This window comes from Quercus lobata, chromosome 2 (genome assembly GCF_001633185.2).
Source record: "Quercus lobata isolate SW786 chromosome 2, ValleyOak3.0 Primary Assembly, whole genome shotgun sequence".
Taxonomy (NCBI): Eukaryota; Viridiplantae; Streptophyta; class Magnoliopsida; order Fagales; family Fagaceae; genus Quercus; species Quercus lobata.
In genome coordinates, this window is record NC_044905.1 from 30,262,321 (window position 1) to 30,334,409 (window position 72,089).

The 72,089-nt window shown below is 35.0% G+C and overlaps 5 protein-coding genes and 1 non-coding gene across 10 annotated transcripts; all 6 read right to left on the reverse strand.

The window, feature by feature from the left end:
• Positions 1-964: 964 nt before the first annotated feature.
• LOC115975284 (nucleoside diphosphate kinase 3-like) lies at positions 965-4,759 on the reverse strand. The gene is made up of 7 exons (XM_031096008.1): positions 4,443-4,759; positions 3,934-4,074; positions 2,507-2,544; positions 2,341-2,391; positions 2,002-2,169; positions 1,806-1,918; positions 965-1,329 (listed from the first exon to the last, which is right to left on the reverse strand). Exons 1-7 carry the CDS (start codon positions 4,528-4,530, stop codon positions 1,206-1,208), a joined length of 723 nt encoding a protein of 240 aa, XP_030951868.1. The 5' UTR covers positions 4,531-4,759; the 3' UTR covers positions 965-1,205.
• A 16,125-nt stretch (positions 4,760-20,884) lies between these two features.
• Positions 20,885-25,785, reverse strand: LOC115962775. Its single transcript, XM_031081649.1, has 6 exons — positions 25,780-25,785; positions 24,815-24,904; positions 23,932-24,693; positions 23,327-23,476; positions 21,169-21,453; positions 20,885-20,977 (listed from the first exon to the last, which is right to left on the reverse strand). The coding sequence occupies exons 1-6, from the start codon at positions 25,783-25,785 to the stop codon at positions 20,885-20,887; spliced, it is 1,386 nt and encodes a 461-aa protein (XP_030937509.1).
• On the reverse strand, positions 20,895-20,966 carry TRNAP-UGG. Its single transcript has one exon. It is a non-coding gene; the product is annotated as a tRNA-Pro (tRNA).
• A 15,517-nt stretch (positions 25,786-41,302) lies between the features above and the next one.
• LOC115962792 lies at positions 41,303-41,966 on the reverse strand. The gene is made up of 2 exons (XM_031081667.1): positions 41,821-41,966; positions 41,303-41,708 (listed from the first exon to the last, which is right to left on the reverse strand). The coding sequence occupies exons 1-2, from the start codon at positions 41,964-41,966 to the stop codon at positions 41,303-41,305; spliced, it is 552 nt and encodes a 183-aa protein (XP_030937527.1).
• A 5,056-nt stretch (positions 41,967-47,022) lies between these two features.
• Positions 47,023-52,048, reverse strand: LOC115975283. Of its 4 annotated transcripts, none has more exons than XM_031096005.1 (8): positions 51,922-52,048; positions 50,211-50,354; positions 49,982-50,087; positions 49,815-49,897; positions 49,365-49,415; positions 49,137-49,254; positions 48,289-48,456; positions 47,023-47,416 (listed from the first exon to the last, which is right to left on the reverse strand). In XM_031096005.1, the coding sequence occupies exons 2-8, from the start codon at positions 50,333-50,335 to the stop codon at positions 47,339-47,341; spliced, it is 729 nt and encodes a 242-aa protein (XP_030951865.1). In that variant the 5' UTR covers positions 50,336-50,354; positions 51,922-52,048; the 3' UTR covers positions 47,023-47,338. The 4 variants fall into 4 exon arrangements, with proteins under 4 accessions (XP_030951865.1, XP_030951863.1, XP_030951864.1 ...); XM_031096003.1 differs by having other exon boundaries at positions 48,289-48,443; positions 49,352-49,415; positions 51,922-52,047; XM_031096004.1 differs by lacking the exon at positions 51,922-52,048 and adding an exon at positions 51,839-51,907 and having other exon boundaries at positions 48,289-48,443; positions 49,352-49,415.
• Positions 52,049-60,965: 8,917 nt separating this feature from the next.
• Positions 60,966-62,100, reverse strand: LOC115978256. Of its 2 annotated transcripts, none has more exons than XM_031100280.1 (2): positions 62,019-62,100; positions 60,966-61,637 (listed from the first exon to the last, which is right to left on the reverse strand). In XM_031100280.1, exon 2 carries the CDS (start codon positions 61,600-61,602, stop codon positions 61,237-61,239), a length of 366 nt encoding a protein of 121 aa, XP_030956140.1. In that variant the 5' UTR covers positions 61,603-61,637; positions 62,019-62,100; the 3' UTR covers positions 60,966-61,236. The 2 variants fall into 2 exon arrangements, with proteins under 2 accessions (XP_030956140.1, XP_030956139.1); XM_031100279.1 differs by having other exon boundaries at positions 60,966-61,644; positions 62,019-62,072.
• Between the last annotated feature and the right edge of the window lie 9,989 nt (positions 62,101-72,089).

The window sequence follows — 72,089 nt, forward strand, 5'->3', positions numbered from 1 at the left end:
ATATATCCTTTGTAAAATTGATATATGGCATATATGCCTATAGGGCCCACATATCAGTCTTACAAAGAACGTATACACCCAGCTCACTAAATACTTTCCCATCACTAAAGATGTATATGCCTATAGGGTTTACATGTCAGTCTCATAAAGAGCGTATACGTATATACTCACCAATACTTTCCCTACAAAGTACAAAGTTGAATTAGATTGAAAAATAGTAAACCCTCTTACATCCAACCCAACCCCACCCCACCAAAAGTTGACTAGATAGCCTGTAGGAGGTATACACATATCATGGTGCGGGCAACCACTGACATGGGATAGAACGAAAGTGCCCACGCTCATTAATTCATTTGCTTTGTTCAAAATTCATTTAAGAATTTTCGGCCAGACAAACCCATTCATTTTTTCTTTTCTTTTTGCTAGGTGATTTTGCGGGGGCTAGAACCCCCGAGCATCAGGACACAAGGGTGCCTGGGTGCCAATAGGCTACCGAGGCCAGTGGCAACCCATTAATTGGTCGTGCTCTTTTACCCCTCATCATTGGATCCGACTTTTTTAGACTTAAAAATTCTTGAGTTCCTAGGAAACTCTTGGGGGTAAAAGTCGGTCGCTTTTCATCATTTGATCTTAGTATTATTGGCAATAGTATTATTGGCAATGATCACATCACATCAGCCTCCCATAAAATAAACTTGATACTCAATTAAAACGAAAATCTACCAACTTCTGTTAATAAATATGATATAATCTCTTCTTTTTCTTTTATTTCATATATATATATATAATTATTTATAAGTCATGCAATCTTAATTATCAGTAATGAATTTAACTGTTGACATAGGCCAAACTCTGTGTAATGCATCCTCCTAAGGTGTAAAGAATGTCATGCAATACCAATCAATTTCATATCTTAAGTGAGGGACAATAACCAAATAGAAATTGTACCTGTGCTACCTGGTGGTTGCCTATGATATGAATTCATAATTAAAACTAACTCGTTTGATATGTGTTGTCCCATGAAAAAGAGGTGAAACTAATTATTATAAATGTTTCATGTCAGCCAATTGTGTGCAGAAAATTGATGTTATCAACTTATAATTTATCACTCACCTCAACAAAGGACATTTTTATTTCTAACAATTTTGCTTCAACACCCGCTTCTTATGCGGGGTCTAATTCACTCAAAGAAAAGGCAAAAATGATTAGTTGTTTCCATAGACCCACTTCTCTGAGTTGCTTGTATAAGTAACCAATTCCTCTGGTTTGAACCACAAATTGATTTCATCCTTGGCGGTCTCTGGACCATCACTCCCATGGATGATGTTTCTACATGGCAAACAACAAAAGTAAGATCATGATAACAAAGCAATGAACAGTGTATGCATGTGGAAGGCAAAAGCACAACCGTCACCAGGCCCATGATAATTACTAACAAAAACAAGGGCCCAGTTATTGTTTGCTACTCTACACTCTACAGTGAGAAATTGTAACTTTAATGGCAAATATCACAGGTAATAGAACCAGATCACAGATAGGCTAAGTAATTAATCAAGATATACTACCGCGCACTCTTAGTACGATGGTCACTTCACAAGTATAAAAGTGCTTGTGGGGTGTGTGTGGGGGGGGGGGGGGGAGGGAGAGGCCGGGATTTAAGTTTCCAAGAGGGAACTTTATATACACATACACTTAGATTAGGTTAGAATAGAATTCTATCTCGAAAAAAAAAAAAAAAAAAAAAGATGTAAATACCTATATGGTAAATTTAAGAAACCAAAAACTGCTATTATTCAAAGCAATACCTTCCAACAACAACAGCCAGATCGCCCCTGATAGTTCCTGGTTCTGATTTCTGTGGATCTGTAGCTCCAATCAGCTTTCGACCATACTTTATTACTCCCTCTCCTTCCCAGACCTGTATGGACAATTAAAACAATTGAGTTCGGCTAACTCACAAGTTGTGGTAACCAATAAGATGAGAGTTATAGATTTTCTAACCATTGCAAGGACAGGGCCAGAGCTAAGGAAATCACACAGGCCATTGAAGAAAGGTCTTTCCTTCAGATCATGGTAATGCTTCTGTGCAAAATCCTTTGAAGGAATCACAATTTTAACGGCCACGAGCTTAAAACCTTTCCTCTCAAAACGAGATATGATCTCTGAAATCTGGAATACAATAATGTCTTAGATGAGATAAATATCCTGTTACCAGCCTAAAAAGACCAACCAACAACTCAACCCCACTGAGTGGTATATATTAGGCTAAGTAATTTTGAAACAGTGCGAACAGGTTACTATTTTTTTTTTTTTTTTGCAAGAAGTCTAATGGTATGTTACCAGCCCTCTCTGCACTCCATCAGGTTTGATTGCAATGAAAGTGCGCTCCAGCTGAATAGAGAAGAACAAGCAACATAATTAGTCATTGAGCAACACAAAAGGTAAATGAAAGATTGAATTGGAGTAATGATGAAATAGATAAGTAATAAAATGGTTATTAGAGTACCTCTGCAGCATATGCCTCCTGTTCCTGAAGCATGTAAGCTGCAATCACAAAGAAAAGAAAAAATATGATCCAAAATTGGAGAGAGAGAGAAACTATATCATAATATCATGCAACCAGAAGAGGACAGTGACACTCCCCTTAAGATTCAGTTATTGTTCAAATCTTCACCAATAAGTGACATAACCCATATAGTAAAATTATAGGGTTGTACAAGTAGGACACTAGATGTATCTGGCACTTAAAATTTTTTGCTAACATGATTAAAACGATTCATAACTCTTGCTGGAGGTCTCTCAAGATTCCACACAGGAGATTATGACATTTGATCAGACAACTTTCTAAAACAATGTTTAAACATTCACGTGTGTGTGTGTGAGAGAGTGAGAGACCACAAAGTCAGACAGTAAAAGGATCGGCATGAAATGTGATCAATGCAGAAGTCCAACTGTAGCTGACAAATGTTTATAGTTTGGGGTTCAGGTAAAAATGTTGGGGAAATTCAGGAAAATAGTCAATTCTAGAATACATCCAAGGTTATAATTTCAACCCATTACCATGCACAAGTATGGTATAATTTTTTTAGAAGAGGTACCGGATGCCACAATGCTAAATTTAAGCAAGGAACATGGCTCCTCTTCCTTCCACCCCTAACTACAAACACTGACCCCTGCTCATACCTTTTACTTTTAAGTCATCATTTCCTTTTACTCCCATGAAAAATATAGGTAAGAAATTTATTTCGCAACTATCCACTAACAAAACCAATCCAAATGCCACATAAACAAGAACATCATTATTAAACCTAAAACAAATGAACATGAAGCAAACAAACACACACATATAAACAGTCACAATCTTATCAATTCAAAAGGGAACATAATCATAACCGATTAAAGTATGATTATCATCTCAACAGTTTAAAAGCACATCACAACAATAAGCCAAAAAAACACTTTAAATCCTAAAATTTGACCCAACTTCCAGTTTTGTCCCCAAATTTTAGCAATTTGGTTCTGGAATTTTTTTATTTATTTATTTTTTAAAGTATTAATTTCTTCATTCTTTTTCAGTCCACACTCTATCTCTACTTAACCTCCTATTTAAATAAGTTAACAAATCTCATGTGTTGACCCATCAATCAAGGAGAGTCAGGACCCACAAATAAGAACACCTTAAACTTTTGGACAACAATAAATCTAGGGACACCCAATTTCACAAAACGCCGTAGTTATTGACTGTGAATGGTCGACACTTTCTGCACACTACCTTTTACATGGATCCCCCATTTTTTTGTTCATCACTCACAATCCACCACTTCAACATGTTGTGAAATTGGGTACATCGATTGGGATCCAACTCTTAAGTCTTAACCAAATTTTAACGACGAGCTCAACAAAATTTATAAAGACGGGGTTTTTAGTTCGAACCTGCCGCAGAAACGCCAATCGCTCCTGCAATCCATTCTCTTGATGCATTCTCCGAACCCGCCTTCCCGTAATTCGAAGCTAGAAACGGCAGCTTGTTGCCGCTCAACGACACCGCTATAGCCGCAGCTACAGCTCTCCCTTCTGCAAAAACGACAAGTCGGTTTCATCAAACATAAATCTCTCACTCCAATATATACAAATTATTAACCAAAAAAATTCACACAGGCACAACCCAAATCATCAAAGAAAACATATTTCAGATTAAAAAAAAAATTATGAAACTTTTCAAAGAAACCAAAAATCTATAAGCATAATCAACAGCAATAAGACTCGATCAGTGCTATTTTATTATAAAAAAAAAAAAAATCCTGGCTTCAATGAAATCAAAAAAAAAAAAAAAAGGCTAAATGGGTTTCTCATAAAACAGTTTTAGAACCGATAACTGTTACACAGATCGGAGATTTAGCTGAGAAAGCAGAGTGTAAAAAAGAATGAGCTTAAGAAATTACCAGAGTGAAAACGAGAGGCCTTGGAGGAGGAGGAGAGGATTGACCTGGCAGCTCTAGAAGCATATCGAAAAATCTGAGGAGAGCTCATTTTTTTGTTGTTGTTTTGGTTGAGAAATGAGAAGTGAGAAGTGAGAAGAAGAGAAAGAAAGAAGTGTGTGATACTGAAATGATAAAGAGAGAAATGAACGAGTGAATGTAAGAGTAGAGAGAGACAAAACAGGGGATTGGTTTGGTTTCCTTTTTACTTGGGGGTGCTTTCAGGTTAAACCCTACCCGAAAGTCGGACCCCGTAAAGTTTTAACTACCCGTTTGGACTTTTGCACCTTTTGGGTCTAGAGCTGTGTGCACTGTGCAGTGTGGTGCCGACGCTGCTGTATAAACAAATAGTACAATGACAAACAAATTGATAACAGAATACTTTCTGACCAAATTTATTTTTATTTTTTGAACAAATTTATTGTGATAAATTATTTTCGATTATAATTTAAATTCATCATTAAAATAATTTTTTTACACATTAATAACAATATGTCATAGAAAATTTGTTGTGAAAATATTACACACATTTCTTAATTGATAAGCTATTGATTCTCTAAGAAAAATGCTTCAACATATCTTAAATGAAATACTGTCGTTGGTTTTGATCCTTATTAGCAATTGAAACAATTCAAAAAAAAAAATATGATTTTTTGAAGTCTGGATATCAAACCATATTTTATGCTAATCAATGAAATTCCATTCAACGAAAGCACCCAAATCTTGGAAGCCCCAAAATTTTAATTTTGGGTCTAAAATAAGTCAATCACCACAATTTCATAAACACATCCTTTTATAATGTTTAAGTCATTTGTGTTTTTTTCTTAGTGGGATTTATTTTTTTAAAAGGGATTTGCTTTTTCTTTGTTAATAAAATTTTACTATTTGTTTTGGAAGGGCCATTGACCATATATATGAGCTAGGTAACCACTTTAATTTTCGAGTTTTTAGGGATTGATTTTCAATTTAGGAGATGCCAAGTAGGAATTTTTTGAATCAAAACATACAGTATGTTGTGTGTAATATAACTTATTCTACCCTTCATTAAAAGTTACTATAGTTTTTTAGTGGAGTTTGTGTTGTGTCTCTCTATCAGAACCCATTTCCACCCTCCCCCCACCGGTCTATATGTAGTTTCATCCTTAATTTTGTTGGAGCTATATAACATCAAGTAGTAAGTCTAGAATACACATTTTTCATGGGTTGAATTAGTAAATTGTGATTTGAATCCTAAATGTTTCTATTAGAAAAATCAAAGGTACTAATTGAGTTACAAGGCTCTTAACCACACTAATAATAAAAACTTGACATGTTAGTAAGTTGTGAAATTGGGTAAAAAAGTATTTTTTGGTTATACTAAAGGAAGTATGTGATGATAAAACTATTTACTTCAGTTGGTTAGTTGTTTGCTCTATTTGTTTCGATAAAAAAACTTTATGTGAAGATGATTTTTAGTGTTTTCCTATGTTTGGTAGTATAAAAAAAAATGAGTACAAAAACTATTATGGTCAATGGCAAATCCTATTAAAAGTATGACTTATTTTTTAAGGGTTGTTTTTTGCTAAATTTTTTCAAAAAAACGATTCTATTTCATGCCAAGCTAAATAAGAAAAGCCAAGAAATAGTCTTTCAACTTATTTTTAAGATTCCTACCAAATATAAGAAAATAAAATAATTTTTCAAAAAACACATTTTTTTTTTTAGAAAACGAATCATGTAAATATGAATCATAGAATAAGCTTTAGTCTACAAATATGATCAATTCTTTTTAAGACGGGAGTCCACCCATTTATAAGGTGGATCGCATGTGGGAATTATATGGGTCCTATGATGCAGTGTTTTTTTTTTTTTTTTTTTTTTTTTTTTTTTTTTTTTTTTTTTTTTTGAGAAAGTCCTATGATGCAGTTATTTTAAATGAATGGGAACAAATTCAGCAAAAAAAAAAAAGAAAAAAAAAAAGAATGGGAACAAATTTTATGAGGTCCCAACTAAGGAATCATATTCTCTATGATTAAAGTTACGAGGACATGAAAAATGCAGAACTTTAATACAAAAAGTAACTTTTTTTTTTTTTTTTTTTTTTTTTATATAGGAAAAATACAAAAAGTAACCTAATAAGTCAAATCAAATTTTAGAATTTTGATAGTCGTCTCATGCACTTTTTTTTTCCTTCCCAATTTCTCAATTTGGTAATTATCTCACCCAAATCTATTATTCATCAATAAAAAAAAATCTTATTAGTTGAAGTAATTAAAACCCACACGCTCTTTTCCACGTTTAACACCATTTTTCTTAACTATTGCTTACCACTCCTATGAATTACTACCATTTAAAAAAAAATTATTAAAAAAAATTCTTTTTTAATCTATACTACTATTGAAAGGGCTTCTCCTATTTAGATTTCTCATTTTTTAATTCAAAAATACTTCTACACCTCTATATTTAAGTAGAGAAAAAACTAAAAGGATAATCCGGTAAAAATGCAACTCTAACTCCCACTAAAATATTGTCTAAAAAATAGGATTACTCTTTCGTTAATTTTCAAATTTGCTTTATCCACTTAAAATTAGATTCTCAAAATAAAAATTATATATATAAAATAAAAACATAGGTTTTTTTTTTTGCTAAAAAAAAACCTCATTGCACATGCATAGCGCATGTGATGAGGCTAGTTTGAAATAAATAATCTTTCTTCACATTTGTATTTATTTATTTATTTTATTTTATTGAGAAGGCGTGTGCACCTGTAATCAATCGTCCAAACTCTAAATCAGTGCATTAAAAATTACAATTTACCCACCTGTGGTTTGATTGAAATTTAAGTTGCCTACCTGTGATTTAAAATTTGACATTTTATCCACCTGAGATTAGATCAGTTAGAGTTCCGTAATATATCTCTGTTAAAAACATAGCTAAATATGTAATTTTGCTCCATTTTTATGTCTTTTTCCTCCAAAAACATAAAAACCATAAAAATACAAGATAAAAAAGGATCCAGCGGAACACTTTTATCATGAGATTTCAAACCATAGGTAGGCAATTTAAATTTCAGTCAAATTTTAGGTGGATAAAGTGTCAAATTTCAAATCATAAGTAGGCAACTTAAATTTTGACTAACTCACAAGTGGGTAAGTTGTAATTTGCTCTTAAAAATTATGGTTAAAAATTGACATTTTTTTTTAAAAAAAATTTTAAAAATAATCACATGGTTTGTTTATGATCAGAATCACATGGTTTCAGTGTTGATCAAGATACTCTACTGTTTTACTTAGGCAAAAAAGAAAAGAAAAGATATTGTTGTTCAAGATACGAAAAAGATAAATGGTAAGAAAGTGTGTCTCATTCATATGCTGTGTATATATATATATATATATATATATATATATTTGTGGTAATAAGAGGTTGCATTAAATAAATTAGCTTCTTACAGCCCAAACATAGATCAAATTAGAAGAGGTGAGTTAAAATTTTGATTCCACAATTTAAAAAAGAAAAAAGAAACATGAGGGATTTTGTTCAAGTTAAATTGCAGAAGGAGGAAACTTCTCCTTTTTGTCTATGTTGTCAATACAAAGAAAATTGGGAAGCTTCTTTTCTATTTACAAATACTTGACGTGTGAGCTGATGTAGACAGAAGGAACCCATTCCCTGCCATAAATAGAAACCCTTTTTCAGGGGAGGTGGGGAATAAAAGGTACGGCAAAAAAGTTCATAACTAAGAGCATCCACAATCTCACCAAAACACAAAAATGCATGCTGCAGCAGTGAAGCCATACCTAAAAAATTTTAGCTTCTTACTATAGTGCACAGTTATTTATGACTGTGCACTGTAGTAAGGAGCTAAAAAAAAATTTATTACACTTCTCATTAAGGGTGTCAATTCAGGTTAGCATGTTGGGTTCGTGTTGCGTCGAGGTAAGAGTATTCGACAAAATGACTCAACCCTAACCTAACCCATTTAATAATCGTGTCATGATCCTTCAACCCTAACTAACCTGTTAATAAGGCAGGTTAACCTGACCCAATCTATTTGATACACTTAATAAACGAGTCGTGTTGGGTTGACACAAATGTAACACAATCCATTTCAACTTGCATAATATTAAATATAACATCCATCTAGAATTTTTTTTTTTTTTTACATCCTAAAAACAATGCGTACACTTTAAGTATTCAACCCATGTTCTTGTAATCTTTAAAAGCAATACCCATCAGATCTAGTTTATAAACTATCTCAATAAACCCACTTACAAGGTATGCAGACATGTCCAACACTAATACAAACACACCAAAAAAAAAAAAAAAAACACACACACACACACACAGCACAAGACAAAAGCTACAACCGTGGCCTTAATTAACAATTAATATATCTCATATATTAATAACGACACATGGGTTCAAAGTTTATAGAACAAAAGCATTATGCAGAAAAAATAAACACATGAGAGAGAGAGAGAGAGAGAGAGAGAGAGAGCAATAACCAGTCTGAGACTTTGAGTTTGAGAATTGGGCGTGAAACTATAAGATAGTAGAGTGAGTAGTATGACTGAAGTTTTTTTTTTTAAAAAAAAAGATATTTATAAGAAGGTTTAGAGATTTAGGGTTTTTAGAGTATAGAGATCTAGGGTTTGTAAAGTTTCAATTTCTAATTATATCCCTTATAAGTTTTTGTAATTACTCACTTTTCTTTTTAAATTTAAAATATATGTTGGATATAAAAGGTATTTGGCAAATCTAAAATAAAATAAATATTTATTTGTTATATAAATTAAACGGGTTGTGTTAAGTGAGTCATTTTGGGTTGACACAAAATAAAATGGTGTGTCAAACGTATTTATTACGGGTTATGCGGGTTGACCCGCTTATGACCCAAATTCATTAAGGCCCAATCCTAACCCAAAAAAACCCGTGTCAGGTTCGTGTCGTATTCGCGGGTTGGGTCGAGCATTGACAGCCCTACTTCTCATTAAAATAATATTTCTTTTCTCTTCCCGTTTCATAGCTCATCTCTCACTCTCTCTCTCTCTCTCTCTCACGTTACTTCCCTCTTTGCTCTCTCAGACCAAAGCTCCTCTCTCTCATCCCTCTCTCTCATCTAACAGATCAAGCCCTGCCCTTGTCGCCACCGGTCACGCCCTTATCGCTGCCCTTGAATCCATCTCGCCTAGTCCTCCACGCCGCCGACCCATAGGTCTTTTATACATTCTTTCTCTCTGGGACTAGTCAATCTATATCACTGGTATCTGATAATTTTTTTTTCTCTTTTTGGTTCTTTTTTGGGCTATTCTCTCTTTGTTAGAACGAAGAGAGGTTGGGTTCAGGGTTGCCGATTGGTTTGCAATTTTGGGTTGTTGGGTTTGGTAACAGTGGTGGGGGTTGGGTTGTGATCACGGTGGCTGGGCTATGAGTTTGGTGGGTCTTAGTGAGTCGATCTTGCGATGATGGGTTGTGATCATGGTGGCTGGGCAGTGGGTATCTAGCAGTGATCATGGTCGCTGGGTAGTGGGTATTTGGAAAATTTGATCACTTTGTTCATCTTGGTTCAGAGAAAGAGAAAGAGACAGAGAGGAAGAGAGAGAAAGAGAGAATAAAAAATAATAAAGAAAAAATAAAGAAGGGATATTTAATTGAAGTGGTAAATTTTCTCAAAAAAATAAAATAAATAAAGTGGTAAAAAAATATCATTGTAGTAGTGGCGGCGGCGGAAGAGTTGGTGGCAGCGACGGAAGAGTTGGTGGCGGTGGCGGTGGCGGTGGCAGTAGTGACAGCGGTAGTGGTTGTGATTGTTGTTTATTGTAGTGGATATATTATTTTATTGTGATGTTTGTATTATTTTATTGTGTTGAAAGCTAAAATAGATCCATTGCTGTGGGATGATTTATAAAGTGAGTAGGTAAAATAGATAAAGTAACTTTTTGTGGTGCCAAATAACTAAATTTGTAGCTTCACTACTGTAGATGCTCTAATTAACCATTTTTCCTACTACAAGCTCATCTCAAGTACTAGAATTGGTGCTGCTGATTTTTTATTTTTTTATTTTTACAATTTGATAGTTACATTGGTGAATGAAAGATTTGGTGAAATATTATTAGTATTGCTTCTAGTCTTCTATGCTTCATTCTCTATTATTGAAAATTTACCATCTCAATAATTATTAAAAAAATTGTGAAAAAGTTAATTTTAATAAATAAGTAATTTTTTTTTCTAATCACTATTATTTTATATTGAAAACTATATCATGATTGTTAAGCTTGAAAATTTTGTAGTTTAGACTTCTTTGTTAATTAATCATCAACTTATCTCTTATATGTGATCTACAATACAATTATATATATAAAAAAAGATTTGATGACGAAGTGAAAAATCAATGACGTAACTCTTCAAAGGGGAATCCACTCTGGGAATAGACGATTCTATAAAAAATCCACTATGAATAAATAGTTACAAATAGTCAAAACTTACATAAAACTTTTGTAACTTAAACAGGAGCGGCTTGATACATTTGGGGGCTTAAGGTGGAAATTGAAATTGAGACATTTTATATATTTAAATATAATTTTTTAAATAAATATTATTTAAATTCTATTAAAAATTATTACTAATTAACATGAACCACACAATTTTTTTTTAAAGAAAGTCTATAGGCACAAAAAATTTGACAAAACTTTTCATACCTGTTGATGTGGTGGAATGACAGTGGTAAGTAAAAGAGTGATGTTGGTGGTGGACCTAAGTGAGAACTAGTTAAAGTTTGAAAACTCAACTATTTGAAAAATGTTGTGAATTTTTTTGTGTATTGCACTCTTTTTTTAGAAGTGTCACATTCACAATATTTTTCACAACAAATTTTAGCTGTTAAGTTGTTACGGGTTCTAAATTGAACTCATCACTGAAATTATTTTTTTACCATCAATAACTACCTGCTACTTAGAATTTGTCGTGAAAGTGTTATAAAAAATGTTGTGAATGTAGCAGTTCTATCTCTTTTTTTCTTTTTCTTTTTTTGATAAAAAAATATTATTTTATTTATTAACTAATATTTGAGTTTAATTAAATTAAAATTTGAGAACTTTTTTAATACTTGGAGCCTTAGACGATAATGGCTTATATTGTTATACTATTAAGCGGGCACTGAGCTTAGACATATAGCTTAGACTTTTGTAGCTTACAAATAGCTCTAGAGATTACACAAAACGACATGCTTGCCTTCCTACCACAATAGTTCTAGAATCTTTGAAATTCTCTGATACTGATTTTCGCCACATGAAAGCACCTTCTTGAAGATTTCTTCTACAGTGAACCTCACTATGGTTTCATACAATCAAACACTCTCCTTGGGATCACAAGATGAGTAGACAAAGAATAAGGAATTTTCTATGAAGTTCAAGGAGAAAAGGCATAAGGCATTCTCTTTGAATTGCTAAGTTTCTTTTCTTTGTTTATGCTTTAAAAAGAAATGGACAAAATAAAATTTGTTTAGTTTTGATATAATCTCATTTCTCACCTCTGAAAGTCATATATAATGTGCTTTATATAGGTGCACACTGCACAACATATAGTTAAAACCTAATAGAAACCAATTTTCTAACAAAATTAAAATTTCAAATTGCCAGAGTTTTGAGCAAGTGCAATTGCTTCTTGCTCGATCAAGATTTTGAGATTTAACATTATTGTGGCACCTTTAAACAATCATATCTTACTCATTTCAAATTTAAATTGAGTCAAATTTGTGTCCATTTTAATTCCTAGATTTCTATTTTTTAATGAAACAAGTTTCATTCAAATATTTATTACGGTAGAAAACATATGGACAAAAGATCATTGATTCCTCATCTTTAAGCATGTTAAAACTTCGTCTTTTCTAAGAAGTTTTTGACCTAGACTCAACCTTAACACAACTTTTTCAATATAACCTAATTTTTACATCTTTTGACACTGAGATTTGCCAAGACATCTACAAATTCTTTCGTGTACATGAATTCTTTACCCACAAAGCAGACAATTTAAATTATCTTCAACAGGATGTAAGTGTAACACACAATGATCGCTAAAAGGACCGCATCAAACACTTCATGCATTGTAGTAGGCTTTTGGTGTACATTAAAGCATTTTTTTAAAACTTAATACTATATTTCTGCATGCGCTGAGGCACACATACACCGGTGATTTATGTGAGTAAGGATTCCAAATTTGTACTTTTCTTTTGAAGTTGCAAATTTGCAATCATTTAAAATACTGCATCTTTTTTTTACTGTTTAGGCTACCTCACAGCTGGTAAAACTCAAATAAGAGTTGTAATGGATGTTTCATGCCCATTGTTTGTGAATAAGGCTGCGTTTGGTTCGTGTAAAAGTATTTCCAGAAAGGAAAATATTTTCATGTGTTTGGTTGCATTTCAAAAAATGTTTCGGAAAATATTTTCTGATGTTTGGTTGTGTTCTTAAAAATACCATAGAAAAACACATTTTCTACTTATTGCTCACATTTTCTTACATTTTCTTGGTTACCAAACGATTATATAATATCATTTATTCCTCAAAACACAAACAAAACCCAGAAAAAAATCATCAAATCCGGACAAACGAAGTCAAGATCGCGATCGGAGCGGTCGGCGCTTCGCGTGATCGACGCGTTCGCGCGATGTGTCGATCGCGCGAAGATCGAAGCGGAGATCGCGATCGCGATCGGCGCTACCGCGCCAGCCGATGATGTCGGCGGACGGTGATGTCGCGATCGATTCTGTCTTTCTCTCTCTCTCTCTCTCTCTCTCTCTCTCTCTCTCTCTTCTATTTTCCAAGGCCGGAAGTACTTTGAAGTGAAAATAGAAACGGAAAATCATTTCCGTTGTTTTGGCTCTCAAATTTGGTCAACTGGAAATGCTTTTCAGTTTGACCGAATTTGAAGTAACAACCAAACACCCCCATTTTCCGGAAAATCATTTCCGGAATCAGTTTGAAGTCAATTCAAACGCAGCCTAATACACATTCTATGGCAAATTATAGAATGCGTTTGGGCTACCTCACAGTTTTAGAATGTGAATAATACAGATTGTATGACAACATATAGAATGTGAATAATACACATTTTATGACAACTTGGTAAAACTCAAATAAGAGTTGTAATAGATCATGGATGTCAGGATTTGTTATGCATATGCCCATTAGTTTTGTACAGTACACATTCTACGAAAAACTTATATCCTAGTCTAGGACGAATTCAAGGAATACCACTAATCACGCCACTATGGATAAATTAATTTGCATATTTGTGTACAGGAGAGGATCGTTGCAACCTTGTATGTAGTAATTGTTACATATAGGGTAAGGTGACAGCTAAAGAGGAGTGATAGTAAATCATAGGTTACGCTGATCATGTGCATTTCACATGACCCTTGGACACTTGTCACTTTCTTTTAGCTGCCACCTTATCTTATATGCGGCAATTGCTGCATACAAGGTTGCGGCAAATCCTCTCTCTTTGTGTACGTTATTCCAAATTGGGGATGTAGCTGGAGTCGTCTAGGTTGTGATGTTGAGGGGTTTCTAATATTCCCAAATTATCTGGTGAAGATATCGGGGAATATACGTGTTTTGGTGGGACACTCTGATTACTTGGTGTGAAATACATTACTTTGAATTCACCACCCATATCAAAAAGAGCTTAGCTCAAAAAATTGATATTTGTTCAATAATTATAAAATTATACAAATCCTAACATTGTTAATCAAAATAATTAGCACAAACACAAAGGAGTCTAGACTACTGTAAGGGGGGTGGGCTGTGCTAATGGCGTTGGGCTACCTCCTGCTGCACTAAACCCAAGTTTTCTGGATAAAAGAGTCGGGACCGGTCCAGCTTCAACTTAAGGTGGTCTGACTTGTGCGCAAACTAGGCCAAGTCTGCCAGGAACGTGTTCATGGCAGGCGGAACTGTTTAGGACAAATTGTGGCAGACATAATAATAATAATAATAATAATAGAATAAACAGAAAATATCTAGCCACTTAAATGGGGAATTGACCAAATAGCCCTTAACATCAATTACAATAACAATACTACTTGTTTTCTTTTTTACGGAAGAGAAAGAAAGAATAACAGAGAACATCGAATGTTTATAATCATGGGTTGATCGGAATACTTAGAGGAAATCGACTGGAAATTCAATCCGCGGGAGTAGAGCCACAAAGGGGAGAACGTCCCTCCTCAAAGCCGTCAATCTCTCAGGAAAGAGTCCTACCGTAGAGGTTAATAGCCCTGAGGGAAACGGGCCCGAGTGGTTTTTTGCATACGTGTTTTCAAGTTTTTTCTTACAGAGGGTCAGATTTCATGAGGAAGAGAGGGGATTAATCTACCGGTGTATGCCCACCTTTCTAATTCTCACTGTTTCTTTTCCTTTCTTCTCACTTTGTTTTCTTTGCTATTTCTTTTAAGTTTTCTATTTCCTTCTCTAAGTTCCATTCATGTTGTCCCCTGTTCACGGCAAGACCCTCTTTTTATAGTGCCTGTCGTGACCCAATTTTACTGTTTTAACCCTTAATTCCCTTTGTTTGGTCTGGGTGTACTGGCCGACCATCACTGTGTCGTCTATGTGTCACCCTCCCATCGCCAGACAAGGATGAGTATTTTGTTTGCTAGTCTGCCATGGCACCCTTTCCTGCCATGGTATGGGTTATTTCTCTCTCCCTATCCCTCATGACATGCACTTAATGGTTCCAACTCAACTTGCCTCTTTTGGGTAGTAAGCCATCCCAACAGGACACCTCCCCGAAAGAGCCTGAGCCAGAACCATAAAAATAGATTTTTCTCCTTTCCCCACCACCAAACCATGCCCTCTGATCCTCTAAGCCCTCGAACTCACCATGCTCTGTATTGGCTGGGTACAGACTGGTGGTGCTTGGGCCTTGCGTGTGCCTTCATTTCATATGTGTCCAAAACTTGCCTGCTGCCCATTCGTCTGCCGTGGTCTGGAGGCTCGTCGTCCATGTTTTTTGACCTCTTATGTGGGCTGTTCTTTGTTTTCCCGCTCCATTCAACAACTGGGCTTTGTCTGATGATGGGCCTTACATTTCTTTGGCCCATTCCTTGGTTTCCCTTTGGGCTTTCCTTTGGGCATCCTTGGCTCATTTGCTTTCTTTGGGCTTCCTTGGCCCTTTTGCTAACTCCACACTCTCATGGGCTTTTTATTAACTTCATTGGGCTTCCTTAACCCAATAACCTTATTCTCATCCTTGGGGTTTATGAACCTGCCACAAACCCCTTACTTTCTTAGTTTGCATTACCTTGGGCCTGCGGTGGCCCTTTCTCACTTTTCTACCTCATACACTGCCCATGAGATGCTATTTCTTTCTTTCCGGGCTTCTTTGAGCCCACTTGCCTCTTCAAGACCCATTTGTTTATTTCTTGGGCCTGTGATCTATTATTCCTGCCGCTTGGGCCTAATGGTTTTGCTGTCTACTTTGTCAATTCTTTGTTGCCCTTGTTATTGGGCTTTCTTTCCCACAAATGGCCCTCAACAACTACCTTTTGAAATTCTCATTAAAACAAACACACAAGTTTCATTACTACGCAGTATTAGCATCCCAAAATATAAAGCAAAATTACAAATGCCCAATTGGATAACTAATTTGACAAAGAATAATAAAACATATAAAAAATTTGAAATCTTGAAAACTAATTTCATAATCTAATATCTTGAAAAAAAAAAAAAAATCTAATACTTGTGTTTAATTTTAGATGCATTCTGGTTGACACTCTATTTCAAATTGGGAATATACATCAAAGGTTGATTGTTTATTTATTTTTACAAGGTTTTTATTTTTATTTTTATAAATATCATATTATTGTTAAGCAATATATATTTTAGAAAATATCATCTTCTATTTTTAAAAGCTTTTTATTATGGCTATGGACTGTTAAAAAATAGGCTTAAACATCCATAATTTATGCCAATTTCATTGATATACTTTGGTTTTACTCTTTTCATACTTATGAATACTTCTCATACATATCTATAATTTAAAATATATGCATTTGAGTTTATTGCAACTAGATTATCTTGGCATGTACTTTATCATTTAATATTTAAAAATCTTTACTTATTGCATTATTCAAGCAAGAAGAATGCCTCAATCATCATTTTTCAATTTGTTTGCATGCAAGTAGATAAAAATCTCAACTGTTTTCTTGAGCTCATTGTATTTGAATGGAGTTAAATATAAATACATGTTTTTTTTAATGACATCATTTAAAAAATGTTTTAAAATTTCAATGTTATTTAGGGGGGAAATCATGTGCAATATATTTGTCAATGTTTTAAAATTAACTTGGTGTGATTAATTAGTGTGGTATTCAAGCAAAAAGAATCCCTAAGGGTGTGTTTGGCAGAGCGAATTTTAGGGAGGATGGAAAAAAAGAAAAAGAAAAAGAAGAGAAAATGAAGAAGGGAAACTTTTTAGACGGTGTTTGGGTTGGAGGGAGGGAGAGAAAAGTGATGATGGGGCTAGGGTGTTTTATCCTGGACCCACTAGAAATTAATTTTTCCAAAATAGAGAGAAAAGAGAAGAGACAAAGAACCCGGACTATTATGGACAAAAATATCCTCCTCTAATGTTTAAAAAGTGTGTTAGCTTTTGTCATTTTCTTCCTTTGATTTTTCTCCCATTATTTCTTATACGGTTTTTGTTTTTTCATCTATTACTTACAATTCAGTTCTTAAGTCTGTATTTTGATCTTACTTCTTCAGGTTTTTTTTTTTTTTTTTTTTTTTGTTGTGTTCATTTTTTTTTTCTCATTTTTTACTTTTTTTTTTCATCATTTTTTTCCCTCATTTGTTTTGGGTTCTTGTGGTTATCTTCCTGTTTTTTTTTTTTTCTTTTTTTTTTTTAAATGAAGTGTCCTTCTATAAACAATTTTTAATTAAAAACATAGTGTGCAATTTTTTTTTAATCTAACAGGGGCATGAGAGTAAATTTATACAAAATAGTTTTCCATTCTTCCACTTTTCTATCCCTCCAACCAAACACACATGAGGGAAAATTAAATCTTTTCTATCCTTCCAATTTTCAATCCTCCCACCATTTTCACTCTTTTCACTTTTCCACCCCTCCAACCAAATGGACCCTAAAGACAAATTCAAGGAATACCACACAAATCATGCCATTATGGATAAAGCCATATAGGCCTATAATCTGCATATTTGTGCAGGTTAAGTTCAAAGGAAAAAAGTTTAGTTACAAACTTGGTTATAGTCAATGCTATGACTTCACTCAATATCTTTTTATTAGATGTAAATTTTGGAAAAATTCATCATTGAATTACATTTTTTTTTCTTATGTCCTTTATGCTTGCAAAATTTCCATAATATCAAAGATTAATAACTATATCGTCAATTAAATATTTAAATTTCAAGTTTTTTTAGTCTAAAATTATGCACTAAAAATAAGTTTATAGGTCAAATAGTAATCTATTTCGGATTGGCATAGAATTTAACATGTGTATTAAGAATAAAAAGAACATACAATTAAATAGTTAGATTTTTAAAATATATAGTCATGTAATTTTTATAGTGGGAGTTATAGTCATTAGTTACAACTAAGTTTGTAGTCAAATTTTGTTCATGTTCAAAATAATGATTACAACTAAGTTTGTAGTCAAACTTCGCACATGTTCAAAATTGTCTACATTATTTATTCAAAAAATAAAAACTGATGGCATTCTCTATGGGTGATTACTTTACTTTGCCATTGTCATTGTCATTGTCAATAGGGACATTATGATTGTACGGGTATTTTATTTATTTATTTATTAATATTGATAAGCTTGCTCATTTGGAATGCTTTATTGACTCTAGCCCTCTAGTCAAAGAAGTTTTACATTAATTTTCTAGTGAAAATGGAATAATACAGCATTCACATCAATCACACAAAAATTCCTACTACACTATCAAATGCTAAAACTTTTGATACTCACTAGCAGCTCATTTTAGCTAAATGTTAAATGAAAATAATATTTTTTAATCCCTCAACACACGTGCTAGTTTTCCCTTTTCTCACGCTAGCTCCTCCATTTTTCTTTTCTATTGGTTCTCCCTCAAACCGCTCAGTGGCGACTCCAGAAAGTTTTTTAGGGTAGTCATTAAAAACATATTCAAATATATAAAGTTTTAAAATTTTATTTCACAAGTTTTTATATTTTAAAATTGTTGTGTGATATGATAGTTTCACTATTAATATTATCAACTATATCTTTTTCAATATATGCAACCAAACAATTATTAAGCTATTGATCTCCAATTCAATTACTAACATATTGCCTAAATAAGTACTAATATAGACAAAATACATTATCTTTTTGAAAAAATATATCACATATATCTAACAAATTTGGCTAAAGACTAAAGCAAATACTAACAGACTAGCTATTTGAAAAATGTGCATTTTTTATATAAAAAAATAGCAATTTTAAAATATGCAAGTTGAAACACAATTTAAAAAAATCACAAATAAACGTTTGATTTGAGATTTTAAGCTAATATGTTTGTTTGAGCAATTTTTGAGAAGTGTTATGTTCACAACATTTTTGCAACACTTTCACAACAAAACCTAGGTTGTAAGTTTTTACTGGTTCTAATTTGAACTTATCATTGAAATTATTTTCTATTCATTAGTAACAACCTGTTATTTAGGATTTGATACGAAAATATAGTGAAAATGTTGTGAAAATAGCATTTCTTGCAATTTTTTTTTTCAACATTCAACGAACAAAATTTTGGAGAGGTTGAATTTTATTTTTAATGGGTCCAATTATTATTAAGGGTGTTCAAGTGTTTTTTTTAGGGTGGTCAAGTTTTTTTTCTAGAGTGGTCAAAAGATCCATATTAATTTAAAACTCAGAAATTTTTAAGTTATATTAAAAAAAAAAAAAAAAATTTCAGGGTGGTCCTATGACCACCCTGATTAACACTTGGCACGCTAATGAAACCACCTCGCCTATAAATCCTTCCCTTCTCCTATGCCTAAGACTGAACCCAAGCTTGAAACTCTCTAACAGTCGTGGGCATCAGCGTTAAGGTGAGATCGGCATGGGCATTAGCGTGGGCATCAGCTTAGAGATCTATTGGTCATTAGCGTGGGCATCGTGGTGGTTGTTTGGATTTCGTGAGTTTTTGTTGGTTGTGGCATGGGTGGTAGGTTTGTGGTGGTTGTGGTATGGGTGGTGGGTTTTTGGTGGGTGGTCGGGTTTGTGGGTGGTGAGTTTATGGAGGTTGTTGGTAATGTTTGAGTTTTGAGCATGGTGACTATTGGTATTGTGGTGGCTGGTGGTTGGTAGTGCATAGGATTGTTGGATTGAGAGGGAGAGAGAAGAGATAATAGAGGAAGAGTAAAAAATATATTAAAAAAAGGAATAAAAAATAATAAAGAAAAAATATTTAAATGAAGTGGTAGAAAAAAATAGAAGTTTTGATGTTGGGTGTATTGTAAAGTGAAGTGTTAAATACTATAAAGTGGCTTTTGGAGTTGCTAAATACTAAGACTCCGCTTGGTATAGTAGTTTAATAATATGTTTTTAGTTTTTAAACATTACACGTATTTTCACACATTTTTTCACCAACGCGTATTTAAAAAAAATACAAATAACACAAATAACGTTACTAGAACAACGTTACCAAGCGGCCCCTAAATTTTTTAAAACCTTGATGTTTATGCTATAATAATCTAGAAAAAACAATGGACAACTAGCAGCATAAATAAATCAGTAAAAGAATTCGTGGAAGCCCATTGTCCCAAAAAGGTAATTTGCCCGAGGAAGTTTGTAATTTTGTTTTTGGACATATATGCCAGAATAGATAAAATTTCAGATGGAGATAGCAAATGTATTGACACTTTAAATAGATATAAACCAATATATCTTTGTATTGTCTTGTATACCTAGCTTTTCAACTGTGATGAAACCATTGCCTTCTCGCTGTTTAATTACCTATTGATGAAGTGTCTTTGCAGGCAAGTGGTTGGGTTTTGTAGAGAGTAATTGGCCTAATTCGTAAAATGTTAAGGTGAGGAGAACAATAAGGTGAAATGCATATCACCACAAAATGCCATCATTTGAGAAAGAACTGAATCTTTTGCATGTGTGGGCAGTGAGTTGAATACATATAACCTCTGGTTGCATTAAAGGAATAAAGGATGATAAATTTGGGTTTGTTTCCAGTATCCCCTTCCTTGTTTCAGCATCTTCTGAAAGCAAATTTATTACTTTATTCATTAATAAATAGTCTTATCAGATCTAAGATACATGTGGATTTATTGAAAACTGGTTTTGCAGTTAATGACTTGAGTGAGTCACTTGACTTTGCTCAATTTATTTTTCAGCAATATTAAAATCTGAACTAAAAACTTTCTAAAGAAGATTAAATGAATGGGGCATTCCGAGAATCGAACTCGGGACCTCTCGCACCCAAAGCGAGAATCATACCACTAGACCAAATGCCCATTTGGTGACACTGTATTGTAATTTAAATTTACTCAACCATTTCCATTAAAGTCAGTTGAGCTTTTCTCCCCCTAGCTTTTCAACTGTGAGACCAAATTTCTCATGAAACAGTACGTAAAAAAATATTTGAGATTACACCATTAACAATTAAAGGATGAAAAAGAAAAGAAAATAGTCATGTTAATAAATTCATAAGATTACCAACTGAACACCTTTAGGAATTTCTCTAGATAACCAACGTTGAATCTCCATAGGCTTCCAGATTTCCCATGGCTTTCTATCTTCCCTCTGCCCCCAAGTGTCACCACCGAACAAAAACTTGGATGATGGGTCTATTACAATCTTTTCTAGTGCTTTACAACGCTTAAGCACATGCAATGTGAGCTCCAACTCAATAATGTTACCACAAAAACCTTCAAGGTGTAAGATCCTCAAATTTTTATGGTTAGACTTGGTAGGCTTCCTAATTTGTCTAACTACATCAGCCTGTGTATTTAGCTACATGAAAAAAAATGTTACTTTCCAACATTTTGGAATGATAAAAATTATAACCACAAAGAGGATCTAAAGAAAAAAAGCATATTTGAAGGCCACCATATGTTAAACTTTATGCATTTAGCTAAGATGATTGTAAATATGCTATGTGTGGCAACTCACAAATTGATAAATTTTTACAACATGAAAAAGAGAGAAGCAATTTGTTGTATTTGAGGAAAATTGACCTCACAGTTTCAGTCAAAAATCAAATTTTACTTAAAAAAACAAAATATTTAAATTCAAGTTAAACTATTACCTTTTTTTTCCCTACCAATCGCTAGGGTTGTCCAACCGAATACGACACTCGACAAATTAGTCTGACCTGGAGCCACCCAAACTAGAATCAACTCAATCCAAGTAAGGAGGTGGTCGACAGCGGGTCGAGTGATGGGTTTTGTTGTCTGAGACCCTAGAAACCAAAACCGACTCTAGACTTCACCGTTAGCCTCCTCCTCCCATTGCTATGAGCAAGAATTTTGTCTCCATTTTTTGTAGATCAGGCGAGATCTCCACCGTATCTGGTGGAGATCTCAACAAATCTGTGGAGATCTCCCCCATATTCGGTGGAGATCTTGTCGAATTGTGAGATCTCCACTAGCTCACCGGATTTGCTAAGTGCCATCAAAAAACCGGCTTCAATTGACCCAGTTGAAGGAGTTTTAGCACTTATTGGTCAATTTCAGCTTGAAATGACAGTTAACGACTGTTTGCCTCTATAGAATCCAAAGTTGTCAAGTCGAGTCTAGGTTGGGTACAAACCCGACTCGTGGACACCCCTACTAGTCGCCACCTATCATTTTGTCCTATTCCTTAAGGTTTTCAGACCCAGACCGGACCGGGAGGTCAGATCATGAAAACTGAGAACCGGGATGAAAACCAGTTTTTTAAGCATAAAGAACTAGATTTTTTGTTAATTTCGTGAACCCCTAAAACTGGGGTTGGACCGCACGAATCGGTGGCAAGAACCGTGAACCCCTTAGCATTTTTTTATTTATTTTAAAACAACTTAACACAATTTTATTCTACTTAATTAAATTATCCATCTCTTACAAGGAATAAAAAAAATATATAATTAAAATCTTTCAAAGATATTTAATTTTACTTCAAAAATTAATCATAAATTTTAATGTTTTTATGGTTATTATTTTATTTTATTAACTTTCTTATTTAATTATTAAATATATGCTTGAAAATTATTAAATTTCCCTCACATATGTAGATATATTACCAATTTTGCTAGTTTTATAAATTTAATATCTATATTTAGGCTTTAATTAATTATTAAATTAATTATGATGTCATCACGGTTCGACCTCAAAAACCTTGAACCTCTGCTTTTTACGGTTCAATGAACGATCCGGGTCTGAAAACCTTGCTATTCCTACACTTTTTTTTTCCATTGCAATTTCTTGTTGATGACCAAACAAAAAAAAATTTATATTTATTTTCTGTTCTCTCAACCAAATACTCATGGTGGAAATTTATATATTTTCTTTCTATTTTCTAACTTTCCTATCTTCTCAACGTTTTCCACCAACACAACCAAATAGAGTCTTATCCATTTACTAAAGAGTAATGTTAGGGACTCAACTTTTTTCACCACACACTTGGGTCTAAGATTCATACCACTGTATCATCAATTCTGAAAAACAGTTTTTAAAATGTTAGGGACAACTTTTTTCTCCACCTACATGGATCTAAGATTCACACCAATATATATATATATAAAAGCAATTATGAAATATTTTTCTTAAAAAATGTTATTGATTTACCCAACTCCTAATAACAAAAAATAAAAGGCACATAACAAAATAATTCTTACCACCAGATGCAGTTCTTCCAGCAAGGGCAGGAATTTCAACAGATATGCTATCCAAAGAATATCATTATCAAAGGAGTTAGCTGCCAACTCTAAATACTTCAGATTAGGAAATACTTTGAACGCTTGTGGTATGACATCAGAGCGGACAATCTGAAAAGCCAAAAAGAAAGGAATAAATTAATAAGGTAATATCCTCTACAATAACAATATGATATTTGTTGATAAATCTGAGTCATGCCAAATTTAATTACGGTTGAGACGAGGGTTTGTGAGTAGTGTACAATAAAAATGATGCTAATAGTAGTTTTGTATTAGAATGATGTTATACTAATCATAATATGCCACTTTAATTATTGTGAAATTGAAAAATTATGTTTTACATTACACTATTCATATATATTTTACATTATAAACTAAACAAATATGTACGATATTATATATATTTTGCATGAACAATGTACAATATTGTAGACTATTCATGCAAATGTGTGCAATTAATTGTTCTATGAAATCTGTTATGTTTTTGTAGTATTGTAGAATATATATATATATATATATATATATATATATATATATATATAATACTTGTGTAAGCATTCACTTACATAAGGTGTCCTCCCATGCAAGTTTAGAATTTCCAACTGAGGAAGACGATGTCCAAATTTTGTGAGGACATTTAAAACACCACCATAATCATCGTCAGTATTGCAATTGAAGCTCACGTTCACCAGTTTTGGAACATTCTTGAAAGAGCAATATTCATGTTTGCCGGCAAAGAAAAACTCATTCAGCTCCACAGCACCATTAATATTAATTCCCCTCAACCTCTCGCAGTCAACTATAGCCAGATACTTGAGTTTAGAGAGGTCAATATTTAATTTACAATCACGGTCCATTCTCAATCTTTTGAGGCTTAATTGTTCAAGTTCTAAACCATGACTCAGCATATCTTTTAAAAAACTTCCTGTCAGTGTTACAATGTCTAGTGCAAGAGATTTTAGGGAAACCAACCCATCAAAGCTACAAGATGGTGTCAAATTGCAACACTTCAAAGTCAAATGCCTTATGGTAGAAAATTTCTCTTTAGTAAGAAGCCTAGAAGGGAAGTCATAAAATTTTTCATGGTTTCCATAATAAGCTTCACAATAAGGGTGCAACCCAAATGACAAGTTGATATCAAGTGTATGAAGGGCTCCCATATTGACTGCATCAGTGATCCACTGATCCAACTGAGGAGTAAACTCTCTCCCAAGTGAAAAATGGACCCTGAATACATTGACCTTTGAGCCATGCCAAAGACTCATCAAGTTGTTAACTCTTATCACAAATAAAAGCCTTTTTTGTTGAAGTGGATCTTCATCAACAGTCTGTACAGTGAAAATACACCCCCTTAAGCTGAGTACTTTCAATCAAATTATAGTCAAAATTGAGGACGGGAGTCTTCATCCAAAAAAGCTGCCATCTCTTTGACAATATACTAGTTTTAACTGCATCTTTGATCGGTAAAATGAACACGATGGACTCTATAATATCATCTGGCAAACGAAGAAATAGATCCTCACTTTTGCTGCTAGTTATCTGTCAAAAAGCATCAAATGCAAAGATGCTTTTAAAATGTGAATTAAGGAAACTAGTCAAGTACAGTACTCTATTCACATTTCAACAAGCATGATTCTCATGCATATGATATACCCTATTCCTTTATATATATATAAAATAATAATAATAATAATATGCAGGTTTTTCCAAGAAAACCTTTTATTCCCCATTAACAATTTGTTATTGAACACACCTTTTGATAAAAGTGCAAGGACAATTTATATAAGAAAGGAAAATTTAAAGGGAGGAGATAGCACTTATTCACCAGGTATATATTGAATGGGGAAGACCATTCTAATCAAAGTGCAATAATAATATTGAGAAAGGGAAGTCATACTTTTTTCTTTTTATTTTATTTATTTAATTTTTTTTTTAATTTATGGATAGAACAAAGGGAAGTATGTTAATTTTCAGTCTCTCCATACCATTCTTAAATTAAAAATTTGAAAAGGTTTAATATTGATTTGTTAATGTGGTTTTTCCTCTAAACTTTCTCCATTTAAGAAATACATATATAAACATTTTTTTAAAATAAAATGTTGGGTAAACTACATATTTGGTTTCTAACCTTTACGATATATGTCAATTTAGTTCCTAACCTTTCAAATATGTCAATTTAGTCCCTAACCTTTTGATATTGTGTCAAAATGGTCTTTGCCGTTAAGTGACAGATGAAAAATGCTGACTTGACTAATAGTGACAATAAAAAATAATTTTTATGCCATCTAGACTGCCACATAGATTGCCACGTCGCCTGAATTAAAAAAAAAAAAAAACTAAAACTAAATTAGCTAGCTTAAACAACCCTAAAACCCAGGTGAAGCTTATAATCTCTCAACCTGATCAAATCATACCTCCATGGTCGAACATTCAATGTTGTGATTGTTTGTTTTTTTCTCTTTCAAATGGTAGGAAACTATTCTCAAAGTGCAAGAGGATCATTGTCAAGATCCTAATGCAATTCCCCTTACACAAGAGGAGATCTCAAACTTGGTTTTTAAGAAGAAGTCTGGTATTGTAAAAGGACTTGGTATGAGACCTTCCTCTTCTCTAGTAACCACTGACTCATCTAGTTCCTCGGTGGAGTATATCCATCGGTTAGAAAATGAGATAATTGAGCTTAAAGAGGCAAGAGCTAGGGGCGAAGAGGAGTGAGCTAGGGAGCAAGAGGCATGGGCTAAGCAAGAAGAGGTCCAAAAGAATATTCTTAATTTTTTGAGGAGCAAGGGTTATGATAACGCTCTTACCTATGGGGATGGTTCATCTTCAAGTTAAAACACTTCATTTTTTTGTATTATTTGAAACTAATTGTATTATATTACACTTGAAAATTTATATTTGCTTTCTACAACTTATACTTTAGGAGTTATGATTTTAATTCATTGGTGTGGCTACTCTTAATGCATTGTTAGAAATGTTTCTTATAACATTGTTAATGTTTTTACTTTACGATTTTAATGTAGTAATGTTTTTATATTTGTGCAGATTTCTTATTGGTGGCTTTAGGGGATTTACTTTTGGCATTACTTGAAGACATATGAGGACATCTTCCATTGGTTCTAATTATATTATGCTACACTTTTTGTATTGTTATAAAACATCTTGAGTTATTGTATGTGTTGCAAACAATTATTGTATGGAAGGAGTTTGAATTGGATACTTGTTTTATTTTTTACTTGTGGAATGTATGGATCGATTTTTTATAAATGTGTTGTTGAAATAAATGTGTTAATTAAATGTGAGGTTTTAATAATGTAATGACATGTTACAAGTTAATATCAAAGCCATGAAAATAATAAAAACAAAAAATAAGTTTTAGTGACGAATTTTTTCGTCACAAATATAGCAACAAAAAATTGTTTTAGTGACGAAATGTTTCGTCGCTAAATGTTGCATAATTTTGTAAGAGATGGTTTTAGTGACGAAAATTTTCATCGCTATATGTGTCTGGATTTTCTTAAAAATAGCTCTAGTGACGAAATTTTTCATCACTAAATATGATTTAATAAATTGAAATGGTTTTAGTGACGAAATATTTTCGTTGTTGAATACTGTTTTTAGCGAGGAAAACATTTAGCGACGAAACATTTTCGTCGCTAAAAGTTTTTTTAAAAAAAAAAAAAAAAAATCAAATCGGACTTTTAGTGACGAAATTTTTTGTCACTAGGATTTTTAGCGACGGGGCTACAGCGACGAAACTCGTTTCATCGCTAAAAGTCCGATTTCGTCGCTAAAGGTCCTTAGTGACGAAAAATTGGACTTTTAGGGTGCGTTTGTTTCGCCTGAAAACACTTTCAGGAAATTATTTTACACCTTTGTGTGTGTTTGGCAACTACGGAAAATATGGTCAACGGAAAATCATTTACACTTTGACCGGAAAATAAGCCACTTTACGCATAAAATCATTTACGCTTTGATTTTACTTTCAAACAATTTCTGGAAATCACACATGAAGAGAGAAAGCTCGAGCACACTCCTCACACGGTTCAAAACCCATATCCAAGCTCACCTCAGCCAAGCTCCGGCTAGCCCAGTGAAGCTCTGACCAGCCCAGATCGTGCCGCCCCACGGTCCAAAACCTATCTCCAAGCTAACCTTCAAACCATTTCTGGAAAAAAAAAGAAAAAGAAAAAAAAAGAACTGAACCAAGAGCAAGAAGAGAGAGTAGAGCCGGCGAGATCGCGCACACCACAACCCCAGATCACACCACCGCATCCAACCCCAGTGCGCACCACAACCCCAGATCGCACCACCGCATCCAACCCCAGATTGCACCACTGCACCCAACCCCAAATCGCACCACCGCACCCAACCCCAGATCGCATCAGTCTCATCGCACCCCAGCACCGATGAGATCACACCCATGACCCACCCATGCCCGATCTCTCTCTTTCTCGATCTACCTCTCCCTTTCCCTCAATTGTCGATCACTCTCTCTTCCTCCCTCTTTCTCCGTTTCACCGAATTTTTGAGTTCAATGAATGTTTTGTTTTGATTTTTGTTTCTTTTAAGTTTATTATTGAAATTTTCTATTATGAAATTTGTTTGGAAGTTGAGAAAATGATTGGGAAAATGTGAGAAACTAGTAGGAAAATAACATTTTCAGAATGCAACCAAACACTTGAAAATATTTTCTAAAATAATTTTCATAATGCAGCCAAACACTTGAAAATATTTTCTTTTCCCGAAAATATTTTCACCTGAAAATATTTTACACTCGAAAAATATTTTACGCTGAAACAAACGCACCCTTAGTGACGAATTTTTTCGTCACTGAAAATACATTTTGTTGTAGTGGCCACCGCCTTCCCGGTGATGACCTTGAACTTGTCATCCCTTTGTCACTCCCTCTATTCCCACCCTCTCTCTCTCTCTCTGCTTAAACCCAGATCGGTTAATTCAGCCAGATTCTCTCACCTCTCAAACCAAGGAAGGACTCGGTTGGAACCACCGTTGTTTGCACTTATTTTTTGTTCGCATTAGTTTTTGGGCTTGTATCAGAATTTGTGTTAACTGAGTCAAACAAGATAGGTTTTTGTTTTATGGTTGATTGTTTTGTTTTTGTTGTGGGTTTTAAAATTGGTATGTGGTATACAATTGCGCTTCAATTGTACTGGGTTGCTTGACAATTCCTTGTTGGTATTGGCATTTGGGTTTGTATCAAAATTGTGTGCATCAATATGAATATTTTAAATATGATATTCTAAATTGAATATGGGAATTTATTAGTTGTTTTCAATTAGGCAAGCTTGGATTGAAAAGATACAATGATTTTTTGAGTAAATGATAGAAATTTTATTAAAATTGAATCATGAGTATACAGAAGTCTTGGAGACACAAAACCAGCCCAGGTTTGGCATGTCTAGCATAATAACAAAACAAAGAATAAAAACAAATAGAAGGTTACAGGACCAGGAGTGTTGTTGGCTTGCTGCTAACCTTTGATATTCCTTCAATAGTTTGGTAACTTCCTTGAAAATTACCTTTGGGTTTACTGTAGAATTCGATTTCCATATTGGACTTGAATGAGAAAGGAAACAGAGTGATAGAGTAGTAGCAACAACGATGGTCTAGTCAAGTCCTTCTTGAGTTTGGCGAAGAGAGAGAAAGGGTGAGAATAAAGGGAGTGAAAACCGGGACGACGAGTTCAAGGCCACTGCCATCATGGCAGTGGAGACAAGTGAGGAGACCAAAGTATTGAAGGTTTAGCCATGTAGGTTTGGTTCAGTCAAATTGCGAGAGGGCTTTTAGCTTGGTTTAGCATTTCAAAAAACGTTTCAAAGTGTTTAAGTTATTTTTTTCTCAAAAAAAAGTTATTTTAGTTTTTTTAAATAAAAAAAATTGACATGGTGATATAGTTGTCCATTGACATGGAAATTTTAAATTTTTTATTTTTTTATTTAGACCGTTTGCCACGTCAACAATTTCTATCTAAGAGATAACGGCAGTGACTAAATAGACACGACACTTAAGGCTTAAGAACCAAATTGACACTATTAAAAGATTAGGGATCAAATTGAAATATGATGTAAAGGATAGGGACCAATTTTGTAATTTACCCTAAAATGTTTAATAATATCATCTTATATTTTGTATATCTCTAAAAAAAAATTATTTGTACCTCTGATCTTTATCTTAAGATAAATTCATATTATGTCATTATATGAATTATATAACATATATAAATTAATAGGCATAAAAATCAAGGTAGTAAATTTTTGACTGGAAGTTGTTTCGAGTTAATCATGGAAAAACAAAATATTTCGGTAAGTTACACAAATTAAACCTTGTTTATATTTTATGTATGTTGATGATCAATTTCTACTTTGTAAGCTATAGAAATTAACACAATATTTTTTAATTTCACATATACAGAAGAGATATTTTTATATGAGTATACAAATGAAAAGAGTTTCGATAGAATATGAATTGTCAAAAGAGAATATTTTTTTTTCAGATAATTTAGTAATTCTAGAATTTTTCATATCATCATATAACCTTGAATCAATTTTCTCACTTTGGCACATGGTAGTATTGACTAGTAGGCTTTTTGTTATGATGTTATTGGGCTTATAATAATTATAGCCATCCAACTAATCCCGGAAGGCAAATTCAGTAAAACTGAGAATCCCAGAATCCTAGGAGGCAAATTCAGTAAAACTGATAAAATTTTAACGCTTATGCATGTATAATTTGTAACCTTTTGAACCAAAGGGATATGCATTTACTCTCTTATCTCAACAATTAAACAAAAAGTAGGAATTACCTGGTGAATTCCGAGATTTCGAATTTTCTTTGCTTCGTTTTTATCATCATCATAGTAATCATACTCCATATGATTCGATCCGATTTATATAAGACAATACCTAGTTACCTACATCAAGCATATTTTTTTTTTTTTTTGAGAGAGAGTTTCAACCTGTGGCGTTCACTCTTGATAATAACTCTTTATTATCAGATCAAGACACCAATCGGTTTTTGGTGTAGGCAGGGATTGAATCCCAGATCTCTTATACAACCATCAGAGACTTTACCAGCTGAACTAACTGGAACCTACTACATCAAGCATAAATTGATAAGACTAGGTTCAAGAAAAGTATAGTGGAAACAATTAAAGGCCTTAAAAAAAAAAAAAAAAGAGCTTAATTGATTATGTGGGGGCCAGTCAATCCACAGGCCCATTAAGATCAGGATCGTTGGGCCTGTGGCCCATCCGAGGGTGCATATCCGTCTGAGGAGGCCAAGTCAGGTCATAAGGCAATTACCGAGGGGGGGGTGGTAGTCAATATCACGAAAGTAGAGTTCCGTATTCGTCCGAGGACACCATACTCCTCGGCAGTATGCATCCGAGGACGATCAGGACGCGGTCTTGTTACAACCGGACCTCGGAATTATGTCACCACTGAATATGGAATAACAGACCAAGGGTAAGAAAGAAAAGGCAAACAAATATCTATAACTATAGCTGCCTCCGCATTAATTACCTCTCAACCAACTCTCTGACCGCATTAATGTGGAGGTGATACCTGAACAGTAAGGAGGCAGCCTTATAGCTATCCATAGGAAGTTCCAGGAGGTGCTAGATGGGACAGAAAGAAATCCCCCGAATCCAACCTACACGTGTGTGGTGAGGATGGAACACAGAAGGTGATATATAAACTGAAAGAAGAACATGCAAGGGGGGATCAGAACAAAAAAGAAAGAAAGAAAGCATAGACTGAGGAAGAAGAACGTAGAAAGTAAAAGAACTGTATCGATTACCAAAACAAAACGATCGTTGTGCCAGCTCTGAGCCTTCAATATACGTGAGGGTGAATCTTTTCATTCCAAAAAAGTTAATCTAGTTCTTAACACCCACGCTCTACAAATTATATTGTTTGGGCATATTTATGTGCAAACCCAGTATCATTTTGGGTCGTTACAAATCGAGTCCTTACAGATTATAAAGTATAAACTAATTAAACTGTGAGGATTGGAACCATTAGGGTAATAACATAGTTATAACCCTCCATTATATCATTGCAAAAAAAATTTCTCCAAGATAAACAGAGAAGAATACCAAATTAGTCAAAAAAAAAAAAAAAAAACCCTTAAGAAATCAAGATTAACAAATAATAAAGAGAGGGCTTGAAGTTTTATAAATTAATATAATGGCTGCGTGACATTAATTAATTATATGACCAGCAGTACCACGTAAGCTAGGATTTAGGAGGAGTAGAAGTTTGTTCCCAGTAAACCTCTACAATCCAAATGATCACATATGCATTTTTATTTTGGATAAACTATATATTTAGTCCTTATCCTATACACTATATTTCAATTTGATTCCTAATTTTTCAATTGTGTCAATTTGGTCCCTAACATTTTAGTATTGTGTCAATTTAGTCTCTACTGTTATCTTTTGGATGAAAATTTATGACGTGTTTAATGGTCGAAACAAAAAATTAGCTTACATTGATGAGATAATAAACTTAAATTTTATTTTGGCTGTTTGTCATATCAGCGATTTTCATCTAAGATATAACATTAGGGACTAAATTGACATGACATTGAAAGGTTAGGGATCAAATTGACACAATTGAAATGTTAGAGACTAAATTGAAATATGGTGTAAAGGTTAGAGACCAAATATGTAGTTTACCCTTTTATTTTTTACTATCTATAATTCTTATTTTGATGAACACTTTTGATTATTATTAAACTCTACTACCAATAATTATTTTTATTATTAAGATAGTATACTTTGGATGAGACTCTATTACCAATATATCAAATGGCTTATTATTAATAATAATTAAATTCTATTAAAAAAAAAACTAAGTTTTAAGAAATTTTCCTTAAAAAACCCTTAAAAAATTTAAAATCATACTCCAACTAAAATTCTATCACAAAACTTTTAAGAACAATTTTTAAATAATTTTTATTATTTATTTATTTAATTATTTTGATAATAAATCATAACTTTGTATTTTAATATAATAAAACTTACATCTGTATATAACACATATGTTATTACACATTGTAAAATCAATAAGTTATTAAATAAATTAGACACATGGCTGTAATTTAGAAGGGATATTTAAGAAATAGTATCTAAGATACTGTATTTAAAAATTTGTACCTTTTTGTTTCTCAAAAAAAAAAAAGTTTTGTCCTTTTGTTTAGATGTATCATTATTTATTATTAAGATAATTAATTGATGATTCTACGTGAAATTTTATTAAGATTTTAAATGACTCACTAATAATAATTAAGATAATGTCAATAATATTAGTAAAATATACTTTTTAATTCACACATAAATTTAAATTTAATTAATCCATGCATCATTCGATATACTAGTTTTAATAACAGTTTAGAAAAATGACGTGAAACATATAATTCCCCACTAATGGTAAATTCAGGTTTGGTATGGGTGGTGGTTTGATCAGAATGATTAAGTTATTTGGGTTAGGGAAAAACTTAAATACGATTCCTTGAATTGTATGGTCTAGATTTTTCAATTAAATTCAAATATAACTATATAACCAATGTAATGCAAAAGAAAATTATTTTTTAATGATAATTATATTAAATGTAGTCATGTGTTTAAATTTAACTAGTTACTAACCCGTGCGATGTACGGGAAAATTATTGTGTATAAAGATGTAAACTATTCTTTTTCTTTTCCTTTTTTATTGTACATTAAGATTCCAGTCTTATAGTTCCTATCCTTGATATGAAATATTAATCTTGATATGAAATATTAATTTACATAATGAAAAATAAAAATCAATCTTAAGTTAAAAATAAAATGAAGAATTAAATCTTTAACATTCTCGATTATCCATAAAACGTATTGATGATGCCAAAAAATCAACAGTAAATCACACGGTCCTCACGTGCTCGGAATAGCACGTGCACAACAAAAAGAGAAGACTTTACAGAGAGCACTGGTGTGGTGCCGACCAAGTACCCTTCGAAGGTCAAGTTAGAACTTCTCATAACTCTAGAGTGCTAGAGCGGGGTAAATTATGCGTACCTTGGTTAGTGAGAGTATTGGGGTTTTTATAGTAGAAAAAGGTTGACATCTCTTTCCTTGGTTTAGAAGTCTTTCCCTTCTAGGAATCCTCATGAGCGTATTTTTTGGAATCCTTTCCTTGTAGGAGTCTTTTTGATCAACATTGGGCGTGGGGCACAAGAAATTTCTTTATTCGTATGCATGGAGATTAAGTTAGGGTTACGTCAAAACCGTCAACCTAGTTCCTCCCTTCATCATGGTGGCGTCAGCTTTCAATCCCTGTCCAAAGTTAATCCCGTCAGCTTTGTAGACTTATTGTTTGTCATGTGTTGATAGAGGCAAGGTTGACGGGTTGGTTTGGGGTGTCACTCTACGCCTTGCCATGGGTAAGTCCCAATATTACAAAATTATCCTTACCAGCTGCCCCTACTCCATAACCTCATTAGCTAAAGTTGACGGGTTGTGGAGTTCAGTTTTTTATGGCTTCCATTTATTTAATTTCATTTATTCAGGAATAAGGAAGAGGCATTTATGGGCGTTTCCTCGAGCATCTTGCATTAATTGCTTGAACATGTGTCGCATTCCAACTGGATTCGCTTCTGGATGAAGGTGTTGCTTCGTCTTTTGTGCACCCTTTGATTCTATATATATCTCAGTTTTTTCCCATTCTCCCCATTTTATTGTTGATCTAGAGAGAGAGAGCTTACTGTTTGGAGAACCTTGCTCCCGTCGACGTCTTTTTATACACTTCATCCGTTTGTTGAGACCGTCACTTCTTCCAAAGACCGTTTACTTGGTAAGTCTTCTCTTCTTTTCTCCTATCTATCATTTTATTACATTTTAGTTGATAGTGTAGCTTTTTAGTGAGGCTGTCAACTTAGGTACTTAGAATAACTCCGTTGCTTATAGGTAAAAAATGTCTAGGGGAGCGATTAGTGAGTAGTCGTCAGTCCGTGAAGGAGCGGGCTACGACGAAGTCTACCAAACAAGATGGGAGCCCGAGGAGGGCCATTCTTGGTCGTCAGAAAGAGAGACGTCAGCCCGTTCTCTTGATGAGGATGGGGAAAATTATATAGGAGAGGAAGAGATAGATGAGGGAGAAGTTGATGGTGAGGGAGAGATTGAAGATGACGGGGTAATGGAGGGTGACGAGGACGAAAATCATGCGGATGATAGGACCCCTAAGGTTGGGAGTTCGGGAAACCCTGGAAGTGGGCACGCTCTTCCATTCATTCTTCCTCAAATGTGGACTGTCAACGACTTCCTACCAAAGATGACGTCCAACATTTTCAAGAACTTAAGGGACTGTTTCCAAATCCTCGATCACATACCAATCCGTCTTCCTGGGAAGTTTGAGAAGTGCTACTCTGGAGAGACAGAGGATACTGGTATGTATGACGCCACGCTAGCAGTGGGGTTGAGGCTGCCACTGACGGCGTTACATTGTTAACTGGCTAACTTGCTTGGTCTGTCTGTCAGCCAGATCGCTCCTAATGCCTAGAGGATCTTCATAGGGGCAGAGATCTTATGGGGTCGTCTAAGCGGAGGGAAACGTCAGCTTACGCTAGACGAGTTCTTCTGGTGCTACCGACCCCAACACATAGTCTCTTCATAAGGGATTTATCACTCTGCTGCTCAAAAAAAAGTGTTGAGGCTTGTATTAGACATGCTCGACTCTAACAGAAATTGGAAGGGCAGATAGTTTTTTGTCAAAGGGACGGACTGGGTATGGCGTCCGAAGGAGTGAGGCACAATGCCCTACGGCTTTGATAACACTTGGGGCATAGTTAAGGATTCAGGTTTAATGCCGTCATCTTTACTTTTTAAATTTTTTTTTTTTTTTAACCTTTTAGTTTTCTTGCAAGTGTTCTAATGTCGTCGTCATTTTTCTATTTTGGCTAGTGTTCGTCCATCCATTATCGGCGAGTAGGAGGCCTTCATCCAACGGGTTCTTGAAATTCCATTCAAAAAGTGCAAGTGCAGGGATTTGATTACCCTTGACACACTACACACGTATTGTGGTGGTCCAGAGCCAACCCCGGCAGGTCGCAGGCTAAACTCTTATTCTCGCCGTCGTGAGTGTCTCTTATTTTCCTCTGTCGCTTTATTCTTATTCTTCTTACTTCTTAGGCGTCACTCAATTTATGCAGAAATGAAGGCTGCTAGGTTGAGGCAGCAGGTGCGCGCATCCGCTGCTCAGCAGAGAAAGAAAGAAGAAAATAAGGTGAAGGGGGATGGAGCGTCCTCGTCAGCTCCAAAAGCCATCGGGAAGGGTGCACACAAGAGAAAAGTCGACGTTGAGGATGATTGTCCACCTAAGAAGCCTTTTGTTATCGTTGGGGACAAAATCCTTAAAAAAGCCGACGCCCCCCAAGACTGGCCACGGCGTAGGTAAGGGTTTGATGACATCATTGGGCCCTGTTGCTCAGGAACCGGACCGTCGCTTTCTCACGCACAAAGATTATGCCATTGAGATGGTGGGATCCATCATTAGAGATAAGGATGTAGACCCTTATGCTGAGCAAGGGACTGGCGAGTTAGGGGCGTCAGGCCTCTTTGATCTTGCTCGGATACGTTTTGCTTTGTGTTTAACTTTCTTACTCACTTGTCTAGTAGCTGACGGCTATTGTGCCTTGTAGGCGTTGCGTATGAAAGCTTTGTAAGATAGGGGCGTTGCTAAAAAAGGAGTGATTGCCCGCTTGCATAAGTGCATAGAGCTCCTGACGGACGAGGAAGAACATTACAAGGGTGCCATTTGCTCTCTTAACGAGGAGGTAAAAAATCTGAAGGGTAAGCTGGAGGAGGAGGGTCGTCAGAGAAAGAGTGAACAAGAAGCGAAAGAGAAAGTAGAGAAAGAGCTGATAGCCCTCCTTGAGCAAGTGGAGATGGCCAGAGTTGACGCCGTAAATAAATACAAGGCCTCTCAGCCGTTCATATATTTTTGTGGTGGATATTATGGTGAAGGGTTTGAGGACTGCCTTAAGCAGGTTAAGTCCCTCTACCTTTACCTGGATTTTTCCAAGGTTACTATGGATGAGCCCTTGCCGTCAACTCCTGCTGACGACACTATCCATAAGGAAATTAACGACTCCATTGAGTCTAATCCAAAAAATGGTGATGTCGTCCTTGCCCAGCCAGCCACAAATGCCCTCGTCACCTCTTTGGTTCCGTCCATTGAGCCCATGAACGTTGAGGACCCTGTTGCCGAGGAGAAGATTGATGGGAACTCTTCAATCCCTTCAGCCACATAGCTTTATGTATTTTTCTTTTTGATTTTCTCTGTTTTTAAGACACTGTAAAACACCCTGCTGTTTTTTGGGCTTGATTTGTAAAGACTAAACCTTATGTTGCTTTATATCTGTTGTTTTGGTCGTTTGTTTATTGGCACGTGTATGTACCATGGACCTGTCTATTTTAAATTTTGATTCGCCCGTCTTGAACTAATGCTTGAAAGTTAATAGACCTTACAATGGACTCGTCCACTTTGCGGACTCGTCCGTAGGTTTATTCTATTGGTCTCGTTAAATTTATAATCTCGTCCACTTTATGGACTTGACCACCTTGCATACTTTATGGTTTTAAGCTCGTCTATTTACAAACTATATTTTTCATCCTCTTGGGATAAATTCATTTGTCTTGTGGACTGAGCAATGAAGTCGTCCACTCTGTGGATTCGTCTACTTCATGGACTCGTCCACTTTGTGTTTACTCCTCCGAAGATGAGGTCGTCCATTTTATGGAATAAAAAATAAAGCCGTCCATTTTATGGACCCGTCCACTCTTTGGATTTGATACTTGTCCATTTTAGGGACTTTAACAAATGTTCATCCTTTTGGGATGAGGTTGCCCATTTTATGGGCTTGAATAATAAAGTTGTCCACTTTATGGACTTAACAATGTCGTCCACTTTATAGACATTAAATAGCTTGTCCAATTTATGGACTTGATAATTTTTCATCCTCTTGAGATGAGGTCGTCCATTTGATAGACTGCATATTCGGGTCGTCTACTCGTCTACTTCGTGGACTATTTTCCGTAGATAAACACTTTAGCCATATCTGAATAAACTCCTCTTATTTTAATAAACCATGTATTTGTAGAAAAAGTAGTTCTTAAAAAAAAAAAAAGACTTGCCCTTTGGGCTTAAAAAGAGTTATTATTGCAAAATATAAAGTAAAATAGAAAAACTAAGGAGTGTAGCTAAATTTAACTAAGGTATATTAAAAATAAAGGGGTGCTGCTCTTCACGCCATCCTCTTTATTGCTCTTTGCCCCCTTGAGCCGAGTCTTGATAAATTTGAGCAAGGATCGGTTCGTGACTTCACCCTTTCCGTTTGCTTGAGGGTGGGTGGGGGAGGAGTAGTGATTTCTGATCCCTAACTGCAAGCAAAAATCCCGGAAAGAGTCGTTGTCGAATTGTTTCCCGTTGTCTGAGACTAAGACTCTAAGGATCCCAAACCTGCATATGATGGACCTCTAGACGAAGCTTCTCACGCTCTTCTCCGTAATGGTGGCTAAGGCTTTAGCTTCCACCCATTTTGTGAAGTAGTCTATGCCCACTATCAGGAACTTCAGTTGTTGCACTGCTATTGGGAACGGCCCCATGATATCTAACCCCCATTGAGCGAACGGCCATAGGGTTGTCATAGGGGTTAACTCTTCGGACGGCCGTCTAATGATATTGCTAAATCTTTGGCATTTGTCGCAAGTTTTGACATAAGTCTGAGCATCTTTTTGCATGGTGGGCCAGTAGTACCCTGCTCGAAGCAGCTTGTGTGCCAACGATCGTGATCCTGAGTGGTTTCCGCAAATCTCTTCGTGGACTTCTCTCATGACGTAATTCGCTTCCTCGAGACCAAAACACCTTAGGTATGGGCGGGAGAAGCCTCTCTTATATAAGACGTCCTTCATCAAGATAAACCGCATTGCTTGAACCTTCAGCTTTCTTATAGCCTCCCTTCCGTCTGGTAAGACGCCATTTTTTAAGTAAGAGATTAACGGTGTGGTCCAATTGCTTTCGGAACCTATCTCCTGCACATCAACGGAATCTATTAGTGGAGAAAGCTGAACAAAAGAGTGTACGTTATCAAGGGTAGTCATATGTTTGGCTGAAGCGGGTTTGGCAAGGCGGTCGGCTTGCTCATTCTCTCCTCTGAGGATTTAGATAATTTTGGCCTTCAGCTCGTCTACCCTTCTCCTTACTTGGTCCAGATATCTCTTTATCCTTTCACCTTTGCACTCATAATCCCTGTTTACTTGGTTAGTGACGACTTGAGAGTTGCAGTAAAGAACCATTCTTGCGGCTCCTGCTGCTTTGGTGAGATCAAGCCCTGCCATTAAAGCTTCGTACTCCACTTCATTGTTGGTGTTAGGGAAGTCGAGGTAGACCATACATTTGATCTGGTCTCCTTCAAGAGAGAGAAGCACGACACCTGCACCCCCGGCCTGCCTGTTGGATGACCCGTCTGTATGTATACTCCACTGCGGACATTCATCTGCCCCCTTGTCTTCCTCATTGGTGAACTTTGCTATGAAGTCAACGACGACCTGCCCTTTGATGGCGGTGCGGGGGCGGTACTGAATGTCAAATTCACTCAACTCTATCGCCCATAGTGCTATCCGGCCGGCAGCTTCGGGGTTGCTCATCGCCCACCGTAAGGGCTTGTCGGTTAGGACAATTACTGTGTGGGTTTGGAAGTACGTCTTGAGCTTGCGAGCTACCATAACTAAAGCGAAGGCGAGCTTTTCCATGGGTGGATACCTTTCCTCTGCACCACGAAATGCCCAGCTGGCATAGTATACAGGCTTTTGAACCTTATCTTCTTCTCTAACCAAGGCCGTGCTGACGGCTGCCAGGGAGACAGCCAAAAACAGGAAGAGCTCTTCCCCCGGTTGTGAAGGACTTAGCAGCGGTGGGGAAGAGAGGTAGGCCTTTAGCTCCTCGAATGCTTGCTGACATTCGGCAATCCATTCAAAAGATTTCTTCAGCATGCGAAAGAAGGGTAAACATTTATCCGTCGCTCTTGATACAAACCTATTCAGGGCGGCTACTTTATCGTTTAAACTCTGTACTTCTTTCACGTTCTTCGGGAGGGCCATCTCTACTATGGCTCTGATCTTATCTGGGTTGGCCTCGATACCTCTTTGAGACACCATAAAGCCTATGAATTTTCCCGTTGTCACTCCGAATGCATATTTACTCGGATTAAGCTTCATGTTGTAGGAGCGAAAGGTGCCAAATTTTTCCTCGAGATCCTTCAAATGGTCTTCTTCTCTTCGTCTTTTTACTAACATGTCGTCGACGTAAACCTGAACATTCCTTCCGATTTGGTTCGCAAACATCTTGTTCATAAGCCTTTGATATGTCGCGCCCGCATTCTTAAGGCCGAATGACATTACTTTGTAACAAAAAAGACCTTGGCTGGTGACAAATGAAGTCTTCTCCTGATCCGCTTCATCCATCCGGATCTTATTGTACCCTGAAAAGGCGTCCATGAAGCTCAGTAGCTGATGCTGAGCTGTAGAGTCTACCAGTACGACGACTCAAGGGAGAGGGTAGTTATCTTTGGGGCATGCTTTATTCAGATCCGTAAAGTCTATGCACATCCTTCATTTCTCGTTGCCTTTCTTGACCATCACCATGTTTGCTAGCCAATCGGGATAGTATACTTCCCTGATGATGCCTGCCTCTTGTAGCTTGCCGACTTCTTCTGCTATTGCTCGGTCTCGTTCTTAGGTGAACACTTACTTCTTCTATCGGACGGGTGGAAAAGAAGGCGACACATTCAACCTATGTACCATGACTGACGGGTCAATTCCTGGCATGTCTTCATGACTCCAAGCAAACACGTCTTGATTCTCCTTGAGAAAGGCTACAAGCGCTAGGCGAATCGTTAGGCTGGTAAGAGTGCTGATCCTCGTGGTTCTATCTAATCTAGAGCTATCGAGGGGTATCTCCTCGAGCCTCTCTGCAGGTTCTGCCCCTATCCGTTGTTCCTTTATGCTCATGGTCTATAGATGGTCGTCCATCTCCAGCATTGCAATATAGCATTCACGTGCAGCTACCTGATCTTCTTGTAATTCCCCTACTCCGTACTTAATACGGAATTTAATCATCAGGTGGTAGGTTGAAGTTATGGCCTTCCATGAGTTAAGGGTTGGTCGTCCTATGATAGCATTGTAGGCAGAGGAGTAATCGACAACAAGGAATGTAACATCCTTAGTGATTTGCTGAGGATAGTCCCCAATTGTTACAGGTAATGTGACCGCGCCAAGGGGGTATACTTTTGTTCCTCCAAACCCAATGAGTGGAGCGTTAGTTGGAACTAGATGTTCTCTGTCGATTCGCATCTGTTGGAACGCCGGGTAGTAGAGAATGTTTGCGGAACTTCTGTTGTCAACCAAGACCCGATATGTGTTATAGTCTCCTACTCGGATGCAAACGACGAGTGCGTCGTCATGCGGGTGGTGAAGATGTCGAGCATCTTTTTCCGAGAAACCAATAATTGGATTATCGACCCGTGGCATCTTCGGGACGACGCCTATTAGCTGAAAATTCTGAACCATTCTGAGGTAAGTCTTTCAGGCCTTTTTGGACGAGCCGGTAGTCGCCGTGCCTTCCACAATCATCCTTATGTCTCCTAGGGGTGGTTTGGGATGCTTGTTGTCCCGTCGGGGGCTTGCTCTTGAGGAGGTGGATCTGTTCTCTCCCTACTGACGAACATCTGTTACTTCCGTTGCCTGATAAGGGCTTCGATTTACTATTTTAAGTCGTAGCAGTCAGCCTTGTTATTACCGTGATCACAGTGGAAACGGCAGTATCTGTCTTTAGACCGTTTGTTGGGATCCCCCTTCAGTTTTCCGGGGAAGGTTAAGGCTCATTCGTCCTTGATTTGCATTAGGACTTGGTCGATTGGGGCGATCAGCAAGGTGAAGCTCATGAACCTCCCCGTAGGGGGCTTAGAGCACCTGTCATCCCTTCGTTCTCCAGTTCTTGCCATCTTTCGCCCTCTGTCCTGTCGTGTGTCTTCCTGCCTCTCTCTCTTCTTAGGCTTTTCCTCTCGAGCCAGCAGTGTGTCTTCGGCATTCATGTACTTGGTAGCCTTGTAAAGCACATCTAACATGGTTTTCGGGTCGTTCTTGTATAAAGAAAACAGAAACTGACCTTTTCGCAACCCATTTGTGAAGGCTGCTACGAGTATTTTGTTGTCAGCTTCATCGATCGAGAGCGCTTCCTTGTTAAAGCGGGCTATGTAAGATCTCAGCGTCTCGTCCTCCCACTGCCTGATACTTATCAAGCACGCAGTAGACTTCTTATACCTATGCCCCCCCAATAAAATGCGAAGTGAATTGGGCGCTTAGCTCCTTGAAAGTGCAAATGGAGTTAGGCGTCAACCGGCTGAACCAAATTCTCGCAGGACCCTTCAACTTTGTAGGGAAGGACCTACACATGATCTCGTCTGCTACTCCTTGAAGGTGCATCAAGGTCTTGAAAGTCTCTAGGTGATCAAGAGGGTCCTTGGCTCCATCGTAGCTTTCCATCTGTGGTATGCGAAACTTCTGCGGTAGAGGGAAGGAGTTGACGGATGTGGTGAAAGGCTAATCGGTTCGGTGGACCAGATCATCGAGGTCGCTAGACACCCGTCCTTTGAAGGCGTTCATTATAAGGTCCATTCGTTCCTTCATCATCTGCATCTCTGCGACAATGTGAGGAGGAGCCGTGTCTATGATGGAAGGGCGGCTCATGTCCAGTCGTTCTGGTCTGCTTGGGCGTTGCTGCCCTCCGGCCCCTCTTGGTCTCTTCTCTCAGTACTGGTACCTTCTTGGTTTTCCTTTTGGGTCCCCATTGTTGCGTTCTTTTGCCTCAGTTGTTCCTCTAGGTCATGATTCTGTTTGGTGAGACGTTCCACTGCTACTGTAAGGGTTTGGACCTGCCTCTCCAGGGTAGTGGGTTGCGGTTCATCTCCCTGAACGTTATTGGTGGTCACCATCGAGCAAGTAAGTACCATGCAACTCTTCGTTCGGGAAGAGATAATATGGCTTACAGATTGCAGTGTTTCCCACAAACGGCGCCAACTGATGATGCCAAAAAATCAACAGTAAATCACATGGTCCTCACGTGCTCGAAATAGCACCTGCATAACAAAAAGAGAAGACCTTACAGAGAGCACCGGTGTGGTGCCGACCAAGTAGCCTCCGAAGGTCAAGTTAGAACTTCTCACAACTCTAGAGTGCCAGAGCGGGGTAAATTATGCGTACCTTGGTTAGTGAGGGTATTGGGACTTTTATAGTAGAAAAATGTTGACATCTCTTTCCTTGGTTTAGAAGTCTTTCCCTTATAGGAATCCTCATGAGCGTATTTTTTGGAATCCTTTCCTTGTAGGAGTCTTTTTGATCAACAATGGGCGTGGGGCACGAGAAATTTCCTTATACGTATGTGTGGAGACCAAGTTAGGGTTACGTCAGAACCGTCAACCTAGTTCCTCCCTTCATCATGGTGACGTCAGCTTTCAATTCCCGTCCTAAGTTAATCTTGTCAGCTTTGTAGAATTACTGTTTGTCACGTGTTGATAGAGGCAAGGCTAACGGGTTGGTTTGGGGTGTCACTCTACGCCTTGCCATGGGTAAGTCCCAATATTACAAAATTATCTTTACCACGTATAAAACACACATTTAAAGAACTACTTAATCAATATTTCAAATAAATTGAAAAATTGAAAGACAACTTTAAAGTGTTTTTTGCTACAACTAAACTTACGAAGAATCAATTATTTTAAATATCATATATTGCATTAGGTTTCAATAAGTATAAGGTTATTCTCAAAAAATTAAGTATAAGGCTAAAAGAGTGAAATTTGTGAATTAAATTAATTGGTGGCGTTCCCATAAATTTTTTTTTTTTGGTAGTGTCAAGTTTCTTTTGTGAGTGCTACTACTCTTCCTACAATTCGGCACTTTATGAATTTATTTTCTCAATATTTCCCAACTATTATTGAATCCAAACAATTTTAGTGTTTCAACATAGCCAACCAAGACCCCACATATGAATCTAGATTCCTAAGCAAATGAATTAAGAATCCTAAGCAAATCTAAATATCGCCCAAAAGAATGTATTAATTCCCAAAAAGATGCCAACACTAGCAAAAAAAGGACAGAAACTTCAATTCAAAAAGGAACTTTAATTGGAAGAAATTTGTAATGAGATGGGAGGAAAATATGGAAAAATAATTAAAAGCCATATGCTAACCTCCATGACCATCATAAACACCAAAGAAAGAGGTGGAACTGTCCAAATTTGGATAAGCTACATGCTACAAAAGAAAAGAAAACACGGCAAGATAGCATAATCTATAGAAAATCATTGAGATTATGAATCCACTCAATAGACCCATTGAAAAGGCGACCCAAAGAAGTCATCGAAAAATACAAAACAGATTTTGGCAAGCAATGTTTACGAAACAAAAGCAAAACAAACAAAATATAAAAATTTTCAAACTCAAGCACTAAACAATTGATCACATTTATTTAGAACACCCAAAGTCCTTTTCACATAGTCATAGAAATCAGTATCTTTGTGAAGAAAGGCCAACCCTATCACCATGAATCTGAAAAATATTGATTAAAAAAAGAAAATTATAAAGACATTGAAACCTGGTGATTAAAAAAAGAAAATTACGTGGAGAAAAAGCCATGTCAAATTGAAGGAGTTTTTCCCCTTACTTTGATGTTTGCTTTCTCCATTGCCTTACTATTTACGTTCAGGTTTAGGTTTAGGTTTTAAGAGATTTATATATTACTACTTAGTAGCTGAATTTCCTTTGGGCCTAGTAATGTCAAAAAACTAATAAATTATATAAAATCAGAAATTTTGTTTTTTTATTTATTTAAATAATGCTGATGTGGAAAATTGTGGAGAGATCAGAGGTTTCGGTTTTATATATATATATATATATAGATTAAAAAATAAAAAATATAACGGTTAAATGAAACAAACCCTAAAAGTTTTGCCCTTTGGGTTAAGGACTTTACAAACCTAGTGTGGGCTACTTAGAGATGGTCTTAAGTTAGCAGCTAATTTGGGTATAATAATAATAATAATAATAATATTATTATTATTATTTCAAAGCTTTTTTTTTTAAGAGAAAAGATAGAAATTAGTTCAAATCTTTTGAAATACTCAAATACATCATTCTTAACCACGAAGCTACTAAGTATGTGGATATGCTAGACCTTATCAATAGGAGTAGGGGTGGCAAAATCTGGCACGACTTGCGAATTGGACACAACTAATTCGTTTATAAACAGGTCATGGGTTGAGGCTAAATGGGTTCGGGTCATATTCAGATTAACACAGCTAACCCGTTTTATAAATGGGTCGGGTTCGTGTTCGACATGTGAACCCGTTTGACTTGTTTAGCTTATTAGTTATTAGTTATTTTATATTATTGCTTAATTTATGGTTGTTTTTATATGTTTATTACTATATTTATGGTTGTAATTGTATTTTAATTTTACATATATGGAAATTGATAAAAATTATATAGGTTAGATATGACCTATTAATCAAATATATTATTAAACGGGTTATTTGTATTGACTTTTACATGACTTGTCAATTAAATTAAACGTGTCGGGTTAGGTTGACCTATTTAATAAACAGGTCATGTTCGGGTTGAGGATTCCTGACACGTTTACTAAATAGGTTGGGTTCGGGTAAACCCATTTAACTGAATACTCATAGCTTGACACGAAACGAACCCGACCCGTGAACTCAAATTGCCACCCCTAAATAGGAGCCTTTTGTCATTTTGGATGAATTGCTAAAGCTTCTAGTGACCATGCTCTCCTTTGATGCACCTAATATTTGTACTCTACTGCTACCAAATAATGTTTAGTTCATCCTTTTTTTAAAACTAGTATGTAACCCATGCTTACACACAAGAATGATAAATTATAGTGGTGCTATTGATATTAGTTTGTGTTATTAAATATATAGGACATTTGGAGGTACTAAAATAATTTTTCCTTGCAATTTTAATGATATAAGTTACTTATAATTTCACATTACAATGCTGTTATGTATATAATTTTGAAGACCACTATTGGATACTACATATAAGATATCAATTCACTATCACTGTCCATGAAATTCTACTAAATACAACACAAAGTAAAAGAATAAATTAGTTCACTAGTATCCCCTAAATTGAATGAGGATAGATACATGAGATCGTTTAGCTCAATTACAATTTGTTATGTTCAAGATCTTCACATACAAAATATTTAAATATAAACAGTATAAAAAATATACTCATTAGTTCAAAAAAAAAAAAATAATAGCAAAATTTTAAACAATTTAATTTGTATGAAAAGCTAATAAAGACAAAATCTAATTTTGATTCTAATCAAATTTTCTCTAAGCTTTGGTTTTACTTAGGTTTATTTATATTGGACTTCTCGTTTTCTACATTGAATTGACTCACTTGGCATAAAAATTAAAAAAAATTTAGATTAGATGGGACACGTGGCGCAAAATTAAATTCTAATTGAAATCCAATTTATATTAAATTAACTCACTTGGCATAAAAATTTAAAAGCTTAGATTAGATGAGATACATAGCGCAAAATTAGACTTTAATTGAATTTAAATTTAAAATCTAATTGAATTTTTTCTTAGTTTTGACTATATATATATATATATATATATAAAGAAAGGGTTTTCTGTACCAATATTGGTGATGCTTTGCACTCCTTTTACTCTTTTTCATTTGTCTCTCAATATTGTTACTAATATTCCCTTGTCTCATTTCCCTTTTTATTTTTTGGTGGAATGTAGCATTTGTGGTTAAAGAACTAGTTTGATCCTTCCTTTAAAAAAAAAAAAAAAACCCTAGTTTGATCCTTCAACTATTAGGAATGCATCAAATTGGTCCTTCAATTATTAGTTGTATTAATTTGGTCCCTTCAATATAAATTGTGTCAATGTTATCTCTCAATTTCAAAACCAAGTCACTTTCTTCTTGTTTGGGTTTCCTTTCGTCAAAATTCTTAACACGATTATCTGACTTGGCAAATAAAACACACATATAATATGCAAACTTATAATTATTTAATTTAGTTTCATCAACACCAATGTCGGTAAATCTTGTTAAGATTTTACCAAAGAGGGGACTCAAGGATAAAATTGATTTTTTGAAAGATGAGTAATAAGAATGACACAATTAATAGTCGCATAATAACAAAATTGAAATTAATCCAATAGTTGGAGGATCAAATTATTAGTTTAACTTTCATTTAATTTATGTGCTCAAGCTATGAAAATTGAAAAGGGTGTCTCTGGGAATTGTTGAGGAGGAAATAAATACATGCAACTGGAAATTTAAATTAGCAATTAGAAGCCACGCAGGTCCTTTGAATCCCAATTGACTCAAATATCCAAAGTGCTAGCACCCCTGATCGAGTATCTCTTTAGAGTTTAAACTACTCTCTGTTGAGGGCTTATAGCCAACCCAAAATTTTGGGACAAAGGTTTGGTTGTTGTTCAAGTAACAGAGCTTAAAACTGAAGATGCAACAGCATATCTAACAAAGAGAAGACCTGACACCAATCACCAAGTCCAGTCCCATTCCTTGTGTCATATACAGAAAAGTTTTGAATGTATATTTATTACATAAGATCATTACAGTTGATTGCATGGTAGTAAGAAAGGTCAGTCCAGACGCCTATTGGATTCAATGTTAAAACTTCTGGAAAGTTGTCAGAAATTCAAAATAACTTTTCAAATGGACTGTATCTTATGTACAGAAAATTAATGAGTACATTACGAGACATTACATCCAATTTTATATTAATTAGAGGTATAAAATGAATTTCTATCTATGTACAACTTACTGCTACCAATTCCTAAATTATTTTTACATCGAACCATTGGGCGCTGTTGCATCAGATCCCAATTTACAGTCAGTTTGTAATGCAGACAACCAAGAGTCCACCTGAAATGGAAAAAGGGGGTGGGAGGGAGTAAAAAAAAGAATATCAGAATACATAGTTCATTAAAGTAAAATTTGCAGGATACACAATGAATATGCCACCATGCAAAAGGTAATCCATTATTCAATTTTAAAAAAGGACAAAATTAATATAACAGGAGTTCTTTCTTGGTCGCCCAATCGATGGGCTTCAACATAATTCCATAAAACACAATCCTGATAAATCCTCACAAATGACAAACCAATTTTTCATGATATTCAGATTGTGGCTGCAAATGTCATTGGTTATTCATATGCAACTATGTATATACATAAAATGAAACAAAAGGGCAAAAATAAGTCTGTAAGCACAATCCTGAATGATGGATCATGTAAATGCAAGTCTACCAGTATGATCATATCGATGCAAGAATATCAGTGCGTATGCAACACACAACCATGTTTTGTAACTAACCTATTAACTGCTATGCCTCCTCCCTAGCATTCCTGATCACTTTATTATAAACAAAATTTTAACATTAACATTACTATCAAGACTAGGATACAGTTGTCTAAATCATCTGCAAGACTGCAACAGCTGTAACAGAAACCTACCCAAGTTTTCCAAAAGCTTGTTTATCTTCTACGTAGCTTGCCAATTGGAATAGTTATATGTTAGCAACTGTGTGCTTATCACTTAAATGATTTACATTTGTTAAAACTTACACTACCAAATAATATCCAAGTATTCAAGAGATTGAAGGAAAATATGCCTTACAGACCTCAAACCATTTATAGAAATTGTGTGGACAATAAATATAGATGATACTAAAGTAACAGTCAATTCAGCGAAGCAAATAACAAAGTGCCAGACTTACTCAAATTACCATACATACCTGAATCTTAGAACTACTTGAACACTCATATCGCAGTCCGAGGCGAGTTAGGATATAAAAAGCATAGTGTGTCTCCTCATCTTCTCGTGAAAAGCTTGGCAGAGGACCTATTTCAACAATGTCATGCAGGAGGGTGGAGTCTTGAGGGCTCAGATCTGCATAAAAGTTTTTTGAGCTCATTAGGAAGAAAATTAAAAATTGTTCTGGACTAAATTTTAACATTAACATTACTATTTTAGGTTTGAAACAGAGCACTGTCTTATCAACTGCAGACTCCAATTTGATATCCCATTTAAGGCTAATCATTGCTTAGCTAAAATCTATCATATTAGATCATATTGGATAATCCGAACAATATTATAACAGGAACGTTGTTTTGCTTTCAAACTTAAATTGGACAACAGTGAATGATACCCTTATGCATCACCAAAACAAGTGGTGCAACTAAGAGCTGAAGTAACAAATATATATATATATATATATATATATTTCTGTTCAGCAAATTATGATGGTTACAAAAAAAAAAAAAAAAAAAAACCTTGTATAAATAATAAATCTTTCTGACAAGGGGAAGTTTTCATCGTTATTATATCTTATATAAACCATTGAGGTTCTCCAATGCTATAGTATCTTAATGGTGGCCCACTCTATGAAATACAAATTTTGCAAAGTCATTGGACACGAAGTTTCGTGGCCCTGCCATATAGAAACCAGAACAGAGAAACCTCGACGCCACTTACTTTCATTACAATAACATAAAGGACAGTCAATTACCAGGAAAACAAAAAGTAAAGAAAAAAGGGAATACTGATAAAAAAAAAAAAATATATATATATATATATATATACCTGTTGACAATAAGTAGAAGAAAAGGCATGGTCCTTGAAAGACGACAAAGCGAGGAAGCCAGTCATCAACATCGGTATCGTCCAAAGGGGGAGGTTCTCCTGGTAGTACTGCCCACCTCTGTAGGCAAACCATTAATTAAGCTGGTGAGGTGCTTAAAATGATACAGCATGAACAGATGCAAAAACACATTTGTGATGTGAAAAAAAGTCACTACAGTTCGAATGTACAAATAACCAGACAGACGAGCAGACCGCAAAATCTGATCAACATTTTCCAACCTGCATATGTTAGGAAAATTTTGATGTTAATACAAAGAAAATAGAAAAATTGCAACCTATTGTCTATTTCACTCTGAAAAGATGATGGTAAGTAACAAATAAATTTCTTCTTTACTCGAAGTAGAAGCAGTTACGAATATATACATATCACTCAAACTCGTAAGAATCACATAATCCTTTTTTTTTTTTTTGATAAGTGAGAATGACATAATCTTTAGGTTGTGTGGATGTGATTATGAGCTCTGACACATTGAAAGAACAAGCAAAGTAAAGTAAGACTCCAAAAAGCTAATCAACTTGTGTATAAGTTTCATTTTCTTGGCCACATTAGAACATAAAGACCTATCCTAACCCCACCCAACCCGTTTGACCCAAACTCAAGCATCAATTCTTTCTTACTGAGCTTTCAAGTGAGCTTCCCTCTCTTCTAATTCAGCAAGTTCTGATTTGAGTGATTCTACTTCTAAAGCAGACAGCACAACCTGCAACCAGAAATTTTGGTGGTCAATATTCATGGAAACGTCACCTTTATCAATTGGAAACTATTAACAAGCTGTTCGATCAACCTTTTCTTGACCATCATTGCTAGAAGACCATGGCATCCTTCGTAAAGTAAACAAATTCAACATGTAAGCAGCACTTCTTAATTTTCTTCGAGTCCAGCTACTAGATCTATGCTAAATCAAATAAAGAAAAAATAAATTATACTCCTTGTTCTTAGTTTCAAAATTTAAAATCTCTAAACCTTGTTCTTAGTTTCTAACACTTCTTTTTTCCAAAAATAAATTAGAGTACCTCGGAGAATCATCAATTTGTGGTTGCGAAACAGATGAAGTTAAGCTTGGATGAGAATCCGCTCTAGACGTTGAAGCTTTAAAGTGATTTGAGATAACCTTTATCTTCCCAAGACCATCATCCATGAAGCAATAACTTAACGTTCTAGAAGACAGTGCAAAACAAATATAAGAGAGGGGAGAGTAATGGATAACCAATCATTAAACAATAACTTCATATAGGCATAAGAAAATTAGCATTTCTTCAATTGCTACACTTTCTGAGAACCCTCTATTGATAGTGACAGATAATTATTTCTCCCCTTATAACCACAATAAAAAATAAAGCTGGAATATAGATTCTTTTCTTTTCATATATATGCTTTATCAGCACCCCAGGCACTAGCAGAGAGAGAACTAGATGTGAAACAGAGTCCTAGTTTTCCACTTAACAGAGTGTTGCAATTATATGACTATAAGGCACTATTGCTTCCACAACCAAATGTTCATTACATTTCTATAAAGGTATGATGATCAAAGACTTTAATTCCTTACACAAAACTTCAATGTTGCAATTCCTTATAAAGGAAATATATATCTGAAAAAATGTTGTAAAAATCATAAATTGACGAGAGTTGCAAAAATTCTTTCAACTGATGCACTCTCATGATAGCAATTCTTCTCATGAGGCTGGCAATGCAAAAATAAGATTAATGAAAGTGACTCAGAAAACATGAAAGGTACTATGTTTAGTGATAGCCACTCTTGAGGGAGTGGTGCACGTGCTAAAGGGAATCAAAAGAAGATACTGTTGTTAGATGGATGGAATCAGATCATAAAAAATGATGAAAATTCTAGCTACTTCATTGATTCTTTCGATCATACCTCAGCAATGATAATAAAAAATCTATACTCCAAAAATGCATCAAATAAACACACAGGATTCGAAAATCTCACTACCTGACTATTCACTAAACATTAATGCTGAAATCCAGTTGTATGCTTGGGTGTTACATAGTTAGACCAAGAAGTCAAGAACACACGAGAAAGATCAAACTCAACCTAAATTGTTCCATCAGCTATGCAAATCCCCCCCTCCCCTTCCCATTCTTCCCCAAACCAATTTCCACACACAATCTATTTGTGCATAAATCATTATTCTTTTTGCCCCTTCCATGACCCTACCATATTTCTTGCACTATTAATATCAAATTACATTAAATCAAGTATTTCATTTAACAAGATCGACCATGCTCCCACAAATCAAACGAAAAGGAACCCAAAATTTTCCATGATGACTAATTACAAAACCCAGATATAGAATCTTTGCAATAAGGTTTAAGGAACTCAATTGCCAACACAAATCCAAACCCATCAATAGTTAAATTAACACCAACACCCCCCCCCCCCCCAAAAAAAAAAAAAAACCCCTCCCTTGAAAATTTCACCATGTACTTCAACAAGATTTTCTGAAAAGCACAAGCTTAAACTAACAACAACAACAAATCAAATTGCAAACCATACAACAGCAAATGAATAACACCAAATAAAATAATCCCATGAATCTCAACAATTTCATATAACACTATGTTTCTTTTTAATGAAAAAAAAAAAAAAAAACCTTAGATTGATCAAAGAATATAGGCATACCATATACAGAAGTTGAAGATTTTCTTGCAAAGCAAAAGATGAGAACTTTGATGAAAATAAATATTATAAGGAGAAACTCGTACCTTTAGAAAGGGACCCTTTTTAAGTTAAAGGAAAAGAAGAAGCTAATGGAGGTCTTTCACTTCACGGAAAGCTTTTGACCTGGAGGAATGAATGGGAAACTCAAGTATGTAATGTAATACTAATGCATGTCTTGACTGTTCGGTAGTGTATAGCAGTTTGGTTCTTCCTGTGGTGGTTATCATGAAAAGACCATTTTGCCCCAATTCTAATCATTCTGGTTAACCTGAAATGACCCTTTTGCCCCCTTGTATGCGGCAGCAAGACTGATGGGGGCTTGATGTTGGTATTTACATGCACATGGGTTATACAAATTACAAAGTCAACACCAGAAATACACATATATATCAACTAATTCTACATCAGATTCTCCAAAAAAATACTACAGCTTAAAGGGCATTTGTTTATTTGTTCTTGCTTTATCAAGTAGGTGAAATTCCCTTGAAGCATCTTAACAAATGTACATGAGTATTCGTTAACAAAAATCTTTTCACAAGGGTTGAGGTAACCAATTATGGCAAAAAATACAAAATCGCACACCCTTCCCTTCCCTACTTTAAAGGAAACATCCAGCTACTGACACTAAAAAAAGTTTTAAAAAATTAAAAAAAAATGTTATATTCACAACATTTTCACAACAAATTATAAATAAAAGATTATTATTGACTATTATTATTGGACAAAAGAGTAATTTTAATAACGAATTTTTAATTAGAACCAGTAATAATTTACTATTTAAGATTTGTGGTAAAAATGTTGTAGATATAACATTTCTCAAAAAATTACTTGCCATTCTAGAGAAAGTTCATACCAATTTTGTCCCATTATGTCTTCTCGAAAAACTTATCTCAAGCGTCCCTTATCTCAATTTCACCATTCTCATTAGTTAGTTGTGAGATGGCAAAAAAATCCTAAATCTTTCTTTAATTTTTTTATAAAAAAATTAATCTTTTGACATTTTCACAGTTTTAAATTTTGAATTTTTGCTATAAACCCAAAATTTATATATTCATAACAATAGAGAAAGAATGCTGCATTTTAAATATTTTTTTTGAAAAATAAGGCACTGATATGTGTTTACAACTTTGCTTGTATATTATATATTTTTAATTTTTTCTATATATATATATAAAATATACTTCTAACATTTTGACATTGATTTATTTTTTTATTTTTTTTAAATAATCATATTAGATGTTTAAATTTTATGTAGTTAAATTAATCTCTTACTTTGATTGTTATTTTAATGATATGAAACACAAAATTGATTACTTTGATTAACCACTACTTATCTATTTTGTTATTATTGATTAATATTTTTAACTTAATTTTTCTTTTAATATTTTCCTTTAATCTTGGTCCCCTAAACTGAAATCTTAGCCTTGTCATTATATATAATAAATGTGATATCAGTGATAGTTCCATGTGTGTGTAGCATTGGTATGACTTTAGAAAAGCACTTATTCTTGTTTAAAGAAGAAATTAGATTTGGAATGGTTTGATATAATTAAAACCATTGAATAGCTTATGTACTTATGAACTAATTATTGAAATCTGATTTTAGGTTAAAATGCAAAATTGACCCTATAACTTTTTTTTTAAATTTCATTTCAGTCCTTTAACTTTGTTTTCGTTCATTTCAATCCTCTAAGTTTCAGTTTTATTCAATTAAGGCATTTCCATTAACTTTTTTTAAATTTAAAAAAAAAAATTGGAAAATATTTTTCAATCATTAATTGAATTTTTTTAATTTAAAAATTTGAAGAAAAATTTATAAAATTGAAAAATTAACCACAATATATAACAAAAGTTGATGGAAAAGCTTTAATTGAATAAACATGAAAGTTAGAGGATTGAAATGAACAAAAATGTCAAAAACAAAGTTAGAGGATTGAAATAAAATTTGAAAAATTTAAAGGGTTAGTTTTACATTTTACCGTCGATTTTACATGGTTATATATCAATACATTGCTTGGGTTCACAGATATTTGCTTAGAGGCAGATCTTTGTGGAAAACCCTTACGTCTAATGAATAATGATTGTTTTATGGTTGGAGTAAGATTCTAATTTTATTTGAGGAGTGAAGCTAGGCCCTTGTTGGGGAATATAGTTGGTAACGGTGAGCACATTTTTGTGTGACATGATAATTGGCATGGTGATGGGGCCGTTGCAGCTAAAATATGGGAATAGAATCATGAATGATAACAGCAGAATCATTAATTTACTCCACAATACTTCCCATATAGATATAGTAGTGTGTTATTGACAATCCAATCTAAGTATTTATTGTGCCTCTTAGTAATAGCATTTCGTACTGGTTCTTGGGAGATTCTAGCCTTTTGCCCTTAATTTTGAAAAAAATTAGCAATATGCCCCTTTTTCGAAACTATATAGGGATATGCCCCTGTTTCGATACTCGATTACTTTAAAATCGAGTTTCATTAAAATACTCGATTCGTAGAAAATCGAGTTATTTCAAATAAAACTAAAAAAAAAAAAAAAAAAGCATAGAACTCGATTTTAGGGAAGTTAAGTTCCAAAACGCCGCCATAGGGCTTTAAAACGTCACTATAGGGCTTAAAAACGCCACTATAGGGCCCCTTGAACTTGGTATGGGGACTTATAAAATTTTTTGCAGAAAAACGCCGCTATAGGGCTCTAAAACGTCACTATAGGGCCTAAAAAAATCACTATAGGGCACCCAGAACAAAGCGATTACACTTATAAAAATTTTTGCATAAAAACGCCGCTATAGGGCCTTAAAACGTCACTATAGGGCTTAAAAACGCCACTATAGGGCACCGTGAATATGGGCCAATCACACTTCTAAAAATATTTGCAGGAAAACGCCGCTATAGGGCTTTAAAACGTCACTATAGGGCTTAAAAACGCCACTATAGGGCTCCCTGAATATAGAGCAATCACACTTATAAAAATTTTTTTTGCATGGAACTCGATTTCCTAAAACTCGAGTTCCATGGAAATTTTTTTTTTATATTTTTTTTTTAGTTTGATCGGGCGTAACTCGATTTTCTACAAATCGAGTATTTAATTGAACTCGATTTTAGGATAATCGAGTATCGAAACAGGAGCACGCTCCTATATAGTTTGCAAACAGGGGCATGTTGCTAATTTTTTTTCAAAATTAGGGGTAAAATGCCAGAATCCTCCTGGTTCTTGTGATGAAAGAGAAGTTCTTAATAAAGACCATGGCACCAAATCTTATAAGGGTTGGAATGTGATTGTCAGGCTTATTAATTAAACAAAATAGCAAATACAAAAAAAAAATAAAAAAATAAAAAATTGAAGACTCAATTTTTAGCAACGGTGTGAGCTAATTTGGTGAAATTTCAATGTTGCAATGATGTATGTGGGAAAGTGATGATGTTTCTTAGCATTGCCATACCCTACTAGTAATTATGTTTCTTTTGTTTTAGTGAATTACTAGTTATTATGTATAACTGCCTTTATATTGCCTTTTGATAAATGGGAAGGCCCATTGGAATAAAAAGTCTTTGCTGATTCACCTTCCACCATGAAATTGTGGATGACATTTTTCTCCAAAAGTTTTTGTCACTTTCCAATCAGTCATGCTCTCAAGCACACAAACTTCGCACTAAGATTTATTTAGAATACTCCAAATGAGCAAAGATTCAGTCGCTTCTTACAAGAGAGTTATAAGCACAAAACAAGAATCAGTCTTTTAATTATTATTTATTTAATTTTTTTGGTTTTGACAATTGAAAGAAAAAAAGGCATCTTCAACGATCCAATGCGCATGCATATGATTTAATTTATGAGGTGCAACTTGAATTGGTCCTGACCCACCCAATGTAACAAGGAAAAAGAAAAGGATGAGAAAATGCTGAATGAGGATGAATTCTAAAGTGATTGGCACACATATTACTTTGTATAAATCAGAGCTTTGTATTTTCCAATCCACACACATATTACTTTGTGTAAATCAGGAAGCTCTTTGTTATGAAGAAGCCACACAAATAAATCAAAGGAAAATCAAGGTCTAAAGCATATATGGGTTGGCTACGGGCGGCACCCTATAACTATGACATTATGCGTGTGTAAATCCTTGACAACACAGAGGAAGTCGTGACGCATCCGTGTGTACTTCAAATGGCTTGGTCTAATCTGGCAACAACAATACGGGGTCATCCATCACTGCCTGCTTTAGCTCCTCAAAAGGTCTTTGACACTCTTCCAATCAATGCAATGCCATGATCAGTCCATACATCCTTCTTTAGGAGATTTTTGAGTGAAGCAACCCTCCTTGAGTAACTTATGATAAAAGATTACATAAAGAAAGATTAAACCCTAAAAATCAGAATATGGACACATTCACAATCACCAAAGATTACATAAAGAAAGATTAAACCTAGAAATCAAAAAAATTAAACCTTAAGAAAATGAAACAAAAAAAGATTAACTATTTTGTTTGCTGTAGGCATTTAGCCCACACCCACTACATACCATTCTGGCCGTGTGCAGGTGGGTTCATTCCACTGCCTTCTGTTCGCTAGAAGTGGGTTTATTCCCACTACTTGCTTAACTACGAACTTTTTTTCACTTTTGGGCAAAAGTCAATCCGACCACAATACCACTATCTCTCTCTTTCCAATAACAGAAAACCCTCATTAATCTCTCTTCTCCTTACTCTCTAACATGCATCAGACAGTTATCATCAATTTCTTACCCATTTTGGTAAGTATGCTTTCCCAACAAAGCATCTCCTAAAAGGAGTCTTGACAAGATACCAAAACTAGGTCTTTTACCCCCTCCACCAAACCATACCTTATGTTCCTCTCTAGCTGTGGGCCCTGCCTCCCTTGCATTGGTTGGGTTGTAGGTCGATGGGACTCCAGCTACTCCCCTTCCCATTCTTTGGCTTCTTCCTCTTCATTCATTTCTTGCTGCCTTTGATTTTGTCTTGTTTCCTCTTTATACATTTCCTGCTGCCTTTGATTTTCTTATTTCCTCTTTATGTGTTTTCTGTTGCCTTTGATTTTGTCTTATTTCTCCTTCACGCATTTCCTACTGCTATGGCTTTGTCTTGTTTCTTCGTGCATTTCCTGCCGATGTGGCTTTGCACAGTTTCATCTTGCTTTACTTTGGCAAAATCAGAGTCCATCCTTATCCCTTTATACAGGGGCATTATAGGCTTTTTACCATATATTGGGTTGGGCTTGCTGACCCAACTTGCTTTCTTTTCTCTTTATTTATTCACTACATTGGGTTGGGCATGTTGACCCATTTGCTTTCTCTTCTCTTTATTTATTCACTACATTGGATTGGGCTTGCTGGCCCTTTTACTTTCTTATCTTTTCATTTATTCACTACATTGGGTTGGGTCTGTTGACCCTTTTTACTTTCTTTTCTCTTCATTTATTCTACTAGGCCTCACTTATTGGGCTCTATTTTGTTTCTCTACCTTTGAGTTTTTATAATACCCATTTTACTCTTCAAGAAGGACTTCTTATTACTCATCTTTATTCTTAACCTTACTCTTCAAGGAGGGCCTTCTATTACACCACTCCCAAAAGGGGCTCGTGGGCCTACCTTTGGGCTTTATTTTTCAATCTTAAAATAGTTTTATTTTTTAGACCATCACTTGGACCTTATTTACGCATTCTCTTTTCTTTGGGCTTTTAGAATATAGCCCGATTACTATCTCTTTGCTCATGCTCTAACCCATTTCTTAGGGCTTTCTTGGGCTTTTCTCCTCATGGGTTTTTGGATGCAAATTTTCAAAAATACCCATCAACAAGTATCACAATCCATCATACTATGATTTAAAAAAATAAATAAAAAAGTCTGAAATCAAATAAAAATTTGTTCTCATGTGATTATGCCTAATCCATAAAGTTTGGTAATAGCCCAATCAGTAGCTTACATGCAACAAGTCATGCAAACTTGTTTCCTACCTTATTTTATTTATTTAGTTAGATGTATATTTTTTAGTTTATTTATTTATTTATTTTTTAAGTGCCTAGGATAAATAATATTTTCTCTGATATGATATGATGTCTACTCCAAGCCAAGAAACCTTTTCTAGGATTATTGACTGGGTGCTTTTAATTTTCTAAAAAAAAGAAAAATGACTAGTTGCTTAAGTGTACAACTCAAAACAAACCTTTTTTTAGCAAAAATTGCATTAACTTTCAACAGATTTGGTTCTAGTTCTAGCGAGACAGCTTTATATCGTTTATGCATATCACGTTGGTTCTGTACTAATGCACTAGAAAAAAGGATTTTCCAAAGTGCCAGGGTAGAGATTGACTGGTTTTCAATTCAATGAGACATCTAAATCAACCATAGGTAGCACCAGAAAGCACAAGTGCGTACTCTTTAACTTCTGTGGTTTATAAGCTCAAAAGATCATCCATTGTTATTTGCTCATAGTGGTGCTTTCAAGTTTCAAAGATCGGTCATTGCTCTTTTACAAAATCTGCCTTCAGTTGCTGAAGCACAATCTTACACGTGCACAACTGACTGATTGAGAATCGACAGTCTAAGACAGGTGTGACATGGACCAAGTTATGTTTCATAGACAGCAATTAGCTGTAAAATTTATGTAACAAGTTATATATTTCTTCTTCTTTTTTTTTTTTGAGATAATAGTTATTTGATATTTACTAATGGATTGAGAATTGCAAATAATTTACGTGTGTAGGAACCAACTTAGTTGAGATGTACAGTGATGTAACTATTCTCACCCTAATATGAATACTGAACACATCAACGTACTTATTTATTTCAATCAATAAAAACAAATCAATGGTTTTTTTATAGTTCAATTTGACATTTTTTTTGTTTTTGTTTTGTAATATACAATATAATTATAATTTTCAACAAATTTTATAAGCCCGCAAAAGGCCAGTTAAAGACCAAAAAAGCCCCATTAAAAGTCCATGGGTAGAGAAAATTCATTAATGAGACCATGCCCACCAGCTCTAGCCTACTAAAGGCCCAATGAGCATTGTCCATTGGCTAGGCCATAGACCAGAGTTTGTCACTTCAACCCAGTTTGGCCTGTTGACTGATCAACAACCCACTAGGCCTAACCTGCCCAACCCATTGATCAAGTAAAAACAGACCGGGCCATCGCCAACCCCAATGTGGTGAGGAGCCCAATTCAGCACAGCCTTAAAAGACAATGTTCGTGGGTATATATTAATTAATTAAATTAAGAGTAATGCACACAACAGATTCACAAAATTTGAATGCAAGCATTATTTTATCATCTACCATTAAAAATTCGCCACCTTGCATATATGAAATTTTTAGTGAAACTCTTTTTGGCTCTAGAGTTATTAATTAATTGGAATTAAAAAAAAAAATTTCTGCTATTTTTGTGTATGTTTTTTATGAACGTATACGAGGGTGATATAGATAAAAATTGTGCATATTATGTATGTACGTATATGGTGAAAATATTGCAACATAAACATTTACTCGGGAAACATCACTTTCAAGCTAATGCGATGCCCAGTTGGGTTTGGGAGGACTTTGAATAGAGACCAAAATTGGAATTTAGCCATGATTTCCCAACTATTTAGTTAGTAGGCTCAAATTCAAAACTATATTTTTTAATAACATCTCGAGTATCAAAGACTCGATTTTGGGCTATAAATTGAGTCTTTAAGGCTCAATTATCATGTTCTCATCAGGTCTGACTTGACATTTTTTCCACGTGGAAATCAAGTCTCAAAGACTTGATTTATATATCGACCCTTAAACACTCAATTTGTATGTGACATGTTCATCCACGTGGAAGCCAGCTAATCTGTGGGAGCCACCTAGAAACTGAGTCTCTAAGACTCGATTTCTAATAGGGTTTTTTCAAAATTAAACCAAGTCTAACGCCTCTCTCCCTCTCACTCTCGCACATACCTCTCTCCACTCTCTGTCACTCACCCTCTCGCTCTCCCTTTCACGCCTCTCTTCTCCACTCTCTATCACTCATCCTCTCACTCTCCCCCTCACAACCTCTCCACCCTCTCACGCTCACGCCTCTCCACCTTCACACAAACACCCTCTCACGCTTGCGCCTCTCTCACTCTCACTCAATTCTCTCAGGTATGATTTTCTTATTGTGTGATTTTTTCATGTGGGTTTGTGGTTTTTGTTCCAAAATTATGATTGATTTGATTGTTTCGTGTGTTACTCTCTGTTTGGTTCCCAAGAAAATGCGAGAAAAATTTTCTATTTTGTGCTAAGATTGTCATGTTTGAGAAAATTTAACATGAGAAAACTAAGAGATCTGAGGAATGAGGAAACTTTGCACTAACAATGGTGAAATTCTAATTAAAAATGCCATTAGGCTAGTTTTGTTTAACCCTGACATGAGGATGTGCAATGTGAGTGTTGGGATTATATGAGAGAGGGAGTGAGAGAAGGAAGACTACAATGAGTGTTGGGATTGTATGAGAGAGAGGGGAAGACAAAACAGAAGAATGTGTGACCCAAGAGACCCAAACCAAAAAAACCAGATCTATGGGGCCGAGACATGATCAACCACATGGAGTACATTTTGACCCCAATTTAAAAATCAACTTTCTGGAACTCGTTTCACTTTTTAGCAAACCTAGCCTTTAAGGCTCGATTTCCGAGTGACCTCTACATGGCATCTTATGGCACGAAAATCGAGCTTTTAATGGTCCGTATGAAAATTAAGTTTCTAAGACTCAATTTTCAGGTGAACAAAACTGCCAACTTGGACTTGATCACAACATGAAAACCAACCCTCTGACACCCGATTTATAGTCTAAAATCAACCCTCTCATACTTGAGATATTATTAAAAAATATAGTTTCAATACCGTGCCTACTAATAACTAAATAATTAGAAAAATGAGCTTAATTCTCTATTTTGGCCTTGAATAGAAGTAAAACCATGCATGTTGTCGCTACTCTTGCTAGTTCAAACAAATCCACAGTATGATTTTTACCAACCCAAAAACAGGACAAATACACATAACTTTCAGAGTTGCAGGTGACAATTTCACCCTACAAGTTTTGCTTCTTGTCGCAATAAAAAGCATCTAATTGTATAAGCCTATAAATGAGTTTCATCAATGCCAAAAATGTTGGTATTTAAAACCTTAATTCTCGCCATTATATTTACAGCTTCAAAAGTAATAAACAAACCCTACTAAACTTTCATCTTCAAGATCCTCAGAACACTGCTTGACATATATTACTAGAGTTAAAACCCATTACAAATTTACAAGCTAATCGCCATGAAAAAAATAAAAATAAAACACAAGGCAAGAAAGCTGTAGAGAGCCAAGAACTTTAGGAAATCTAGTCATAGTAAATAGCATTATTGTAGTTGCACTTTGAGGCACTCTTTTTCGGGTAGACAGTCTTCTTAAACTTGACCTGGGTCTCGTACTCAGTGGTACTCCCCTGAACCTTGTCATTAACCTTGTGAGTGGATTTGTATGTGACCTGTTCTTTGAACCCCAACCTTCCACTATCTTTGTCCACGAACTCTTCAGCCTTATGGTGCTTAGTAAATTGCTCTGAATATGCACTGTGCTTGTCTTTGTAGATGGTACGGGATGACTTCTCCAATTCACTTGATTCATTCATCTTTCTTTTGTTTGAGCTGCCCCCACTGCCTGCTAACTCAACATATCCGACTGTGATTATCCGTTCTTCTGCCATTGTTGCTCTTTGTTTTCTTCTTTTGAGCGTGTACCCTACCAACTTTCATAAAATCACAGTCAATAATAACAAACCAATAATTCATATTTATATATAAATCATACTTACGAATTAGTAATTATGACTACCTAATTAATAAATGCTTAATTTTTTTTTTTTTTTTAAAGATAGTAACACATCAATTTATAAATTTAATTACATTAATAAAATTTATAGTATATCTAGTATCAATTGAGAAACTAGAGAATTTGCATGCCTAATTGATTAGGGGGAGTATTAGAAAAACAAAATAAGCATGTGAATTACAAGCATATATGAACCAAGTTAAATGTTTTGCATCCTTTATTATAAAGTTAATGAAGGAGATATTTTGACTATTTATAGAGAAGAGAGTGCATGCTTATGCTTAACAATACCAGACGAGCTTTATGAAGAAGAAGATTTTCATTTGGCGAATAGTTGAGGGGGTGAGGATATTTATAGAAGGGAGGTGTGAGGTGGCGGATTTGAAATCCCCAATGGTTAAACCGTTTTGAATTGGGTTTCAAGTCCACTTAGTGCGATCCATTTATGGGAGAAGGAATCAATTCTGTGTTCATAACAGAGCTCTGTACCACAGTGACAGACACACAGACTGTACTACTTTGTGTGAAGAGGAAACCTATTTCCCTTTATAGCTTGAAGATAAGGACAGGAGACCCGTGTTCTTGGGTGTCAATTCAAGCCTGCTGTCAAATGATAAATGCTAGTAGCTGATAGTGTTTGAACTTGTGGTTATCGTTTTCATCGAAAAAAATAAAATAGAATAGTTGTATTGTATGAATTATGGTGAACTTGTGAATGCCTAGGTAGAGGGGGTCGTGGCACGTGCTAGATGGAGTTTATATGTGTCAACTTTTGGTTCAAAAGAAAAGTAACTACTGATAAAAGGTATACTTATACAAAAAAAAAAAGGGACAAAAAAAAAAGAAAAAAATAAAAGAAAAAGAAATGGTGTAAGTTATTTAAGCAGTGAATGAGCGAAGTTTTGTAGGGTAATGTATGTTTAGGTTCGGTTCAACAGCAAAAGTAGAATGTTGAAATTTAGGGTCCGTTTGTAAACAGTTGAAAATTGAAAACTGAAATTGAAAACTGAAAAATACTGTAACAAAATAATTTTTAAATGTGTAAATAGTACCGTGAGACCCATTTGTAATAAAAAAGTTGCTAAAAAGTGAAATTCGTGGGTCCATAAACAGTACACGATGTGCTCTGATTGGTCCAAAAAATTTTGAAAAGTCAAAGTTTGCGGCTACTGTTCATTGAACAGTGCATGAACAGTAGCCGCAACACTCAAAAAGCTCAAAAACGCGTGAAAAAAAAAAAAAAAGGGAAAACGCAGACACAGACGCAAACGCCCTATCCAAACGTAGCCTTAGTTTGAACTTGATATGAGCATACAAACAATATTCAAGTTTGAGCTTGTTATAAAGTATAAAAATTTGAATTTGGCTTGACTTGGCGTGGCTTGATTCATTAGTCAAGCTAAGCCTGAGCTCAATATCAAGCTCAAACTCAAACTCAATCTCAATATCATATTTTTGAGTTTGAGATCTAACACAAATATATTATCAAGTTTATTATCTAGCCTATCTGGTTTAGATGAGTGGTCTCAACTAATAATTAATTAAAGTTTTAGAAGGATATGAGTTTACTTGTCAAGTTCATATCAATTTTATTACCAAATTCATAATTAAGCCTAGGCTCAACTTGTTTTGTTACTTTTGTATCGGGTCTTGGTGTTCACGAGATTGTTCATAAACAATATTTTTTACTCGGGCTTGGCTCGTTTATTAAACAAGTCTAAAACTAAAGCTTAAGCTTGGCTTGTTTATAAACAAACAAACATAAATAAGCTTTTTATTGAGTCAAGCCGGAGCTATTTATGAATGGTTCATTTACCGCCCTAAAGCTATGTCTAAATATCACGTGAAGAGTACTCATTCCACTATTTATTTATTTAATTTTGAGATACTTCATTATTTCCCTATCTTCTAAATCTGTTGTTCCAAAAATTAGACCCAAACAAAACCAAATAAACATTGATTTTTACATTGGATAAAATCTCATGACTTTAAAAGTCAAGAAATTATTTGAATGTTATGTAGATGTAAAATAAATCCTTATAATCTATATAACTTTTATATGACTTGTAGATAATGAAAAAGTCAACTACAAATAAATTAGAAGTCATGATTACTGATATCATATTTCCTGAAAATCATCAAACAACATTTTGAAGAATCAATATTGATGAACTAAGTATTAGTTTATTGCAACATGATCATTGATTCTGTCCACAAATATGAGATTAAGATGTTAATGGATGTTATGAAATTCAACGAACTTGTATTAAAGCTTGGCCCCCTAAATTTGAATCCTAGTTCCATTCCGCGTGTCAAGTTGTAATAAAAATTGTGTAAGATTTTTTTTTTTTTTTTTGGTTAAAAGGCCTTCACATTCAAACAAAAGGAGGGTTACACAGTTACAGCTGTCATACTGGCAGCAGCTAGTCTAGCATAATACAAACCATTATTATCCTTAGCAACTAAAGTTTCAAGTTCAATAGTAAAAGGAAATTCAAAAATTGTGTAAGTTTATGTGCTCCTTATATATATATATATATATATATATATATATATATTTGTGAGGGAGAAAGGAAATCAAATCTTTGTAAAGAGTACATAGCAATCCCAATGCAGTTAATGCTCATTTTATTAGCGTAGAAAAATGTTTATTGATGCAAATCACGTTATGAAGAACAAAGAGTTTTTATTGTTTTCCTTTTCCTATTTGAATTAGGATTTATTTACTCTAGTACTTTGAATTAAAATCCTTTTCCTAGTTGAATTGGGATTTTAATTGTTTTTCTTTTCCTAGTTAAATTGTTTTTCCTTTTTCAAGTAGAAGTAGGTTTATTATTTCTTTTCCTAAAAGGAGTAGGAGAAATTATATTCCTATAAATACTCTTTATAGATAGGTTATTTATGGTTATGTGTGTTTTTGAATAAAAGTTTGCTAGAAAGGTTTTTTCTATTATTTTGCCTATTAGCCTAGTGTTCTTGTAAAACTTAGGTATAGTGGAAGAGTTGTAGTATTTGTGTGTTATAGATTCTGCTTCTACACGCCACGCTGCATCATTTGGTATCAGAGCACGGTTAGGTTCCTACCATGGCACGAGGATCACTTGGGGGAAGACACGCTGTTGTAGATGGTGAGTATGAACGCGATGAGATTGCACGCAATACATAACTAGAGGCACGCTTTCAGCAGATGGAAGAGCAGTTTAAAGCGCTGACAAAGCAGCTTCTGCCTTAGCCGTTGTTAACCAGCCTCGAAACTGTAGTCCAACTCTACGTTTTGTGAAGGAAGATGAGGTAGACTATAATGTTGAGGGTAAGATGGAAAATTCGTTTGCTGGACATAGAAGGAGGAGGGAGAAACCCTTGGTTTCATACAATTCAAACAGATGGGAATCTGGGTTCAAATTAGATATTCCAAAGTTCAAAGGTTGTTTACAACCTGAAGAATTCCTAGATTGGGTTGCTGCGATTGAAGAAATTTTGGAATTTAAGGAGGTGCCGCAAGACAAAAGAGTTTCTTTGGTGGCGACCAAATTCAGAGGACGTGCTGCTGCATGGTGGCAACAATTAAAGCAAAGCCATATTTGCCAAGGTAAATCTAAAATCAATACTTGGGAAATTTTTTTGAAACATATGCGTGCTGCATTTTTACCCATAATTATATGCGTACATTATATCAACAACTACACAGTCTTAGGCAAGGTACACAATCTATAGATAAGTATACTCAAGAGTTTTATCAACTTGTAGTTAGAGTTGACCTTGCAGATTCGGAAGATCAATTAGTTTCACATTATATTGGGGGCATGAGGCAACAATTTCAAGATACTTTGAATTTATTTGACCCAATTTCTGTATCTGAAGCCCATCAGAGAGCTTTGCATTTAGAGAAGACAATGAATAGGAGGACTAACATGGTTTCAAGTAGTAGTGGCAACCGACTACCACCAGTAGATCCTCCTTATGGTGCAACTACACAATCTACACAAGGAAAAGACCAAGTTAATCAAGCTAATCCACAACCCAACCACACTGCAGCTAGTAGTTCTGGCCCTTGATGTTTCAAGTGTGGTGAGGCAGGGCATAGAATGGCTGATTGCAAGAAGGGTGGCCGGTATGGTAAGGGTTTATTTATTGAGAGTGAAGAATGTGCTAATGATCATTTAAATACCTTTGAGCAAGAAGTTTTTTATGATGTTAAAGAGGAAGAGGAGTATGTGCAAGGGGATGATGGCCCTTTGTTAGTTGCAAGAAGGACATGTTTCACACCTCGTAAATTTGAAGGTGAGGATTGGCTCCGAAGCAATATCTTTCAAACTACATGTACTATAGGGGGCAAGGTATGTAGATTTGTTATTGATTCTGGAAGCTGTGAGAATGTGGTATTAGAAGAGGCTGTTCAAAAATTGGGATTGGCAACAGAAAAGCACCCTAACCCTTGCAAACTATCTTGGCTCAAAAGGGGCAATGAGGTAACTGTATCTAAACGTTGCTTGGTTTCTTTTTCTATTGGGTTGAAATATAAGGATAATGCATGGTGTGATGTGGTAGTTATGGATGCATGTCATCTTCTCCTCAATAGACCATGGCAATATGATAGAGAGGTTCAACATGACGGTAGGAAGAATACATACAGTTTCATGTTTGGTAGCACAAAAATTGTGTTATTGCCTTGTAAGGAGATTGAACCTAAGCCAACTTCAGGAGGGGGTAAGAATCTCTTAGCTAAAAGGGCATTTGTTGAAGAGATGTTTGATTCGGGGTTGGTGTTTGTATTGTTGGGAAAGGAGAGCTCAAAGGGTAGTGTAGTACTAGAGGCTGTGAAATCTTTATTAGATGAATTTGCAAATTTATTTCCTAATGATCTACCTGAGGGGTGACCGCCACTCCGAGATATACAACACCAAATTGATCTTGTACCATGTTCTAATCTATCTAATCGCCCACACTACCACATGAGCCCAAAAGAGCATGAAGAACTTAGAAGACAAGTAGAGGGTTTGTTGTTAAAAGGGCACATTAGAGAGAGTCTTAGTCCTTGATTGGATGATTTGCTTGATCAGTTGAGTGGTGCTACAGTGTTTTCTAAGTTGGATCTAAAAAATGGGTGCCATCAAATTCAAGTACGTCCTGGTGATGAATGGAGGACAGCATTCAAGACACGTGAGGGGTTGTATGAGTGGCTAGTAATACCATTCGGACTTTCTAATGCTCCTAGCACCTTCATGCGTGTTCTGAACCAGATTTTTCGCCATTTCATCAGCAAGTTTGTTGTAGTTTATTTTGATGATATCCTGATATGTAGTGCCAATATTGATTTACATCTCCAACATCTTCAAGAGGTACTCATAGTTCTAAGTAGGGAGAAATTTTATGTTGCCATAACCAAATGTTCTTTTATGACAGATAGTGTTTTATTTCTTGGTTATGTGGTGTCCAAGGATGGACTATCAATTGATGAATCAAAGGTCACTGCTGTTAAACAATGGCCAATACCAACCACAGTCCACGAGGTCCGCAATTTCCACGGGTTGGTGTCATTCTACCGGCGGTTTATCCCTGACTTTAGCACCATCATGGCACCAATTACAGATTGCATGAAGGATAGTAAGTTTTTGTGGACAACTGAAGCCACAAAGGCGTTTCATCAGATCAAGGAAAAGCTTACTACAGCACCTATTCTAGCTTTTCCTGATTCCTCTCAACCATTTAAGTTACATTGTGATGCATCCAAGATTGGAATTGGAGCTATTCTTAGTCAAAATGGCAAACCAGTGGCCTACTTTAGTGAGAAGTTGAGTGGGTCAAAATTGAATTACAGCACTTATGATTTGGAATTTTATGCAATAATTTGTGCTTTGAAGCATTGGAGTTCTTATTTGGCCTATAATGAGTTTGTCCTTTATTCTGATCATGATGCTTTGAAGCATATCAATAGCCAAGACAAGCTCTCATCTCGACATGCAGTTTGGGCAGTTTTGACCAAAAATCACTTTCCTGTGGGAGAGTACAACAAACTAGTTGCTAGAAAGATTGGTCCTTTGGAGATTCTTGAGAAAATTAATCCTAATGCCTATCGGTTGAAACTTCCAAGTCATATGCGTACATCTAACGTCTTCAATGTTAAGCATATTGTTCCATATCGAGGAGAAAATTCCAATCCAGACTCCAAACTCGAGGACGAGTTTCTTCCAACCCAAGGAGGACGATGCAAATCACGTTATGAAGAACAAAGAGTTTTTATTGTTTTCCTTTTCCTATTTGAATTAGGATTTATTTACTTTAGTACTTTGAATTAAAATCCTTTTCCTAGTTGAATTGGGATTTTAATTGTTTTTCTTTTCCTAGTTAAATTGTTTTTCCTTTCTCAAGTAGAAGTAGGTTTATTATTTCTTTTCCTAAAAGGAGTAGGAGAAATTCTATTTCTATAAATACTCTTTATAGAGAGGTTATTTATGGTTATGTGTGTTTTTGAATAAAAGCTTGCTAGAGAGGTTTTCTCTATTATTTTGCCTATTAGCCTAGTGTTCTTGTAGAACTTAGGTATAGTGGAAGAGTTGTAGTATTTGTGTGTTATAAATTTTGCTTCTACACGCCTACGCTGTATCACTTATACTAAAAAATAAAAAATTGCATAGCAAGTTAAGGCAAAAATTGCATAATTTTTGAGGTCCTTTGTGTAAATGAGGCCTGTTTTGTGACTGTGAATACATACTGGCCCACCACTTTTGCACAAAGAAGAAGAATTCTGGTCTTTTTCCTTGTAATTTTATAATGTCTTAAACTTATCAGTTTCTATGAAAAATAATGGACTCAAAAGTGAAGAACTTTTGGATACTTGTGGTTTGCCCCTAGCGTAGAGGAAAAGGTTTTGAAACCCAGACTGTTCATTGAACCGTAACAGGGAGAGATTCAAGATTTTTGAGATCGAACTGAGGTTGAACCGTAGTCGAACTGTGATGATGTCATAATTAATTAAAGCCTAAATATAGATATTAAATGTATAAAACTAGTGTAAGGACACGTTTTGCAACCCAAGCCCAAAATGTATGAGATATTGGCCCAGTGAGCTTGGTACAATAAATTTGTAGAGAGCGGGTCGAAGAACTAGGCTCTAATGAATTGGACAATGGCTAGTATGAATTTAGAGGATGATCAAGCAAAAACAAGAGGCACTAATCTGAATGAATTCACTGTCCAAGAAGGTAAGTCTTCATATAAATCAATTAAACCGATTGCAAGTATAATTTTGATGACTACAATATTCTCTTTCTCTTTTTTTTGATTCTCTCCTTATGGAGGGTCTCTTACATTATATAACTCCCTTTGGATCATCTTAATCCTACACTTGTTGATCATTTGAGCCTTTACTTGAGTACCTGTCCCATCAGACACCCTCTTTGGTTTTCTGTGAGTTGTGGTAGCCAAGGCAGCACTGTTCAGGGGTTTTCTCCACATAAATGCTGCTAGAAAAGTAGCTGTAGTGCATTCAATGCGGAAGTAGCAGCTTTCCCTTAGATATTTTTGGGTTCCCCTCTTCTTATATGATCATAATGCACGTCCCTATCACTGGAGCTTCTTGGAAGGTCACCCTGATTGTTGGAATACATATTTGAGCTGTATTTATCATACCCGAAGAGAAATTCCTCCTCAGACCACCTTCCACTCCTTCCTTACTTATGAGACTCTAAACTGGAATCACCCATAACTATTTATTCCTCCTCGGACCATTTATGTTCTCGGCCCAGGCCCAAGGCCCAGTATATGATTTGGGCCCTTAACCCTACAACTAGCAAAATTGTCTAATATATCTATATATGTGAGGGAAATTTAATGATTTTCAAGCATATATTTAATTATTAAATAAGAAAGTTAATAAAATAAAATAATAACCATGAAAACATTAAAATTTATGAATAATTTTTGAAGTAAAGTTGAATATCTTTGAAGGATTTTAATTATATATATTTTTAAAATTCCTTGTAAGAGATGGATAATTTAATTAAGTATAATAAAATTGTGTTAAGTTGTTTTTATTAAAAAAAAAAAAAAAATTTAAATTGCTAAGGGGTTGGACCTCACGGTTCTTGCCACTGATTCTGCATGAACCGTGCGGTCCAACCCAGTTTTAGGGGTTCACAGAATTACCACATATGCCCGATTCTCTATACTTAAAAAACCAGATTTCAATCTGGTTCCCGGTTTTCTCGGTCCGACCTCCGGATCCAGTCCAGGTCTGAAAATAGTGAGAGGAATAGCAGTAGAGGAAAGCCAAACCAATCTGGATTTGATCTTTGGCGTGAAGACTGAAGAGAACTCTGTACACAATACTACTGTACTGCTCTGCAATACTCTGTAGCACTATATGGTGTAAAACACTCAGCTTTGAATAATGTTAGGCACAACTTTTGTGTGAAGAACCTCCTAACTCCCAAGTACGTCCATTGAAGAAACAAAGGTGTCCACAATTATTATCTTTAATTGATACTCTAAGGAAAGAAATTCCATTGAATGGTGATTTTGTTTATGCACTGAAAAGGACTCATTTTCATGTGCTAATTTGGAGGAATTAACCTCCATAGAAAAGCATATCAATGCTAGAATTAAAAATGCTCAATATATATCACTTATCTTTATCCCTACTAAACCAGATTTGAGTTATTTAGCATCATAATTCACAATCCATCTTACTATGATTTTTTAAAATTTTAAAAAAAATGGTGAATTCATATAAAAATTTGTTCTCATTTGATAATGGCTAACTCATAAAGTTTGGTAATTGGTAGTTTACGTGCATGCGTGTTTTTTTTTTTTTTTTTTTTTTTTTTTTTTGGGGGGGGGGGGGTCAGAACTAGCTACTTAATATATTAGAAACAACAAGTCTGTTACAAAAATATTAGCTTTATCAAAAGCTAAAAAGGCATCCACCACAGGCAGTGGTTCAACAAAAACAATAAAAAGAAAACTACGCCTAGACCCATTCTTGTCAATGCATTCGCACATTGATTAGCTTCATGGTATGTGTGCTCAATCCGTTTGTTAGGGATGGCTCTTAGGAGGGTCCTGCAGTCAGACAAAAGATGTTCCATTAGCATGTTGACAGAATCATTATTCATCAGTTGGACTACACTCATAGCATCCATCTTAACAATAAGGCTATATTAAGATTGAGGTCCCTAGCCAGGATGAGACTATCTCTTAAAGCCCACAGTTTTGCAATGAAGCTATTAGTGGAGCCAAGACTTCTAGAAAAGCCTATTATCCAGTCTCCATTATGGTCCTGAATGAGCCCACCTCCTCCTCCATTATGGTCCCAATACATGCATGCGATTAGCCCAACCTTTTTTTTTGCTATTTGCTTTTTTCTCTCATTTATTTTACAAATAATTTGACTTTTAACTAGTTGTCAATAAGTTAATTTTTAGCTTCCTTTTTTTTCGTACAAAAGTTATCAAAAACTATATTTTTTTAAAGACGGCTACAACTCCCACTAAAAAGTTTAACATGGATACATATTTTGAAAATATAACAGTTGAATTATATGTTTTTTATGTTCTTAAGACAAATCAAATTTTGTGACAATCAGATATTATTTACTATTCAATTCATAGATTTATTTTTTATGCATAATTTTAAACTACAAAAGAAAATCTAAATATTTGATTAATGACATAGTTATTGATTTTTTATTTCCTTTAAATTTTATAAGCATGGAGGATGTAGGAAAAAAAATATAATCCATTAATAGAGTATTTAAAATTCACGTCCAATAAAAATATCTAAATATTTAGGTATAATTTTTTAGGTTCTAAATGATTTGTTTGTTGGCAAACTGTGTACATAAACTTATCTAGAAATAGATCTTAGAGTCTATGAGTCATATTAGACATTGCTAAAAGCGCTGCAAGTAAAAATTCAAGAACATACAAGCTGCAGGTTTAGGAATTCAAAATCAGATTGGCTTGCATGATCGCGGATCAACAAAAATTAGCAAACGTAAAAAGCCCATAACTTGTCTATTACAAGCCCAAATTGCGATCTATTTGTTGCAGTATTTAAAGGAAATTATAAGCTAACCCTACAAGGGATTTTAGAGAGAGAAAAGTGTTTCCTGTGCCTCCTATTGTAGATCTAGGGTTTCTGTAATCAAAGCTCTTTCAAATCTTCTATCATAAATATTTTTTAAAGAAATTCAAGATCTAGTATTTGTAGAAGTTGCTGCCTCATTCTAGTTATCAAAGGTGCTAGAGATCTAAACCTTCAAGAGTGGTCTTGGAGTCATAGACTGGAGGTCTATGTGGTTTAAAGTTTCAAATATCAAGTGTACTGAAAATCAAAGGCATGAACTGGAGGTTCATGTTGGAG

Coding starts and splice junctions, on each gene's coding strand:
- LOC115975284 (XM_031096008.1), bottom strand. CDS start 4,530: ATGAGCTCTCCTCAGATTTTTCGATATGCTTCTAGAGCTGCCAGGTCA. Junction 2,545..3,933: donor GATTGGCGTTTCTGCGGCAG/GTTCGAACTAAA, acceptor TTGTGATTGCAG/CTTACATGCTTCAGGAACAG. Junction 2,170..2,340: donor ATGGAGTGCAGAGAGGGCTG/GTAACATACCAT, acceptor ATTGTATTCCAG/ATTTCAGAGATCATATCTCG.
- LOC115962775 (XM_031081649.1), bottom strand. Junction 24,694..24,814: donor TTTTACCGATCAAAGATGCA/GTTAAAACTAGT, acceptor TTCACTGTACAG/ACTGTTGATGAAGATCCACT. Junction 23,477..23,931: donor TGCATGGGAGGACACCTTAT/GTAAGTGAATGC, acceptor TTGGCTTTTCAG/ATTGTCCGCTCTGATGTCAT.
- LOC115962792 (XM_031081667.1), bottom strand. CDS start 41,966: ATGGAAAGCTACGATGGAGCCAAGGACCCTCTTGATCACCTAGAGACT. Junction 41,709..41,820: donor GCGAGAATTTGGTTCAGCCG/GTTGACGCCTAA, acceptor GATAAGTATCAG/GCAGTGGGAGGACGAGACGC.
- LOC115975283 (XM_031096005.1), bottom strand. CDS start 50,335: ATGGATGATGGTCTTGGGAAGATAAAGGTTATCTCAAATCACTTTAAA. Junction 50,088..50,210: donor CAAATTGATGATTCTCCGAG/GTACTCTAATTT, acceptor GATTTAGCATAG/ATCTAGTAGCTGGACTCGAA. Junction 47,417..48,288: donor CAAGTAGTTCTAAGATTCAG/GTATGTATGGTA, acceptor TTTCCATTTCAG/GTGGACTCTTGGTTGTCTGC.
- LOC115978256 (XM_031100280.1), bottom strand. CDS start 61,602: ATGGCAGAAGAACGGATAATCACAGTCGGATATGTTGAGTTAGCAGGC.